At 33.8% G+C, this 60948-nt stretch overlaps 5 protein-coding genes, 1 long non-coding RNA gene and 1 pseudogene across 9 annotated transcripts; 4 read left to right on the top strand and 3 right to left on the bottom strand.

The window, feature by feature from the left end:
- Positions 1-5538: 5538 nt before the first annotated feature.
- Positions 5539-10952, top strand: LOC129302119 (uncharacterized). Its single transcript, XM_054940795.1, has 7 exons — positions 5539-6027; positions 6176-6227; positions 7497-7534; positions 7932-7985; positions 8196-8276; positions 8366-8615; positions 10458-10952. Exons 1-6 carry the CDS (start codon positions 5820-5822, stop codon positions 8587-8589), a joined length of 657 nt encoding a protein of 218 aa, XP_054796770.1. The 5' UTR covers positions 5539-5819; the 3' UTR covers positions 8590-8615; positions 10458-10952.
- A 2260-nt stretch (positions 10953-13212) lies between these two features.
- Positions 13213-18370, top strand: LOC129301926 (nucleoid-associated protein At4g30620, chloroplastic-like). The gene is made up of 7 exons (XM_054940557.1): positions 13213-13398; positions 14882-15033; positions 17435-17535; positions 17633-17672; positions 17762-17833; positions 17944-18000; positions 18106-18370. Exons 1-7 carry the CDS (start codon positions 13251-13253, stop codon positions 18172-18174), a joined length of 639 nt encoding a protein of 212 aa, XP_054796532.1. The 5' UTR covers positions 13213-13250; the 3' UTR covers positions 18175-18370.
- LOC129301927 (early nodulin-like protein 1) lies at positions 18314-19181 on the bottom strand (annotated as a pseudogene).
- Positions 19182-20458: 1277 nt separating this feature from the next.
- LOC129301925 (transmembrane 9 superfamily member 8) lies at positions 20459-25214 on the bottom strand. Its single transcript, XM_054940556.1, has 7 exons — positions 24987-25214; positions 23255-23419; positions 23054-23163; positions 22846-22951; positions 22651-22763; positions 22391-22544; positions 20459-22097 (listed from the first exon to the last, which is right to left on the bottom strand). The coding sequence occupies exons 1-7, from the start codon at positions 25104-25106 to the stop codon at positions 20940-20942; spliced, it is 1926 nt and encodes a 641-aa protein (XP_054796531.1). The 5' UTR covers positions 25107-25214; the 3' UTR covers positions 20459-20939.
- A 9100-nt stretch (positions 25215-34314) lies between these two features.
- Positions 34315-37206, bottom strand: LOC129303809 (uncharacterized). 4 transcript variants are annotated; one of them, XR_008591541.1, is made up of 4 exons: positions 37139-37206; positions 36510-36594; positions 35809-36248; positions 34315-35318 (listed from the first exon to the last, which is right to left on the bottom strand). It is a non-coding gene; the product is annotated as an uncharacterized LOC129303809 (long non-coding RNA). The 4 variants fall into 4 exon arrangements; XR_008591540.1 differs by lacking the exon at positions 37139-37206 and having other exon boundaries at positions 34315-34512; positions 35167-35318; positions 36510-37126; XR_008591539.1 differs by lacking the exon at positions 37139-37206 and having other exon boundaries at positions 35809-36291; positions 36510-37126.
- Positions 37207-45747: 8541 nt separating this feature from the next.
- On the top strand, positions 45748-50344 carry LOC129302276 (BTB/POZ domain-containing protein NPY1-like). The gene is given in 5 exon segments (XM_054941042.1): positions 45748-46755; positions 47763-47832; positions 48208-48891; positions 48894-49361; positions 49602-50344. Coding segments are annotated over 5 exon segments (1800 nt in total). The 5' UTR covers positions 45748-46690; the 3' UTR covers positions 50115-50344.
- Positions 50345-54567: 4223 nt separating this feature from the next.
- On the top strand, positions 54568-60761 carry LOC129302277 (3-hydroxyisobutyryl-CoA hydrolase-like protein 2, mitochondrial). Its single transcript, XM_054941043.1, has 14 exons — positions 54568-54814; positions 55017-55097; positions 55198-55266; positions 55635-55698; positions 57423-57502; positions 58010-58093; positions 58300-58384; positions 58699-58784; positions 58862-58983; positions 59192-59252; positions 59711-59809; positions 59903-60004; positions 60079-60120; positions 60231-60761. Exons 1-14 carry the CDS (start codon positions 54701-54703, stop codon positions 60348-60350), a joined length of 1209 nt encoding a protein of 402 aa, XP_054797018.1. The 5' UTR covers positions 54568-54700; the 3' UTR covers positions 60351-60761.
- Positions 60762-60948: the final 187 nt, after the last annotated feature.

Genomic DNA, 60948 nt, shown 5'->3' with positions numbered 1-60948 from the left:
GGTTGGGTAACTCCTCACAAGTAAAAGGCTTGGATATTTTGAAATTGATACATGTAGCCTACTAGTTAACCACCAGTTTCATGTTGAAGGTATCAGAAGGGTATAAGGTTAGTATTGTTCATGCATATCATATCTTAGCACATATCATATCTCAGCCATATAATTGTTATTATTGTGGCTTGTCATAATTTGATAAGGGCACATAGTTGTTAGTATTGTGATCCTATATGTATTTTGATGCATGTTATATGACCACATAGTTGTTATTTTATGGTTTGTATGTCTTGCGAGGGGCACATGGTTGCTATTGTTGTGACCCTTGCATGCTAAGTAATTTAGTATCACATGATCGTTAGTTTTGTAATTATATAAGTTAGGTGGTTTAATATGTTAATATGCTTTATTTGAATATGCCATTTGCATTACTATGATTAATTAACATCCATTTGTATATGCTAGATTAACATTGACTACTGAATAGTTGACTAGTTGTACTCACCCTGTCATTTAACATTTTACAAGCATTAGTTTTGAGCAAGATAAAGGGAAAGCACAAGAGGCTTAGGAACTCAGTTTTCTACTATAGGCCTCTCATAATTTTAAATGCATATGTGCAATTAATTGATATTGTCAATAAGGATGCTCATATTTTTTTTCTATTTGTACAATTGAATATTGAGTATAGAAATGTGTATTTTGAGCTCTAGTGCGTGTGATATCTTTTTAGTTAAAATATTTGAGCGGAGCTAAAATGCTTGTGCAAGTAAGACGTAAGTATATTTATGAATGATGGTGATTTAGATGTAAAATTACATAATTTGGCTCCCCCTTATTTTTTGTGATCGAGGGGTTGAGTAGTGAGAATGTGATATGTTGTTGTTTGATTGTTGTGGTGTATTGCATGAATTTTTTATAGTTTATTGAATGTGGTTTAAGGATTTGTGTTGGCTTTTGATATTTAGATTGAGTTTTAGACACTCTAATTATGTTTTAAAATTATAAATGAATGAGTTTGTATTTTGGTGTCTAGCTTTTGATTGAGAAATGATTTGAATGTAAAACTAATGCCATTCGTTAGAGCTCGAAGAAAACTTCCTATAAATACCAAGATCACCTCAATTGAATATTGAACAGAGAAATGGAACGTGTTGGAAGTTCGGCTATAAAATCTACATTATTGTCATAGGTTTTATAGTTTATGTTGCAACATAAAATCTCATGTTGTATCATATTTTTCTAGAGTTTTTGTTTTTGCTCTTTTAACCCAATTTGATATTATCTTATCTTGTATGATGTTCATATTTCCATATATAAGTTTTGCTTTGATTTTAGTTTATGGAATGATTTTATAGCACTTCAAGTTTTAAAAATTTAGGATCCCATTTATACAAATTTTACAAACTTAGTAATCCATTTGAGTTAGTCTCATGATTTCCTTGATTTTAGAGTTAATTATAGATTAGTAAAGATAATCTTACAAGTATGATAATGATAATGTGATATGCTATGTGATTTACCATAAGATGTGTTGGCGTGGTCATATAGATGGTGGGAATTCGCTTTAGTGGAAGATTGTGATTAGTCGAACAGAGAATTAGGGAGTATCGAAAATTGGCTCCCATATCTATCACGTGACAACATAATACTATCATATTTATGCAATGCACTGTGGTGCATGACACAAAGAACATCTAGCCACGATGCATGTTCCGTTAGCCAAAATGAATGGCTCCATATGCTAGAAAATGACATTTTTACCCCTTGCAAGAAAATGTTCTCAAGCCTATTTAGTATTCTATACTTCTGTATGCTTTGATACTCTAATTTAGATTTATTTTGACCTAAATCTTTTACATTTAAATTGCAAAACTTAGGATCCTATGTCATACAAGAATTTCTATTTGCCATGGTAAATTTGAATGGTCCGTGCATACTTACCATTATAGGGTTTAATTCAAGTTGTTAAGTATGTGGTCAAATTGGGTGACAATACAGTAATCATGGTAAATAAAGTTGTTCATTGTCCATACTGAAATTCTTTATTTCCTTACATGAAGTTGTTCATTGCCTATAAGAGTTGTTTATGTCATTATTAAATTTTGAATTTATTTCACGTATTGTAATCATGGTAAAACAAATTTCATATTAAAGTTGTTCATAATTACAATAGGTTATTGAGGAGATTTCTCTCTAAACCCTCAAGATTTTCTTGAAACTTCAATTCTTAAGAAGAATGCAATGTGCAATGGTGGAAATAAATATTTAAAAGCAAACAACAACAACAATATTGTTGGAATTTGCATCAGGGGCACCAAAAGTCTTGAAAAGAAAAAGAACCAAGCTTAAGTCATGGCTAAAAGTGAGAAAAATAAACCTTCAAAGTTTGAAATAGAACCAAGGTAAAAAATAAATGCTTGCATCTTCCTCTGATAAGATTGTAGGCATGTCATCAAGAACACAAAATCTTAAAAGGAAAAGATATTGCATAATGTAGCTAGAAATAACATGTCTTACCCTTTACAGTTAAGAAAGAAAGCTTAAGGATTGTAAATAAACATGTGTGACTAAAAAACTAGATTTTATATTGTGTTTTCGAGGCACTAAACTTTACAGTTGTGACATAAAGAGATCTATTCACTTTAGCTTTATTTGCAATACATTAATACAACTCCTGCTTTTATTGTGATTGCTAATAATGATAAGGGTGGAGGTTATTAAACATTACCACCATAGGGAAATGGAAAAAGTTGAGACCTTTGAAGTCAGATTTTGAGATGCATGATCATGGTACACTCTTTTGATAGAGGAGATCCAAAATGAGCTTATTTTTCAAAATGCAAATTGAATTGTATTTAGGTTTGGCCAAATAGCTTTACTCAGATTCTATAAGGGTGGAAGAAGAAGAAGATATGTGTTCTTGTAAAGCTTTATAAAGAATAGAAAAAAAACTCTTTTCTTTAGAAAAATAAGCAAGCAATTTTAAAGTGAAATTAGAGTGAGAGAGAGAGAGAGTGAAGAAAAATTAAAAAAGGTAAAAAAATAATGCTTGCATCTTCCCTGATAAGATTGTAGGCATGTCATCAAGAACACAATCTTAAAAGGAAAAGATATTGCATAATGTAGCTAGAAATAACATGTCTTACTTACCCTTTACAGTTAAGAAAGAAAGCTTAAGGATTGTAAATAAACATGTGTGGACTAAAAAAACTAGATTTTATATTGTGTTTCGAGGCACTAAACTTTGCAGTTGTGACATAAAGAGATCTATTCACTTTAGCTTTATTTGCAATACATTAATACAACAACTCCCTGCTTTTATTGTGATTGCTTAATAATGATAGAGGTGGAGGTTATTAAACATTACCAACCATGGGGGAAATGGAAAAAGTTGAGACCTTTGAAGTCAGATTTGAGAGTGCATGATCATGGTACACTCTTTTTGATAGAGGAGATCCAAAATGAGCTTATTTTTCAAAATGCAAATTGAATTGTATTTAGGTTTGGCCAAATAGCTTTACTCAGATTCTATAAGGGTGGAAGAAGAAGAAGATATGTGTTCTTGTAAAGCTTTATAAAGAGATAGAAAAAAACTCTTTTCCTTTAGAAAAATAAGCAAGCAATGTTTAAAGTGAGAATTAGAGTGAGAGAGAGAGAGTGAAGAAAATTAAAAAAGGGAATTGAGAGTGAGAGGGAGAGTAAAGAAAAAGGAATGTGAAAAGTTTTTTTTTTTAATTTGAAAGAAGGTTAATATTATCATCTTTCTCAACTTTCAATTTTTCTTCACTGCTCGTTGCTTAAGTGAAGTTTCAAAATTTAAGAGAAAATTAATCACTTGATCCTTATAATTTCGACTCTGTTATAAACTTAGTTCTTGAAATTTTAATTTTTTATAGTTCAATGGCTTATAGTTTTACTCAAGTGTAAGTTAATTATTAAACTTTACCTTTTGCAATTTAATTCTTATAATTTTAACTACTTAAATTTTAGTCCCTATAATTTAAAGAATAAAATTATAAAATTACAAATATTTTAATATTTATAAAGAATTAAAAGGATTGAATAATTTAAAATATTAGTAATAAATTTTAACAAATAATTTTAAGCTTTGTAATTTTATTTTTTAAGATATAGAGACCAATATTTAAGTGGTTAAAATTATAAAGACTAATAGAGCTGGGAATAAGGGCCGGGCTTGGAGGCCTATTTAAATAAGAGTTCAGACTTTGAAAATAACTTTTTTTAAAATAATCGGGTTTGAGGGTTTGACCTTGATAAGCCTTGTAAAAAAGGAGCTCGGACTCGGATAGCCTTTCAAGCCCTGTTATATTAATTATTATTTTCTTTATTGGAACTCGTGTTTGAAGCTAATGATCTGCTCACCTGATCCTACACACATTATATTATTATTAAATTTTAATTTATTGTAAAATAAATTTAATATAATTTAATAAATATCAGTGTATAGTATAAAATTCTTGATATTTTTTATTTTTTTATAATTATTATGTTTGTGTATTTATAAAAATAAATTATTTTTTAACCAAGATTTAAATTTTATTACTAAACTTTTAAATGTGTGTTGTTTAATTTTAAATAAAAAATTATGAGATTTTATTTTTTTAATTTTAGAATATTTTAATAATTTATAACATTTATTTTTATTTTTTTATTTTTTTTAAAAAGGATTTGCGGGCCTGACCTTAAGCCCTTTATATAAAAGCCGGATTTGAGAACGGGGTTCAAAATAGGGAATGGGTTTTAGGACTCAGGCCCTTAAGGACCGAACCCGCCCGTATTCTCAACTCTAAAACTAAGTCACAAGGATTAAAGTTAAGGGATTAAATTTAATCGAATTAAAACTTTAAGGATTGAGTTATAATGAGTTAAAATTCAGGGTTTAAATTATAATCAAATTAAAATTATAAATACCAAATAATTAATTTTTATACATTTGAAAGATCTTTTTTATTAAACGTGATGAATGGCTCTTGAATAAATGCCCCGTTTGGATAAGGAGAAAACGCGCGTTTTGAACCAAAAATCGATTTTTTTTGTCAATTTATCCAAACAGTCGAAAATGATCAAAAATCGATTATGGGCCAAAACGCGCGTTTTTCCAAAAGCTCCATCTGTCCGCTTTTTGCCAAAAAGTTTGTCAAAAACGTTGGAGAAAATTACAAAAACAGGCCCAGAAAAAAATTACAAAGAAAGCACATAATTTAATAAAAATAAAATTAAACTCTCTTCTTTTTCTTTTTTTCCTTAATAAAATTTAAACTTTATATATTTAAAAAATTAATATTTGATATTTAAAAATTAAATTATACAGTTTAAAAATTATTTTGATTAAATTATCTAAATATCTTTAATTCTGTTAAAATTAATTTAAAAAAAGCAGTATCCAAATAAATTACGTTATAACATAATCAATTATAATTAAAATTTACTACTTAATTAATTATTTTTATAATTTATTATACTCAACTAAAATTCAAACGAACCTAAAATTTTCTCATTCCCGTTATCGGGGCTAGCGAGCGTACCTGAAGATTACATACTAAACCAACCCCTAAACCTCACCTCCCCTCAGGAAGTATTCTTCGACGGGGGGACGAAAACAGCGCGAGAAGGGAACAGGCAACAATTTTGCGTCACTGAGGTTCTGTTCAAATCTTGAAAGCCCTAGCCGTACTCATACAGAGGAGAGGCCTCAGCAACTGTTTCTATTTTCTTTCTCTGCCCTACAATTTATGTGCTTTCGTATCTCTCCTCTTCAGTGAGTGTGCCTCTCTGACTCTTTTAACACCCATAACGAGACAATGAAAGGAGTTGCAAGGGACGGCGGTGCTGTGCCAGAATCAGTTATGGATGCAGTAAACCAGACTTTGACCAACGTAGAAGAGGTTCAGTCTCACTTGCACGAGTTTTTTGTCTCTTCAGACCCTGAAGTTCTCTCCCAAATGCCCACTCTTCAAAGGGCTCAATCCCTGTTCTTGCTCGCCAAAATCACTTCAACCCTGTATACTTGTAAGCCAAGTTTTTGAGCACGAGAGCGATTTTTCTCCTAAATTTAGTTTTATATCAAATTGTCAACTTCAACCATGACTCGACTTGAATGGATTGTTCTCTTATTACTGTTTTTTTCCCCCTCCTTTTTTTTGCTTTTTCTGTCCAGTGAAGTTGAGATGTAGTGGGGTTCACCCAGATGATCACCCTGTCAAGTCGGAGTAGTAGAGTACCTTGCTTATAGAATGTATTTGATCAAATGGATTGCTCCAGTTCCATGTTGTAGTTAATTGTTAATCACTTTTGTGCTCGTGATCACGGGATAACGTTCTTGTTAATTTTGGTGCATGTTATATTGCCACCGTAATTGTGGTGCAATTTTTTTGTTTTTGTTTTTGTTTTTGTTGGCTTTCTTGCATGTCATTCAAACAGAAAGCATAATAGAAAACATAAAAATAGTAAGGGAGAGAGATAAAACAGAGAGGAAGGGCTGAAGAAATAGATATATTACTGAGATAAAAGAAGGAAACATTATTGATGCAAAGATTGATGAATGAATGAGAAATTGTTGGAGTTGGAGCTCAACTGGTTTCTTCTGAGGGTTTAAGCCAAGGGTTTTCATTGAGAGTGGACCATGAAATCCCCCAATTATAAGTTAAATGTTCCATGCAGTACGCCCCAGTGCCTTTTACCATAGCAGAGTGTTATGGGACCATTACTCTTGCTCTAAAAAGGTTAACCCGGTAGGGTGTGCAGTGCACCCGTTTATATAGTCCAAAGACTCCTGAAGTCCCTGACAATATGGGACTTAACAACTCCCTTGATCAATCTGTAATGCTTCCATCACGGGTTTGTTTTATGTTACCTTTTCTATGTAACTGAGAAATAATAAAAATAATACCGTGTTATTACATTACAGCATCAACTGATTGAATTTATACAACAATTTACCTTTTAATTTGCAAAGTATGCTCTGGTAAATGTTCTTGACTTTGTCTTATCTTGTCTGTTTCTTATTATAACAAAGAATTTTGGATTTTCATTCTTGATATTAAATTTGTTCCTTATCAACATGCAATCCATTTCTTCATCTTAGGAATCTATGCATTTCATATTCATATCATATTCATTTTGCCCTTAACACATTTTACGACATAATATTTTATGATACTTTCTATAATTCTTTCAGCACTACTTATATATAATAAATAAATTTAATAGATATTGAAAACAAAAAATATACCACCTGTGCAATGCCACAGAAATGAAATCTAGTTTCACCTTTAAGATAATATTCGGCTATTAGTATTTAGGATTTTGTAAATGGACGCACCGATGGAGAAAATTTAGGAACCACCACAACCATAAGATAAGGGCAGCTAAAGTCTAGATCAAAACAGAAAGGAAGAAAAAGAGCATTGGCGATGGAACTTTAAGAGTCCAAGCCTCATAACTAACAAAATCTTTCTCTTCTCCTTAATCTGTTTCAGTCTCAGAGATCTGAATAGAAGAAAGAATAATGTGCATGGTACAATATTAAGGCTCACAACTAAATCACTACCTCTTCCTCTTCTCAAATGACCTTTACTTATTTATTATTTAGCATTTTTTTTCAATTATTCAACCTTAATTCACTTGAGTACGTACCTCTCTTGTGTTTCTTACTTAAGGTGTTTTGGAGGTCTAGCAACTTAAAGATGCCTTTGGCATTTGATTACCTTGGCTTGCACCAAAATTGACAATGACTGCGCTGTCATGTCATGCACCATGGTGTCCCATAAATAGTTATGATTAGCACTCATTATTACTTGCTTATTTTTTGTGGATATAGCCATCGATAATTAAATTATGTCTTGAAAGTGTGTGAGTGATTTCTTTCAGCCTTTATGTTCCTGCCTGCTTAAATAATTAATTATGATTCTCAGGACAGACTAAGCTTGTACCAAGACAAACTAAATCGAATGAAGATTTGAGTAAAGGTACAATTATTGTTTCTTTTTCTTTGTTTTGAAGAATGCACTTATTAGTCGTGTGTTGAGTGAAACATGGGGCAATTTTGTAATGCAAAGCAAATTATGCATTATATCTTTCTACTTTATTGGAGAGTTCCAATTTACATTAGCACTGTTCTCTGTCTTGCTTATCTGCTTTTTGACTTTAGTTGAATAATTTCATTGTTGATTGTGAAGAACCACTACGACCTTCTACTACCTTGAATTATCAGGCAGCTACCCGTTTTATTGAGCACTCACTGCCCGATCTTACTCCAGGTGTGTGTTATGAAGTGTTTTTTTGGAATATCATCTGTGTCTCATCAAACTTGATCTGATATTTGTAAGATTGTCTTTATTTCATGCAGAGCAGAGGCAAAATATGAGGAGTTTAAGTAGAGGGGAGAGGCCAAAGATGAATAATCAGGAGAGGAGTGGTCAAAAGAGGAAGTATCAATCTTCTGAAAAACAGTCTGTTCAAGCTGCTGCCAAAGAGTTTCTTGAGAAAGCAGCCCGGGAGATTCTTGGTAACAATGCTAGCGGTATTAAGGGACCAATACCAATAGACATTTCAGATGAAGACGATCAATAACTGTGAACTGATTCTCTTGAATTCTGGTAGAGCTTCTTGGCGTGTGCTTTTTTACTTTAAAATTTAATGTCCCAATTTTTATGCCTTTTCATGTGGTAACCAGCTCGATCTTTCATTAAGGTTTTTAATTTACTTCATCTGCATGTATGATGAATTCTGACCTGATCCTTGGATTCCTTCCTTTCAACTTCCTAAACATCACATTGCCTATTAATCTGGTACCTCTTATCCATTAAATGCTAGTATATTTTGAAGTTGCCTACTTCCTACTGGATGTAAAAAGTTGAACTGAGATGAAGAAACTAGAATACAATAGGAAGATACTTTTTCCCTTAAAATTTTTCTTAGTAACATGGTATGGAACAAATACTGTTAACTTAATCGGAAAATAGAAATGGATTGCCAAATGTACTGTGAGCTTGACTTCTAAGTTATTAATTAGTCATCTCATAATAGGACCTTTACAAAGCCTAAAGATAAAAACAAAGTGCCCCTGTAAGGAACTGATAATTACCTTCTTGAAAGAATTGCAATTTTTGAACTCCTAGCAAAATATTCCTATCACACCGCATTCTAAACACAGCAACAGCATATTGAACCCATAGGTATTTATGGTGTTCAATGCATTGTTGCCATGAATGGCTTTTGGAGCCATGCCCACAGTGTTTTGCATTGCAATACTGAAGCATGGCGCAAATAACTAGACATCTGATATAATCCAAAATAGTAATACTGCATGAATATAATAACTAACAGAATCTTATTTTCAAAATAAAATACATAATAATTACCACAATTATCCAACATCGACACTGAATTCATACGCATCAAAGTTAAAGTGATTTCAAGGGTTATAGAAAAATGAAAAAGGTGTCCATCCTGATTCCTTTGTAATATGCAAGAGCTAACGCAAATGGGTTTTCTATAAATTGAAAAATTGATCTCCTCTTGAGGAAGCCATGAAACTGAGAGGAAACAGAGAAAGAAGAGTACCAGCATTAGATGATGTCTTGAAACAGGGAAATACAGAGAAAGAGGCCAATTATTTGTGAGATTGATGTATAAAGTATTTAGTATAGCTGCATGTGAATAAAGGGTACGTGTTCTTTAGCTGCATTGAGAAAAATAAAGAAAACCTTTCTCCTGGAAAATCATAATTGTGTTGTACATATAATATCCATTTATATGAGAACTTCCGTGCTCATGCAAGTTCTAAAATGAGAAAGGGCAAAGTTGTCCCATGGTTCTGTGAGAGAACTATGCTTCTGACCTCTGAATCTGAGGCAAAGATGAGTTGAATATGGTTGGTCCATTTCATTTGATGTTTGAGATTGATGGGTTATATGAATAGGAATATGAATATTAGTTTGTGTAGATGTCCTTAGATTTGTAGTAAACCATGAAGGATGTGAATTTATTACAGAGAAGGGGATATGAAGACCATCCAATACTCTCATCCTCTTTCTTTGGGTGATATTTATAATTTATTTGAGAAACAATGAGCTTTGAGGGTTGTTACCAGTCTACTTGCTCATAAATTTCAAATGATAGTACCTATATGTCCTAATAGTGTGAGAACCCCCAATTGCTCATAATAATATGAGATGCATAACTAAAGATGATTGACCAATGCATGCTTATATTAGGTTGTTCCATTTAATGTTGTCATGTCTAGTTTTTTTCTTCTTATTTGGGAGGGTGGGGGATGCTCATAATTCTGCTCAAATTGATGAATGAGGCAGAAGGACATGCTCACGTCACAGGTTAATGGAGTTTGTTGTTTTATACTATCAAAGACCAATATGACCAATACATGCCTCTCCTTTTGCTGCCTGAATTTGTTTTTGCTGGGAATTAAATCTTCACAGTTTCAGCGAATGAAATGAAGCTGTGCTGGCAACCATTCTTATCCAACTCACTGGGGGCAATATTGAGGTGGCCTTGTTGGTTTCCTTGCTTTTGGATCTCTATCTATGGGAGATGCAGACTGTCAATGGCTGTCAACGGCGTCTTATTTCTGATAAGTAGCAGGAGAAAGAAGGGCGTGTTGATATGTTTTCACAAGTATACTATCCAAAATGCGCGGTGGCTAGGGAGGAGGCATGCATTGTTTAAATCTTTCTGTAGTTGTCTGTGTTAGATTTTAATCTTAAATTATGCATGAGAGCTATGCTTACATATGACTGGGTTGCTACTCTGCTGTGCTGTTTTAGTATGTAAAACTATTTATGTGCTTCTATTTTAGATGACCATGTTGATGCTTGGTTTTCGTCTGTGGTTAAATTATCTCTAAACCATAAACCAAGCATGCACAGTCATCTGACGTTTTGGTTGGAAAATGGTGGAGGCCAACTTCTTTCAAAGTTTGTATTCCTGTGACAGCGCTTTTCCAACGTTTGTGAATGATGTGCAAGAGTGGTTGATTCTGTATGTCTAAAGCCTTTTTTTTCCTTTTTAAATTTTAAAAATAGTAATTTAATTTTTTTAAAAGTTTAATAAATAGAAAATTATGTCATTTTTTAATATGTTTAAATTAAATTTAATTATAATGTGGGTTTTACTATTTACGTAGAGCATTGTTCATGACTTATGACAAAGGCTGATTATTACTTCTATATTATATGTTGATGATATTGATATGCTAGTTTTTTTTTAAATGTATTCTATATCTATTTTTTTAAAGATGTATGTGAGATATTGAAATTTTGAATTTTTTAAATGCGTCTTAATTTATGATCTAGTTTTAAATTTAATATTTATCAATCAAGTTTATAAAAGTTGATAATCATACGGCTACACCACATGAGGATCTAGAATTATGTCCTCAACCTAAACAGTAAACATCAATGTATTGCTCATGAACGTATTCCATTCATATCCCTTCTGATATCTACCTTGCATCCCTTTTAAACCATAAAACTATGTGTATTGTTATAAAATATTAAGAGTTTGATTAAATGATAACCAAAATAAAATTGAGAAATCGAAAATTGTTTATCAATATATTAACTTTATACATGACTTTTTTTTTAAAAAAAAAGATAATACTTATCTGACTTTATCGTCATGTTAAAAATAAAATTATGGGAAAATTTTTGAATATCAATTTGGAAAATATTCATATACTTCTTTTTGTAAAAAAATATAAGGTATTTTTAATCTTTTTAAGTGTAATTATTGTTTTTTTGAAAGTGTTTTTATTGATAATGACTTTATATTGATTGTAGAGTGTTTAATAGGGATAATATAAAAAGATAGGGTTAGTTTGAAAGTAAGTAATTACTTTTTGAGATAAGATTCGGTTAAAAATACCTTACATTTTTATACAGAAGGAGTAAATGTTTTTTTAAACATTTTCGTTGTGGGGGAATGATGGAGATAGAGACAGGAAACAGCGCGTTTAAAGTGAAAAACAGTGGTTTTATTGGTAATTCTAGTAAAAAATAAAGTTCTTAAATATAAATGAATATGTTTTAAATATATAGCTTACGTTTCGGTAGAATTGTTAAAAAATTAGAATAAACTAGCCAACAGCTTCGTGGGCAAGTGACATTAGGCATATCTTCATCACCCGGGGTTGTGGATTTATAGTCTCACTTAGTGATTTCAAAACCAGATCATCTGGATTTTGGTTTGGTAATAAAAATACCTTACATTTTTATACAGAAAGTAAAACATTTTCTGTTTGGGGAATGATGGAGATAGAGACAGGAAACAGCGCGTTTAAAGTGAAAAACAGTGGTTTTATTGGTAATTCTAGTAAATAATAAGTTCTTAAATATAAATGAATATGTTTTAAATATATAGCTTACGTTTCGGTAGAATTGTTAAAAATTAGAATAAACTAGCCAACAGCTTCGTGGGCAAGTGACATTAGGCATATCTTCATCACCCGGAGGTTGTGGATTTATAGTCTCACTTAGTGATTTCAAAACCAGATCATCTGGATTTTGGTTTGGTAATATGAAAAAATTATTTTAGGAATGGAGTTAAGTTGGGCCGTTTTAAACTGACGATCGAACTTCGGGAAGAAAGAAGCGAATTGTTAAAAAAACTTTTTTATTTTTTATCAAATTTTGTTTAGAAAATAATTAATTTTTTTAATCATTTGATGTTATGTTGTATTATGTGACTTGTTAAGTCATAATAAACTTAAAATATTTGACTTTTTAAAATTAAATAGTAATTTTATATTTATTTTTATATTTATATTATTATATACATATATAATTTTTTTAATTTAATTATTATATCATCAGTTTGACCATTGATCCAACCTAATTGAATCATGTAAACTATAAACTACTGACATTTTTGATATTCTGAAAACATTGGACTCTCACTAACTTTTGACCGCAAATCCTCCCCCTAACTTTTAACTTAATTTTAGCTTGTGCATGTATTAAAAAAGAGAATAAACTAAAATTTTCATAAATATTACTCCTACACAAATGTACATGCTATTTTTAAACAATAGAACTCGATTCATTTTTAAGCTATTTAGGACACAGTTCATTTAAAATAAGTGGGAAAAAACTTTGCGATCCTGTAAAAAATTTTATTTAGAAAAACATATCATAATTTCATCCAAAAATAAATTCCGAGTAACAGCCTCGACTACCCGTCAAAGAAGTGAACTTTACACTGCGGACTGGATCGGAATGACACCAACAAAAATAATTTCGGGGTGCCGTCATTACCATCTCCATTGCATTCAATTTAAGGCTACAAAAATGGCTGCCCCAGCATCTTTTGCATCACAGTTAACAAGCTGCCGCCCACTTAAGCTACCTGCAAATTCGCTCTTCTGTAAGCCCCCTACTCCCTACCTATTTTCTTCTTCGTGGTTCTGTTTTTTGATTATCAATTTTGCTCGGCGGCTACCTCCAAATCTTTTTTCTTGCCGTGTAGAATTTCTGTACTCATTTCTGAATCTGATGCTTTCTGGTCCTGAGTATGTTATTTTTGCTTCTCTGTTAAGTTTCATATACTGGGTTCAACATATTAATGACATATGCTTCTTATAAATGTGGAAACCTATGTGTGTAGCATTTGATGATTATTAACCGCGTCTCGTGAAAATTTATCAGAATGCATTAATTGCTCAGAGAAAGATTTTCATTATGTGCTAGCTCCCCTCCTCCCTGATGGGGATAACAATAGAAGCTATTTTAGGGGCTTTTGAGAAAAAATCATTCTATTAATTGGTGGTGGATATTGTCGATTCAGGCTTGGAAGGATTTAATTCCTTAATTGAAAAAAAATAAAATTAAAGGCACTGTTTTATTTGTTCCCACCAAAAGATTATTATTTTAGGAAATGTTGTTTTTGGTTGACTTTGTTTCGAATTGTGTTGAGTTAGCCCGGGCTTCCAAATGTGTTCCTAGCTCATCGGTTGTTTGTTTTCCTTCCTAATTCTGGTATTAGGATTAGGACATAGTTGTATTGTGATAAAAACAAGATTTTGGGGTTTGTCGTCAACTTGTACTAGAAGGCCCATCCGTAACTGAGGCTTTTTATGCTTGCTTATTGCTGTTCTCCTTTGCTGATGTTAGAAGTTTGTGCATCACCGATTTTCTTTTATGATTATCCTCATGGTCTACAACACTGTCAAATCCATCTGTCTTTATGGTTTGGTGGTCTTCTGCTATCACTAGTTCACTACTTTGATATCCAGGTTTCTTTCAAGTTGTGCATTTACTTGGTAGATTCCTTTACCATGTGATTTTAAACTTGTAAAACTCTTTCCTTCTGTAGTTACATGGGGGAAGTAGTAAGTAGTAACTATATCCTCTTGTTAATTTTTGTTCCCATCCACTTTTCATCCTTAATTTGGGCTCTAGGATGCTTAATCAGTTGTAGATAGTGAATATAAGATTTTTCCCCCCTAAAAAAAAAAACCTCTCTTTCTTAATTGATGTGGAACCATCCCCTGGGAAGTGTTAATGTTATGGTGGCCGAAAGATGAATGAATATTCAGAGTGAGTATCAGTAAAAGTGGGGACTAATATTAGATAGTCTTCTTTAGACTTTTTCTATGCTATTGTAGTGTTCTCTAAGGTTCAGACCCTGCTTTTCAGTCAGAGCATAATTCCTACCCGACCTGGTTTGCTCTCATTTTGCTTCTTCTTCCTTGTAACTCTGTGGAAGTTCTTAATCTTCAAGTTCATATTTTCTTTATTTTACTGTTTACCAATTAACATAGGAATTCTTTTGTTCATCCTTATCTTTTTCCTGTCTCATTTCCATGCATATAGATGATGGCATAATTATAATTTATTGCTTCATTTAGGTGAGGTAAACCCATATGCCAATCATCAAAGTTACTCATCTGTGTCACGGCCTAGAAAGAAGACTGGGAAGACCCTGCGATCTGTCCAAGTGTATGGCTTGTTTGGAGGGAACAAGGACAACAACAAAAAGGAGGATGATGCAGCCTCAAAGGTCAAGTTAACTACTTGTTGACCTTTCCATATCTTAAGTATTTTATCTCAGCCCCCCCCCCCCTAATGATCCAGTCTTGCTTAATTTTTTTCTTGTGCTTGGCATACAGATCATGCATATATTATTTCTATGACACAACTCTCTTAACCCAAAAGACACAGAAAAAGATGCGGTTAGAAGGCAAATTTGCCTTGGAAGTTTTTCGTCAAGTACAACTGATATCCTTGACTTTTGACTGGCACAATATTACCCCAGAAGTTCAAAAAATAGTGCAATTTTGCCTTATAGTACTGTTTGACTAACATTGACTGTTTGTTGAAAATTCTTACTGAGGTTAAAGAGCCATTTTGCCCTAGAAGTTTTTCTGAAGGAGCAATTAATATTCTAAACTTTCTATTTGTGTGATGTTTTAGGGTTATAAATGTTTAGATTAGAATAAAAATTTAACAAACCATTATTATTGTTAAAAATAGTCCACATCTCTGCATTTTGACAAAAGGTTTTACCTGAAGTTGCTTTGGTGTAAAATAAATTTTGCCCCAAGCACCCCACATACTTTCTTTTGGAGTTCAGACTTGCCCTTATTTTGCCAATGAGCAATTCTCAACTCCCATGAACTTAAATAAAACTTGTTTAGATTTGCCTATGAGCAAAATAGACATAAAGGTATTCAATATCATTCAACCTAAAATCTCTTGCTAATTTTGGGTTATAACAAGTTGTGTTGGATTCTTTTTTTGATTTGAAAGTTGATAACTCAAAAACATTGCACTAATTAAAAGTTTATGGTGCCAATTACTTTTGCAGACAAACTTCAAGGGCAAAATTGCCCTTTAGCACTCAAAATAATGTCAATATAAGTCAAACGTTATTGTAAGGTGACATTGCATCATTTTTGAAACTTCCAGGGTAACATTATACTAATCAAAAGTTAAAAATAGCAGTTGTACCTGGCGGAAAACTTCTAAAGCAAATTTGTCCTTTAATGCAAAAAAAATGTCTAGAATTGGTAGAGAAAGTGCAAATGGAAGTCACATATATAGTGAAAGTCAGCTGCAAAATAGTGTGCATGTGTTTGGTTTGGTGGTGTTCAAGTGACCACCCCAAAATAATGTCTTTCCCATTGCAATGCCTCTCCTATTCTTAAAAAAATGCAATTGATCCCTGATCTATCAGTCTCTTTACAAAATTTTAACTACAACAACATCATCCTTGTAATAAAAGATTTGATGATAAAGTTTTACGTTAGTTGTTAAGGCTTTGGCAAAACCCTCCCCTTTTATCCCGGCCTAGGAATGGTTGTGAAAATTTAGAAATTTGAGCTATTTCAAATTAATAAAATATCCTTAATTATTTTAAAAAAAATCCATTCTCTTCATCTTCTCTCACCAATCTATTCACCAATAACCTTTAAACTTTACTGTTCCCCACAGCCTTTGGCTTATTATAATTACTTAGACTTCTGCTCATCTTTCTCTTTTCCAAAGCATGAATTTGAAGTCAAAGGTGACAAGAGTGGCATCACTTGTGTTAAGCCAATAAATAACACTTGTCATGTTTTACTTTAAATTTAAAACAAAGCAACAGTGACTTGTATATGAACAGTTTATCTTGTTCTAGATTGAATTCCATCCCTCCATTGATCACTGTCAAGTCTAGCAAGTTTTGATAGTTTTATTATTTGATTATAAAGTTATAATACACGTTAGAATATTCTTGGGAGAAATGTTTGGTAAATCTATATAAACGTCCATATTTAACTGGTGGTGCTAATTGCTATGAGGATTGGTCCAATATATATTTTTCCCTTGCATGTACCTCTAGCGTTACCAGTTACTGTCTTTCGTCGCTTTTTTTTTTTTTTTTTTGTCCTCCTATAGCCCTTTGGAAGTATAAAAAGATGGGTGGGAATTGTGAGTAGTCACAATAAGCTTAAAAGCGTGTGAAATAGTGAGATTCAAAAGCCACCAATGAGGGAAGATAAAGATGAGTGTTAATTGAGTATTAAATGATAAGTACCATATTTTGGTGGTTTTATATGCTTAGATTTTATAAATTTAGAGATCTGGGGCTTATTGCATTCAGGTTCATGGATTAGGTTAGGTTCCCATTTTTTTAGATTAGGAAAGATATTGCAATTTGATGCAGTTTTTACTGGAAGTTATATTTTTAGTAGTTTTTTCCTTGATATTTGTTTCAATGAAATTCTACTTATTTTTTATTTTATTTAGTAGATTTTGTGATATCAAGCATCCCATGTGTAGAGGTTGTAAAAGGTGAAATAAGAAGTTCGTTAGCTGAGTCATGAAACTTAATTTAATTGTGCGAATCTAATGGAATTCTATTGATAAACTATGGAGCCTTGGATCATATATTGAATCAATGTTACCTGGATTTATAGTCAGGGATACTGGGTAATATGCAGAATCTATATGACACAGTTAAGAAAGCTCAAATGGTAGTTCAAGTTGAAGCAGTGCGTGTTCAAAAAGAACTTGCTGCGTAAGTTCTTATTTTTATTTGATGAAGCTTTTTATCGTATTTTCACTTCTATTTTGCATTGACTTCATGACGTTTTGTTTTCTCCTGTCCTTTTCAGAGCAGAATTCGACGGATATTGTGAAGATGAACTCATAAAGGTAATGATATATCTACTAGCAATGCCCTAAAGGCATTTCTTATAAGCGAAATTAGTGAAAGTAGTGAAAGCTGTTTGACATTTGTGCAGGCAACTCTTTCTGGCAACCAGCAGCCTGTTCGCATTGAGATTACAGAAGCGGCAATGGAACTAGGAGCTGAAGTACGTATTCAAACCTGCTTGGAAATTTTTTTATAGCATGATGTCGATGGACATTTCCAAAAAGTGCAAGTATTCCTAACAAGCTGAGTCTTCATTATTGTTATTTGCAGAAACTCTCTCTTCTGGTTACTGAAGCTTATAAAGATGCACATCAGAGAAGCGTCCAGGTGAGAGATCCGAATCCCGACTTTTTTTCCCCTTTTCATTTTGTAGATCTAAAAAGGGTGCGGGTTTTGAGTTTTGACTCAATTTGACCTTACTGATCTTTGCAGGCCATGAAGGAGAGGATGAGCAGTCTAGCCCAAAGCTTAGGAATGCCACAAGGACTTAACGATGGTTGAAGTGATATCTAGAGAGATTAATTCAATTTTGTGTTTCATTACTCCTCAAGTTTTTTTTATATGATTATTGACAACTCTATTTTCTGCGGTAATTTAACGGTGTCAAAGGTGAAGACGATCAAAGTTGTTTACACTCATGTAAGAATTCTCATCACTTGCATTGGAATATGAATAAAAAATATGAAAATTTTAAAAATTTAAAGTTTCACATACATGTATGAAAAAAAAAAAGGAATAATAAAGAATATGCTCCCCTCTGACGATCTCATGAGACATGGTAGAGATGTTCACATCAGAAGGCCCAAATGGTCAGTAATCCCAGAACTGCCATAAGGCCACCGCGTAAAGCTGAGGAAGTGCTTGTGGGAGCAACAGCTGGTCCTTCAAACTCCGTCGGAGCCGGAGCAGGTGCCGGAGAAATACCAGTGAACCTGCGCTTTGGAGTGATAACCACCACAATGAGCTTCTGGCCCTCCTCACAATGCCCCTGAGCCCCACTAATAAAGTAGAACGGCCCAGGACGGTCAAGCTTCACCTTGGTATTCCGTCATTGTGCTCTTTGATGGGATTGGAGGTGCTGCAGTTAGCATAATCTTCCCTCCTTACTTGCAAGACCGAGTCTTTCCCACCATCGTATTTCCAGACTGAGCAAGAGAGAGAATCAGTGATTACTTAATGGAGATTCTATGCAGAAAGCAGAAACCAAGGTATAATAATATAAGTAGTTACCGAGATAATCGCCGACTTGGAAACGAGACCGTTCGGCCCATTTGTTGAGGGAGTCTGATTCCGAGGATGGTGTCTTCCAGGCACCGGCCTTGCCTCCGACCAGGACTTCCTTAGCAGCAGAGAAGCCAAAGAGAAGGAATAGGAGGTAAATGGAAGGTGGGGCAGCTCTTGAGACACCAGCCATGGATTCTGATAAGAGAACAAAAAGGGAGCGGAGGAGGGTATTTCTTCTTCGTGTATCAACAACGGCAGGTATTACAAGGTTGCGTCAGGGGTTTGGCGTTGGGATTATTATACTAATGATAGGGGGACAAGAAAGTAGAAAACTAGCCGTTGAGACTTGAGAGGGAGAGGCAGAAGAAAAGCCTGGCGTGTGGGCCACAGTCTTCGGGGGTTATGTGCCTTCTTACTCCTTAGTCGTTACTGAACCAACGGTCTAAAGTGTTAAGAAGGCCAATGCCTGTTTGACTGTTTCGAACGTATTCTTCCTCGGGAGAAAAGGGGCAAAAAAAAAAAAGAAAAGAAAATAGCAACCACGTCTGGGTGACACATTAATCGTAGACGTGGCAAAGATTTCAAGACCCTCAACTCTCGCTCTCGTTACAAGGCAAAACGGCACGACAGAAGTGGGTGCTTTCCTGCAGCAAGGGCGCCACCGTGACTGTAGTCAGCTTACTTCTCACAGCCGCCGGAGGATACTCGGTTTTTTTTTTTTTAAATGCAGAGAGGATGCTCGGGCTAGTCATTTTTAGACGACTCGTAAAAACTTAAATGCTGTACAGTTTTTGAGTGGAAACTGAAATCAATCACTCCGAGAAAATAGATACAAAGTTTTTTTTTTTTTAAAATAAGGATCAAATTAAATCCAATCTTTCATCATTTGCCGCCTCCACCTCCACCCCACCCCACCCCCGTCGAGAAAGTTGTAATGCTGCAAATTTTGATGTCGTTCTGTTATTTAGGATGCTAACCGCATAATTAGTGTGCTGGCGTGAGGGTTAAATGTTAGTCTCAGAGTAATTATAATCATCCCAAAGCTCTACAAAATTCATAGATTGTCACCAAGTCATAAGTCTTTTAAATGTAAGTTTATTGGTAAAAAAAAAAAATGTAAGTTTGTTGGTACAACTATAAAAATACCCTTATTTTATTCCTTAGAAAAATTATAATTCATCAACCAGTGACTGGCAGTATCAGCTGGGTGCTCTCCATCAGCGGAGGCTGGCCAAGACTCCGGCGAACTGGAGTGGATAAGTTATATTTAAAAAAAAAATTAAGTATTTTTGCAATTGCATATACAAAATTATTTATATTCAAGGAACCTAAGAATTGAGATAGGTCAGGCCCTGATAAATTTTGAGATCTTACCTAAACTTCTTTTCTCATTAAGGGAAAAAGCAATTTATAAATTTCTTGGGACTTTAAAATAAAATTTAAAATAAGTTAGAATTACTGTACGGAATTTGACAGCACTTCTTCCTATCTTCCCTATCTTCTCCCGTGGAGAACTACGAAAAGGACACCACCTCAAAGGTGAATTGTGGGGCAATAAAAGTAATAAACGGGTCCAGCTCACTGGAATCCTAATCCAACCGCCGATTTTAGGTGAACAATAAGCTTGAATAGAGTTCAACTATTCGGTCAGTAGTTCATCTTAGGACTACAAAAAGAAGTCTCAGAATTGTAGGCATCAACCGACGAATCCGGGATGCATAAGGTTGACGAGATTATATCTGTCAGGATACACTTGATCATAGAACATCATCTTCTACGGAAATCTCGTGATTCTCCCAAGAATGACCGACAACACAAGCTGTACTTAACAAGAATCCTAAATTAAGAATTTTAGCTAGAAAATGAAAAGGGATTTAAAAAAAATACACGTGCCGTCCTCAATTCAAAATTGTATAGAAATAGGTTACATCCGAAACAAGATGGGACCCGAATTTCAAATCCTTGGTACCTGACAACCTTGCATAACATTGTTTTCATCCTTCTTCAAGTAAAGTATATTCAACCCGAACCAGCTGCTGTAACTAATCGATTTTCACCGAGGAGTAGATAAGCCTTGTGAACCAAAAGCACGCATAGAACCCGATGGTGCCGGTTAGCACGAAAAATGCGTAAGAAGCTATAAGCATGTAACCAAAGTACAACATGGCAGACACCATCTTTGTGATTTCAAGCTTGGTGAAGAAATAAAATGTGGCATAAAGGAAGAGGTAAAGTGCAGAAGATCCAGATGTGAGGTATGACCGCCACCACCACAGGTAATCCTCACTGCACAACTGGAAGTAGCAAAGCACAACGGTTATTTCTGCACAAGTGACGATGAGGATGATGAAGACCAAAAAGAGGAAACCGAAGATGTAGTAAAATTGATTCAACCAGATTGAGGTGAGAATAAAGAAAAGCTCGATGAAAACGGCTCCAAATGGAAGTATTCCTCCGATCAGAACTGAGAAGGCTGGGTTCATGTACCAAGCCTGCTCAGGAATCTGCCTTGGGATTTTGTTCGTCTTCACGGGACTCTCAATAGCAGGCTTCTTGAATCCAACATAACTACCCACAAAAACAAGTGGAACAGAGATCCCAAACCATAAAAAGATCAAAGCAAACATGGTACCGAAAGGCACAGCTCCAGATGATTTTTGACCCCATATGAGAGAGTTCAATACAAAGAAAATGGCAGAGACAGTTGCTGGGAACATAAGTGCAGTCCTGAGGGCAATTGTCTTCCACTCTGCTCCTTTGAACATTTTGTACAAGCGAGAAGAAGAGTAACCAGCAAAAAGCCCCATGAAGACCCAAAGCAAAAGCATAGCTGTCATCAATGCACCTCGGTTTGAAGGAGAGAGGAAACCAAGGATGGCAAACATCATTGTCACTAATAACATCCCGAAAAATTGAACACCGGTTCCAACATAGACACAGAGCAGATCCGAGTTGTTAGGGGGTCTAAACACATCGCCGTGGACAAGCTTCCAACCAGTCTCTTCTTGGGCTTCCTCTTGTGTCTCAAGCTCATTGTATTTTGATATGTCACGATAAAGTGTTCGAAGCATTATCATCGCCACCATGCCCGAGAGGAAGAGAACTATCATCAATGAGTTCACAATAGAGAACCAGTGAATTTGGTCATCAGTCATGAGCAGATAGGCGTCCCACCGCGAAGCCCACTTCACATCACTTGGCTAAAGGCAAGGATAAAAGTATAAGGTAAGAACAAGACGCAAGAAAACATCTTGTCCGGAAAGCAGTAACAACAATAATAGGTGGAGGATATAAGAGAAGAAAACTTGGTCATATCAGAGAAGTTACTGATGAGAAGACCCCAAAAAAAAAAAAAAAAAAAAAGCTAGAATAACACTGATAAATTTAGCCCGCAAAGGAAAACCAAAAGCTTTTCCCCAATCAAAGGCTTAACCTTGTATACTAAAGCTAGGCTCATGCAAGCAAGTTATCACCTCCTTCTCTTTAACCTCACCTGGAATTCAACATCGTATGTGAATATAATTTCCTTGTTCTCTTCGACCTCTTGAGGAGTGTTTGAGTTGACAACTGTGCGTTTAGTGTGAGGATCACAGGTTGTTAAACGGGTCTTTTTCTTGTCCCATTTTCCGTCAAACTCATGTTTAACACTGCACATCAACAGTCAGATTTAGAAAATCATCACATTACATGCCACAAAAGATGAACCACTTAGAAGGAATGAAAAAAAGAAAGGGCAGGGCTAGAAGGAGGGACCTGAATGGCTTAACCTCAAAACCAACTATTCTGGCAGATTCAGTCTGCGAATCCTTATGATACTTGACAGTAAATGCCAAATGGTTGTGGATGAAATACTTCTCCTCCTTGCTCTGCATGCAGAAAGAGTAAGCAAGAAAATAATTCAAATTCACGAGAGAAATTTTGCTTCAAATTTAAAGAAAGGAAATATACCCCAGTATATTGGCCTTTGAGCCCAACATGGAAACCAAGCTGATAAACAGTAGAATCCTGGTCCATTCGTTTTAGGGGAACAACCAGAGGAAGGTTGTCTAGGATCCTGTGAATCAATAGGCAGAACCATTACAAGAAAGAAACAACTTCCATGAAAGAATTCAAAATTGTAGTCACCCACGGACAAATATATATTGGCATGCCATACATGTTCACCCGATACTCATCATCAATCTTCTCTTTAAACTCCTTTGCAGTTTTACCATCAAGTTTCAGCTTACACAATATATTGCACATTTGTGGCTCACGCATTTTAAACTACAAAAAGTTACCGAGTCACTATCAGCAGATATCCTTAATACAATAAAACATGCCAGAATTAATTATTAGTCATAAATATAAGACTGACCACATAAAGAGAATTTTCAATCCGGTCACCACGTAGCACTTCCCCCAGATTTTCTGCACTATCCTGTATTTTCTCAGGGTGACAGTACGGAAGTGAATAATATGAGTAAGGAAGTTGAGTCTTTGTTGATGTTAATTTGTTAACTTTCACTTGCAATGTATCTCCCTGCACAAAGGGAAACATAAAAATTGTCCGTCACCCCGATATGAAATACACGCAGCTCATTAATTTGACCAGAGCACAAGCGCAAGGCAACAAGGCATACATCACGTTCACAGACAGTTTCACATTTTTTCGCATTTTACAACAAAAGATCCAACAGACATGGTCATTTTAATTTTAAATAAATAATGAAAAGTGAAAAATAACGGGACAGCAAGAGCATAAAGTTGGAGTAGCAGAGATGAGAATGTTACGATGGATGTGCGGACATACACGCAAAGATAAAATTCGAAATGAGCACGTAAGCGAAAAAGTGAGGGTAGCACCTATTGAGGAAAAAATGGTAGAAAATCGGTTGAGATGATTTGGGCATGTATAAAGAAGACCAAGGGAGGCACCAGTGAAAAGAGTGGAACATATAATTTTGAATCCGATTAAGAGGGATAGAGGAAGGCCTAAGAGAACACTCTTGAAAGTTGTTGAACGCAATCTCTTAATTAATAATATTCCTAAAAGCTTGATAAATGATAGAGCACAATGGCGTCTTGCAATTCATGTTGCCGACCCCACCTAGTGGGATAAAGGCTTGTTGTTGTTGTTGTTGTTGTAATGAAAAGTGAAAAATAAACCATGAAACTTTATTTTCGAAAATGCACAGCATAAGTATTGGACATTTGGCATGGCTTTCACCATTACCTGGGTACGCTGAAAGGCCCATAAATTGACTTAAAGAGGCAAGCATTAAGACTCCAAAAACGGAGTCTATCATACAATATCAGGTATATACCCGATGCTCATATCAGATGCAGTGTGACATTTTAATTTGTATATTTACTTGTTGAGTCATGGCCTTTGTAGCGTCTCAAATCTGTGTCATTATCAATACTTCTGAGGCAGTATGATTATTGCTTGCCACATGAGACAAAACTTGTAAACCTTGTATAGTTTCACACCAATTAGTGTCATTAAGTAAAAGTATTACCACAAAGCTAATTCATTTCTTCCGCAATGTTTCAATTTGCTGGCATCAAACTGATTCACATCTGCCCTGACTATTCAAAGATTCACTTTCTCTTAAGATAAAAATACAGAAAGAGCATGAGAAAATAGGTTGTAAGATCGGATATCTTTGTATTCCAAAAGTCTTTCAAGGACACATTTCTACACTCTTACAGCAAAAGCTCTAATCACTTGACTCCTCACCAAAAACCATGGAACGATATTTAGATCCAGTGGATCCTTGATACTTAAGATGATAATCTACAGAAAACAGTACTGTAATTTGCTAAATTGGCTGGGTAAATGCAGAATAAATATTGAAATCAGAATTTCAATCCCAACAAAGCATCAATACACAAAAAGAGAGCTCCACCAGCTCACTCTTGTTGTCCAGTGGAAGTCAGTCATAGAGACAGTCACCTAAGATAAACCTAGTATCACGTTCTCTCAAACACAGATCCCTTGTCTGTAGATTTTTACAACGGATCAAAAAGTTCGCAAGTAACTGGGTACAAATAAATAAGCGATTCAGAGACACAGTATGTGTATGTGAGAGAGAAATGAAGATAACCTGTTCAAAGTCCTGCGGAGCAACGCCGGGGAGGTAGAAACAGTGAGCCCCATGGATGAGAAGCAGAAGAATTGCAGAGAACATCAGCGTACGGGAGGCGAGAGATCTCAAAAACGCCATCGCGTTCGGGATCGGTAGAGAGGAGGGGCTAGATCTAAAGAGGGAGAAGGTGCCCTTTCAAATGGTTGTTGTCATGTCCGTTGTAGAGGAGAACTATAAGAACAACAACCAGGCGGAAAGACTAGTCGCAACTACAAAGAGCTATGGGAGATTTTCTCCAGTTACGATTGGGTGCGGTTACTACGCTCAGCGTATCCAATTGTGCCACGTAGTGCTTCCCGATGGATCTGACCGACTATGATTCCAATTTCCAATTTTCCAATCCCATGCTGCTTTTTTTTTTTTTTTTTTGATGTCATAAGTGCTTCCCCATTTGACTCACGGCAAGCATTTTGATGAAAATAAAATTAAAAATAAAATTGAAAAAATTTGAATTCAAAAATAAAATTTGATACGCTAGAAAATTCAAACGGAATTTTGGTGCCCAAAAATGTTAAAATACAATAATACACTCATAAAAAATAAATTAATAAATCAATTTATAAAAGGGAAATTGATCAAAAGAACCAAATTTGGTTTAGAGGATCAAATATACTTTAAGGATCAAGCTTAATTTTTTATTCATTTAACAATATTATCATTTGACCAAAATGCCCTTCTCTTTAAAAAAGAAATTTGAAAAAGAAAGCCACCCTTTCTTCCTCCTTCCTTCACACAATTCAAAAAACCACGAGAGTTGAGAGTGTTATGCAATGGTCAGCAGCAAGGGACGGATTCAACAACGGAACAATGGCGATCTAAGGTATGAGTGAGTTGTAAGTAACAAGTTTTGAAAAAGATAACCCCATTAGAGAACCAGACAATTGAAGAACAAGAAAGACGAGATGATGGTCGAGCAGCCATGACAGATGGCATCAATGAAGGAGCAATCGGCAATGTGAGTAAGGACTTGGTGGGACGAAGTTAAGAATGACTAAAAAGTAGTGTGCAACTTCTTGATTCTGTAACATCCCAATTTAAATTTTAATAGTTAATTTGGGTTAATAGAAATTTTAAAAAATATTTAGAGGTAAATAAATTAGTAGGAAATGATCATTAAATCTAACTTAGGATATAATTCTAAATTAAATTTTTAAAAAAAAAATTAATTAAAAAAATTATTATTAATTAATTAATTAAAAAATATTATTAAATTATTATTATAAAAAAAAAGGTATGCAAAAAAAAAAGAAGAGAAGAAGAAAAAGAGAATTGCTTTCGGCCGCCGCATCAATAGTAATATAAAATAATAAAAAAAAAGGAGAGAGAGAAAAGAAGAAATAATAATAAAAAAAAGATGTGAGACCCACTGAATTTTTATAAAAACTCACCCGTTTCCTTTCATTTCTTCAATTCTTTTCCTGCGCGCGAGCTGAGGCGGAGAGAAGTGAGTCGCCCGTGTGAAATATCTAAATTTTTAAGGTAAGAGTTTTTAATAGGATATTTAGGGTGTGATTTTAAGCTTTTCAAGACTAAGTAAGTGTTCTAAAAATTTTTCTTAGTCATCCTTCTTCTTTGATTTCTGAGTTTGTAGTGGTAGAAAATTTAAGATCTGGAAGAGGGATGAATTTATGTTGAATAAATATGGTTTTTGAGGTTGTCAGTAGTATAATAAATGTTCTAGAGTATAAATTTATTGATGATCTTTGAATTTGTAGCTTATGGATCAAATTCTAAACTAGATCTGAAAATATATGTTGATTTATTGAGGTTTAGATGATTATTTGGGATGAGAAATGAATTATTATGGTTATAGGATTATGATTCTAAGCTAGAGACTCAATTTTCAATTTTTGAGTATTTTAGGTACGAATTTATGAAATAAAAAGAAAATTTTGATAATAGAAATTAGTTTAGAAGTTGATTTTAGATTATTAATGTTTATTGATAATTAAAAGAGGAGTTAAAAATTTTACTTAATAGTATTAACTATAGATTTGTATTAAGATTGAGATTAGGAATTATGTTATATTTTTAATTCTATTATTAGAATTATTTTATTAGTTTCAAAAATTGAAACTAATATTTATAAATAATATGTTATTTGTAGATTGCATTACTGGTGAAGATTGTGGTGAGAGAGAAATTTTAAGGAATAATTTATTGAAAAAGCCACAAGGTAACCATGCTTTTAATTTGTGATTAGTGTTACTTCATGTTAATTGGGTGATTATTGAGAAAATTATGAATTTTGTAATATTGTATAATTGTGTAATATTATTATGAATTTGTTTAATTATTGTGGGAGGTGTTGGGAGACTTGCTATTATTGTTGTATTTATGTGCCACGTGGTACGCCCCTATTGGAGCTCAATAGGTGGCTTGTAAGGGCTCGGGCTAATCTACCTTTGGCTGGGTAATTTAACACCGAGTGAGGGCTACAGCTCGAGGTTAATGGAGGGATATAAGAATGGTTGTTTGTGTGTATTGTAATATTTCATATATTTGTTGGAATTATATTACTTTTAATTCTCACTTAGTAAGCACACACTTAACTGTTTGTATACACTATCATAAATTGGCTTTGGTTACTAGGACTTTTGAGTCTCATTATGTGGTTAACAATTTTTAGGAGAAGAGTCACGAGTGACACGTGGAGGAGTCCCAGAGGCTTAGTGGTATAGATCCACTGTCTCTTTTGGGTATTTAATTTATGATTTATAATGTGTTATATTGCCAATATTAGGGCTTTTTGTTTATTGTTAATTATATGAATATATAAATGTAATCATGCCTTTCAAACTATTTCTATTTTTGGTACAATTTGGATGACTGTAATTTTAATATTTGGTTTACTTTAGATTGGTTAAAATGGCATGATTATAAGGCCAAATAACTGGCTTGTGTTGAAAATTGACTAAATTGCTTATTTTACTTGTTGGGAGTATAAGGATGGACAAATGTGATTTAGTTTACTTGTTGGGAGTATAAGGATGGACAAATGTGATTTAGCCTAATGGCATGTGGGAGGTAAAAATTTATCTAAAATGTTATAGTGTGTGAGTTGAAGCCAATTATAAAATATTTTATATTAAAATTATTGATATAAAAATGTGTTGGGTGGCTATAACCCAACTATGGTTGAGTTAAATTATTTAAAAAAAAAATTTGGTGTGTTACAGATTCTCTCAAAGTCAAATATTCTTCATATTTCACCTTTCCTTTAGTAGCTCTGTTATCTTTATTTATTATTCCTTTTCTTTCCTTGAGCAGCTCCTAAATCAAATGTTCTCCATATTGCAATGCATGTGCTCTTTAAAAATGAGGCATTGCATCTAATTTGCAAGGGGTTGGGTGACTCTGTTATCTCTATTTATAAGTTTTAAGTGTTTAGTAGTATATTAGTATCTCATATTTTTAGCTTTTGAAAATGCTATTACTTTCATGTGTGGGGTTATAACAATTAGTTGTGTTAAAACTTGGGGTATTAAGAATTGGTTTTAGCTTCTTTCTTGCACCCTGTTTCATTGATTAATGTTGTTTCAAATTACCAGGTTTTCATTTGATATACAACATGTTATCTTCCCAAACTTTAGCAATATTCTTTCAAAAGTAGGAAGAAATCTGTTTGTTAAAACTCAAGGTTGATATATCCTAGAACTTGTATTTCCTTTCAGTATACTTACCCATAATAGGTAGGCTTGTTTGGTTGATGTAATTTTTTCTACTTGATAAGACTAATACCTTGATGATCATTTAAATAGCCTTAAATGAATTTTCAGATAAGTTTTTCTATTGCAGTATTGCAAGTGGAAAGGAGCGCAGTGCTTTGCATGGTGTAGAATGGAATCGTGCTGAAAACGACCTTAGCCAAGGTAATATGACTTGCTAAAGAGAGAGATTGGCTTTTCCAACTTGCTAATTTCATCTGGATTCTCTCTAAAATGTAGTTATATGTTCTAGTTGTCACCCTACCATTGATGAGGGGAACTTCAAGGTATCTTTCAATGGAGTCAATATATTGGAGACCTAGTTCGGAAAAGACCATATTGGTAACAACTAAGGGGACGTTCTTGGAGAAATAAATATAGGTCTTCAACTGACTTACTTTTTGACCATAAGACAAGAATAAATTATTGAGGGTCCACTAGATAATTTTAATTTGTTCATGAGAAGTGTCTCTAAATAGGATTAAATCATCTATAAAAAATAGGTATGAAAGAGTAACTCTATGGCGACCCGGTTTGATAATGTGTCAAATGCCTCTATTTACCTCTATATGAATAGCTTGAGAAAGTCTCTCCATACAAAAGACAAAAATGTATTGTAATGACACAATTAACCCGCTAATTAAATCATACTACTATGGTGATTGAAGCTAATGCCTTAGGTTAGCCATTACCACGGCAGAAAAAGGCTTAACCATGGTTATAAGAAATAAGAAAAAATGAAAACTCTTTCAAAATGAGATCCCAATTAAAATCAATTTCCAAAAAAACCATTTAGCTTAAAATAATAAATCAGAGTAATTAAATGAACAGAATTATAAGGGAACTCGTTAATAGGGGTACTCAAAAATACAGAGGCAAAACAATAAATTCACATAATTTAAGCTTTCTACCACAGTTGAACTCCCAAACTAATAAGGCAAGCATATTCACCTTGAAAGTCAACACAACATTCTCCACAAATTCAATATATCATCAACCTCAAGATCACATAAATATTAATTGCAATATTTTCTAGTCACATCACAAGTCTAAAGGCTTAGTGATGGACCCCATGGCATGGATGATGTTAATGACAATGAAGTTTAAGGATGGTAATCATAAGCATGGTGGCATGAAAAGGGCCCAAGGTAAGGAGCAAGGAGTTTAATACTTTCAATCCAACGTGCCTAAAGACCTTTTACAACATATTAGAGGTCCAATGACAAGAGCCCAAACAAAAACCATAAAGCAAGACTTGTTTAGTCTTGTACAAGAAGTCCAAGAGCTTGGAGAGCATGGGAACACTCCTCTCAAGTCTAAAGGAGAGTATCTATATGTGTATAATGTGCTTAAGATCTAAATCCATAAAGAGTTAAACCCAAGAGATGCAAACCTTAGCCCAATGCAAGGAAGACTACAAGTTGAGCCCTCTTGCAAGTAAGAAGGCATGAAATCCTAGTGAAGAAGTCAAGAGTAGCGTAATTTTAAATCCTTGATGATCCCTTAATTATCTCCTAAATTATTTCCTATTTTAATAATCCTTTGACTTGACTCTCTTCTTAAGGAGAAAGACTAGTCTTAGTTTTCTATTTTGAATCTAGTTAAAGATTAGGACTAATTATATCATTAATTTATAAGTTTTGTAATCCCATAATTTTAGGATCACATCTCCTAAATTATATGGCTAAATATTTTCTCATTATTTTATATTATTTCTCCTTTTAGTATTAAAAAATTAGGGTTTTAATTTTAAAAAATAGTCTTCTCTATGAGCCTATATAAATTAGGCATGCTTCCTCTTGTAAATAGAAGAGAAGTTGAATGAAATTATTCATTTTAGAGTTTATAAGTCTTGTGAGCCTCAGTGCTTTGTGGTGGCATCCCATGTGAGAAACAAACGTGATTAAGAGTGTGATCAACTTTTGTGGTATTTTTGAATGTTGAGGTTCCTGAAGACAAGTTCTCTAGAGGATCTTATTTTCGATCATCATCTCATTATTTATTTCCTTTCTTTCTTTATTTTCATCATAAATTTCATTCCTTTCTTTTTATTCTTGTGTTTCTATTATATTTTAGGATTTTGTCTCTAAATTAGCATGATTTTGCTTCCACGTCCCCTATCACTTAGGTTAAACATTTTGGCTAGACCCACAATATTCAATAATATCTCAAATATAATTTCTCATAGTAAAATTCATAAGCCACAACACAAGGTATCATGAGCTTGGTCTATCAAACTAGCTAGACAGTTAACAAAGCAATCACAAAATCAATAACAATTACAATTTTAACATAATCTTAAATGCATAGTATATCCTTAAGTTAGCAATACATAAATGTAAGGTTGTTGCCTCCAATTCTTTACCTTTATTTACCTATAAAATGTTAAACACAAGGTGAGATAAATATTTCAATAATCAAAAAATCATAATTTCTAACGTATATAAGCACAAGCATTTAAGGAATTGTAAAGATGGAAATTTACAATCACATATCATAGTAACATATTTAAATATGCATGATCAATTAACTTTTCCCCTTATCTCATCTATATATCTTATGACCAAGTCTATTGGCTACAATTCATAACAAGACCTATTTATGTGACCAAACTAGCTCAAGCTCCCTGATATTATAAGGGTAACTAAGCCAAAGGTCACTGCTTCCCTAACTTACACCATAAACTCCCCTACTAATCCAATTCTCGTGGAATGTCATATTTATTACAGGTAACTAGCCACAATCCCGTGCGTTGCATAGATAGGAAAATTTAATAAGATATAAATGATAGTGTAGTTAAAAAAAAATAACCATAATGTGTGGCACCTAATTAGAAAGAAAATGACATCTAACTTAACAATAGTTACTATATGTAAAAAATGCTTTGATAAGGAAGTCAAGCATTTGTTAACAAAGTTCACTGTATATGTAGCTCAAAAATAAAGTTAGAAAAAATCAAGCATTTGTAGTTTTGCATAGTAGAAATGAAATGTCAACCTAAAATTTTGAAGTTGAAATGATTTAGTTCATTAAGTTTGATAGAGAAGGAAACAAAGATTGAGAAGCTTACAATCGTTATGCTATCCATTATCCCAATTATAAAGGGATAAACTATGCAAAAATAAATTATCTTTTTTTAAATTAAATTATCTACTTATTTTGAATTAATCTACTAATTCTCGTGATATTATGTGATATATATATAAATATATATATATATATATATTAATTTAAGTAAGGATAATATAGTTTTCAAAATTATAACCATAATCTGTGGCATGTGGTCAAGAAGGAAATGAAATATTGCTTAACAAAAGCTATTGCATTTAGCAAAAAATGTTTAATAAAGATGCCATTCTTCACTATATAATCAACTCAAAAATAGCGTTCACAAAAAAAACACCATGTATTTGTATTCTGGAGGTTCTGGAAAAAATTGAAAAGTTGGAGGTTTTGGAAGATTTTTTGTGCATTATATTAGTAGTATTTGACATCTAAATTAACAAAATTAAATTAAATATCTAATTATTAATATATATTTCAGATAGTTTGATCGTAATATTCTACAAGCATAATGCACAATATAATGATGTAGTTCTTTAAGGTAGGGAGAGAAGGAAACATAAATTAAGAACGTAAACAATTGTTATTCTATCCATTGTTGCAATTATAAAGGGATAAATTATGCAAAAAAAATTAAATTATTTATTTATTCTAAATTGATCTACTGACTCTTATGACATTGATATATATATAGTAATAGTGTTAACATATTTTTTATATTAAGTTTATATTATATAAATATTAGTAAATAACACATGCATGGAAACTTTTTTATATTATTAATATTAATATATGGAAAGGGGGAAAACATGGGGATGGAAGAAGCAGAGGCCAAGAAGGAGGACGTGGGAGCTATGGGTGGAAGAAGGAAAGGTTTGCAAGATAAGCGTGCCCCTTTTTTCAGATATTAGAGTAACATATATTCTTTCTATTATTTTATTCAATGTTAAAGACATTATTTTACCCAAAAAAATGAAAAATATGATTTTATTCAATGTTAAAAACATGATAATATCATTATTTTTTCTTTTTTGTAAACCTTTATAGAGGCGTTGAGCTACTACTCTCTCAAAGACTTTGATTGATAGAATAATGATCTTGCGCACTACTAATTAGAAATCAAAGGAATAACGCCCTTTTCTAAAGCTTAAATGAGAAGCAGGTGGTTAAGAACCAATAAACAATGATTTTGTCTCCTTTTTAATTTATGTTCTAGGTTTTCTCCATCCACTTACAAATTATCCTCTAGAAGGTGCACACATGAGACTTTGATTTGATTTGTTTAATTAATATTTTAGATTGAACAAAATGATGAATAAAGGAGTACATATGATGGTAGCCTGCTCTTTGCTGTTGGTGGTCACGTCTTACCTAGCCTAGGTGAGGATATTAAATGAGAAATTGTGAATTGATGGTGGAGGATTGAAGAGCCAATGGGTCATCACATTGCATTATGGCAAGTTGTGAAGATACATTGGGCAAATGGTATAACAGGATATTTACTTTAAATTTATTGTCCCAAAACTTGACTTCCTTACCATAATGTTATAGCTATTTAGAATACATACTGGAATTGTAAAAGGTCCTGCCACATTGATTTGGGAGCATGTTTTTCTTTCTTGACATAGAAAGGTTTTAGCATTTAACGTTTAGGATACTTAAGATTACCATTTTATTTAGGAATGACAAATAAATATGTAGTCAATAATAATGCATTTTCATCATCTCCTTCATAATTAACTCACATAAAGATACTTCCATGATAATATTCTTACTTTGGTTGTACTAATGTTGAATAACAAATCCCTAAATAATGACTAGTCTAGATCGATGGAAGTAGGCTAATCTTTCCCATTCAAGTCCAAAAAGATCTGAGCTCTTTATATAAGATAATCTAAACCTGCCTACAATTGATGGACACAATGAAACATACTGACAGTATAAGGAACACCATATTATGATTTATAAAACTCAACTATTTTAATAAAAGCAGGAAACCATATATCAACTACAAATGTTTTTTCTCTTCATCTTTAACTCCTTTGAAGCTTAAAAGATGAAAGGAACATTGTAAATCAATTAAAAATAAGCAAGATCGAGATACAAGAGACTTGGTTGCAGAATGCTCCTTGAACCTAAAAACTTTGAAACTAATAGCCATGCCTCATCATATTTGTAGGTGGGGGTGGGGGGAGCCTTTATCAATGCATTGAGTTGTTATAGGTGTAATCATGATTGTGTCTAAGATTTATGCATACTAGACCAAGACCATCAATTTTAAATTCCTATAGCAGGTGATAGAAAACTAAAAGGGTACTCTTAAAATGATCTACCCTTTAAATCCCTGCAATTGGCTAAGTAGGCTATAGGATGAATTATTTCAAAATAACTTTAGAGCAGCCTTTCAGTGGATTATATTCAAGCAAGAGAACTCAAATAATTTAACAAACTCTAAACTCTTAACTTCTTACTCTTTGCATATATCCAATCATTCTATAAATTTGATGTTGGAAAAATAAGGAAACTTTTGAGTGATATTAAATGTGAAAATAAATACAATTGATACACCATAACATTACAATTCTTGGCCAAAAGTATTAAAAGTGCAATAGCAACATAGTAGCTACTCTAGTCTTAAGTCAAGAAAAGAAACGATGATAAGTGGAAGCAAACTTCCATGCATAATGCTCAAGGTGTACTTCCATGTCTTCATCCTAAGAAATATGTCAGTGGAAGTAACATACATAGTAACGGTTTTTTAGGAAACAAAAGAAAAATACCACTGTGCAACAAAAGAAAAATGTCAAGATAAGCTTTATAATCCTATAGAACATTATGGTACTGTCTCTAATAGATGTTCATCATTTAAGATGTCTCATCCAGAGCTTTTTTGCTTTTTTCTGCATATATGGCTGCTGGAGCATTTCTTGATTTAGGGAAGATTTGGCCCAAAAAAAAACCAAAGGAAAAATTTTAGGTGACGTGAAAAATAATTTTAAAAAATATCAGAGTCCTTATTTCTATGTCCTTGAAACTATTTTGATTTTTAAGGTCTTAAGTTGTATTAATTAGTTAGCCATGGTCATTTTTCCTTTATATACACACATACACATCAAGAAAATAATTTTCAGTTCAGCACAAAAAAATTTCCCACATTTTCTTCCAGAGTTTTAGTCCAAAATGGCTTAATAACTGTTAAGGAATGCAAGGAGACAATATTTAAGATAAATTAAAATGCATAATATCCTTAAATCTAATAAGAGGTTACTTAAATAGAAATGTATAAGCCTATTCAAAAAGATGCAATAATATATTGTCTCAATTCATAATAGAGATAAGGTAAAGAAAAGCATTGAAAAATATCGCACCTATGATTACACCATAGTAAGATATCAGTGGATTCATGCATATTGGACCAAGATCATCGCACTTATGATTACGCCATAGTGCATGTTGGCATATGGCTCCTCACGATGGTCAAAGTCTCCCATAATACTATGCCAAAGGAGAACACATCAACCTACAAATCAAAAGGATTCCCAGCAATCAATAGCTACAAGCACCATAAAAGTGAAGAAAACCAAAGACAAAGGATAGAAATAGGAAGATAAACTGAAGAAATCATTTGTTGGATGATCATATAAAAGAGATGAAAATTTACAGCATATATGCAAAAGATTTTCATACTTCTATTAAGCTTTAAAGTATTTGTTTGAAGCCACGGTGGAAGAATAAAAATGAAATAGGACATTTTATCAAATAAATGACATGGGACAAAGTGCTGACTTAAGTTAAAATGCTTGACCAGATAGAATAAAATAGGAATTTCACCATAAGGATTCTAAAAACCAGACTAAGCAAAGAATGAATTTGAAATAGTTAAGACTTGAGAGATGGACAGAATTCCAAAATCTAGAGGTAGAGCCATAAACAGTTGAATTATATGCATCCCTACTCTTTGTAGTACTATTGCAGAAAAGCATCCCAAGAGATGTGACTTAGTATTTCACCTTTTGTAAGACTTCATGGTTACTTCCATTCAGCAGCTCGGGAGCCATCCATGGTATAGGAATACTAAACATTTGAAAAGGCATCTTTAACTCTTCAACATTTGAAATCCACGCTCTAGCTCCGCTTTTTTTCCCACATAACAGCTACCACACAAATAAAAGGAAGACTGAGGAAGAAGAAATAAGGTAAATAATTGATGAATAAGCACAAAAAGTTAAAAGAGAAAGAAAAACAAAATATAAGAAGCCTTAAAGCGTGTTCTTGCTCCATGTGTGTGTTAATTTGCTTGTTATTCTTCTTCATCTCTGGTGTGCTTTTTGTTCTGTAGGGACTTAATGCTTTAAACATAATGAGCATCACCAATCTCATCTTCATTTGCTCTAGGTCATCATTGTCGAGCTCAATTATTCCTTCTGCATCGCGAAGCTCATGGAGAGGACTGGTGATAATGATGAAGAAACATAACACAAAAGATCATGGGTCTGTTCTCCATGAGCAAGGAATCAATTAAAATATTAAGAGGCTATTGATAAAGCAAAGAAATCAAAGTCAAAGAATGGAAATGCATAGAACACACACATTGAGAGAACAACAAAATATTAATGAGCTGAGAAAGTTCAAATCAACAAAAAAGCCAAATACGAAAAATACGATTTAAAAAAGAAAACATATCACTTGAAAAGGAGAGGCAAAATCTTACATGCTAATGGTGGTCATGCTTTTCTCCTCCTTTCAGTCTGTTCATTTCCTCCGATTTGTTCCCCTTTTCTAACTCTCTTGTATTGCTGATAAAGAAGAACCAAGTAAAAAATTTCATCATCGAGGTTCTCTCTATTTTGTCCATATCATCAAATTGATTGGACCCAAACCAATAAACAATCTATTATAGATCTTCGGTGTTGAGGGTGGTCACTTATAAAAGTAAAGAAATGTATCTATAAAAAAGAAAGGAAAGTTTAGTAAGAAATCATATCAAGGCGGAGGCATTGAGAGGATAGGAACAGCCATGGCTGCCGAGGTTGAGTGACCATGGCGGTGGCCTTCATTGATGGAAGAGGAAGGTGAGACCTGTGCACTCATCGAAGGCAACGAAGAGGACAGATTAGTGTGAAGTACTCAGGAGAGGCATTCAAATGAGAGGATCAGAGCAATGAAGCAGTTGCACGATAGATTAAAGGCAAGGCAATGTCGAGGGTTTTCTTCAAGCTTTTATTTGAGCACAATACTATCTAGTTTGAGAGGATAGTAGTCGAGCATTTATCCTTGCATTTTCCTTGGAAGGGATAAAATGAAGGTAGGTCAGTGAGATGAGTAGAAATGTACACGAACCTCGATGATAGACGCAGAGCTCGATGTTGCCATTTTATTTTTTAAAAAAAGAATTTAAAAAGATTGTGGGAGTTTTGAAATTTAAAAGAAGAAAGAGGAGGGAGTTTTTTTAAATTTTCACACAGCCCAATGTAGGCATGGCTAAATAGCTTGAAGCCGGTACTGTAGATAATGCCAATTATTGTTCACAGGGCCATTTAAGTGAATGTGTGTTTGGAGCCATATTGTCAGAGTGACTTGCCTGGATTAAATTTATTTGTTGGATTGATACATATCTGCTTCTAAAGCAAGTATCATCAGCTAAGCTGAATCCACGAAAAATTCAAAAATATTTATTGAAAAGAGTTTTTCAAAAAAGCCTTCATTTACTTCGCATCAAATTTAAATTCAAGTAATAAATTTATTTTCCTTTAATTACCTTGGCAGAAACGTTACTCCTTCTTTAACTTATAATTAGCACATTTAAATATGCTGATTAACTTGGTTGCAACGGCCACTCTTAATGCTATTTTATTTTATTCAAATAGTGGCATTATTAGTCATTAACCACCCATCATTCCTTTTAATGATTGATCGTATATGTTTGTATTGAATTTCAAAAATATCAAGCGGTGGCTTTATCCCTAAATTATTTCTTTTGATGGTTAAAAACGGATTTGCTAGCTCCAACATCCAAAAACGTGCTTTGTAAATGATATATATATATTATAATGTTGAAATGGTAGAATGTTTGTTTATTAAAACGGTGGAGTGGTGATAATTAAACTTAGTAATGGCGTCGGTGGAGTAATATTGTGGAGTAATTGTTTTTAATAATATTTTGTTTCTCTCAGTAGCGGGTTAATGCTCCTTTGTTTTAGTTCCAATGGTATTGTGGAGTTTATGCCAATGCTAAGCCTCTTGAGTTTTCAGGCAACTTTCTTCTTCTCTTGTATTTTGCTTTACAAGTTCAATTTTCTCCCTAAATTATTCTTGTTGTTCTCTCACTTTATTTGTTTTTATAAGAGGGCCATACTTAATCCTAAAAGCTCAGATAACTATGTCAAAATTGTTCTTAAAAATGGTATCTTTAAGAACAACTCGAAATAAATTTTATATTATTATCGGCAAAAGGATTTGGAACTTTCCCGGGAATAAACGTTAAAACAGCAGGGCTTGTCAATTGTGCACATTTCTTCTTTTTTTTCTCTGTTTTTTTTTTTTTAATCCGCGTGTTCAATCTGGCCAGAAAGAAACCACATAAAAACTGCGTGTTCATTAGATTGTCAACTGTTTTTTTTTTTTTTTTGGGACCTCTACGACAGACAATATAAACCTATAATGAGCATGTATGGGTTGGAACTTGGAAGAAACAGATATGTCCCAAAGCTCTCAAAATCTCGTCGTTTTCTTTGGATTTTGGTTTCGAGTTCAAGTCGTGCTTCTCTTTGTTGACTTGTGCTTTGATTTTGGGCCTATTTATCAACTCAAGCTTGAAAGATACGGCTGGTGATGGCTCATTTGACCCGTCTCATTGGATAAGTCCTGTCTATGATGGAACCCAATGCCAGTAATTCTTGATCCAATTTGAACAGATTGACTTTGGGCCATTGGCGAAGACAATGGAAAGGAAACAAGTCGATGAGCATTAAAGAACGTCTCCATTCTTCTTCTTTGCTTTGTGGTGGTTCCATCTTATTTACATGACCTTGTTTCCAGAAAGTCCCTGGGATCTCAATCCCTTACCATTTAACTTCTGTCTTGGGCTTAGCCCCCTCTTGTGGCAATAATAATAATAATAAATAAATCAATAAACAAAGCATTCATCCAAAAACGAGGTCATCCCCGCCCCCCCAAAAAAGGTCGAAGAACAAAGAAAAGGAAACAGCTTCCAAGGCATTTTCCTTTCGAACAACTCCAGAGCTTAATTAATAAATATTGTATAATCATGGCAAAACAAGGGCTATTTCAAATTTAACAGTAAATTAACTTTTCTTAAGTGAGAAAAGAAAATAAGCTTTGGCATGGGGAGGAGGAGGGAGGGAAATGAGCCAAGAAAACATTGTATGCCAGAAAAGCATTACATTATATATACTTTTCCCAACAATAAACTAAACTATCAGGGGCAGAGCCAGACGAAGTTAAGTGAAACTGTTCGATGCAAGGATTAATTTATCAGAGCACTCTATTTTAGCGATGCCACTATGCCATTATCCTCTGGCATCTTATCAAAGTCACTGAACATCGAGTGATCAGAAAAAGTAGGAAGAAATTAATTTAACCCCTCATCACCGTGTGGCCATTTCCTCTCGAGTCATTTTCGATCAACTTGAACATGGTAGGGATCAAATTCTGAAAACTGTTGATATCAGTATTATAAAAGTCGATTTTACTTACATTAGACGCCAATACGGAAAGTGCCAGCAAAGGGATGAGGGGTCATGCGTGTGAGAGTTGGAACTCTCTAGCCTAGCCTCTAGATGATGTAGATTTCAGAGGCGATAGCTTTCATTTAGAAGTTGATCAAGCCTTTAGCTGGTGTGAAACGAATGAATGAAACGCGACTGCAGAACATAATAAAGTATTAAATAGCTGGTGGGGTGTCCTCATCTCAATCAAAAGTAACTCGTCAAAAATAACGTTGTCTGACCGGCGAATGTCTTGTTCTTTTCAATTAACAGCTTGCTTGAACCCAAAAACACATATTGCTTGAAGGCTCGACAATATATATAATATCATATCATCATTCAGCAACTTCGCTAGTATTCATCGTTCTCGTAACATTTACAGATATATAGCTAATTCTAATATGATCTTTTAAAGAACACAAAACATGGAGGGAATCTAGATCGCGCTCAAATCGTGTTAGTTGTTTCAAATTGAAGATGCAGATAGAAAAGAAAGGGGTTGGAAATTAAGGGAGCCACATGGTCCCCTACAAGCTAGCTAAGCTGTCCAATTTGCTAAGAAGTCCATCCACGCCCCAACCATTATCACAGATCGGGACCCTCCATAAAACCTATCATCATTTATTTGTGATGGCCTTTTTCTCACGCCTAATTCTCACTCATGATTTCTCCATAAGAACCACACATGCGTGCAGATGATTTGACAAAAGGTCGAGACCCCCTTTATGTATGGCTTTATCCAAATTTTTAACCGGGGTTTGGACATAATTGATCACTACGTGTCTCATCCTTCCTTCCTTTTTTTCAATTATGGTATCTATTATGTAACAACTCTGTTGGACTCGTTGCTCTTATGATGGCTCGAAAAGAGAAAAGGAATTATAGTCCTCGTTTGGCCCCAGTGAATAATGCAACTAGCTAAGGTAGTACGTATAATATATGGCAAAAACCTTTCGTGAATGATCTTTGCCCTTCTTATGATTAGATGATTTTGTGGACCCTTGTGAGAGCTACTACGTCTAACTCTATCCCACATGCGGTCACGCAAAGGATACACACACACACATGCCTACTTGGCTCCATGTTGTGTGGATATATAATACACATCAGTTTCCTATAATTGCGGCTGAGGCAAACAGCGGAAAAAGCAGCCCTAGTTAGGTAGGTATTTCATGGAACCAATTTGTCGGTTAATATAGAGTAATTGAAGTTGAAACAAAACTAAAACTGACGAGCGATATGCTTATAGATGTAGGAGTGTGTTACGAATTAGCTGTGTTGCAGTTTAATATCAGGTCGTGCCAGCCACGTCGGTCCCTGCAGAGCCATCAGTGTTCATAAACGAGTGGGTAATTGCTGATTCAACTACTCATTCATAAATTATGCACATGGGATGCCTTAATTCACCAGACGAATAATGGCTCGATTACAGTATCACCAGTATATGAAGGACTAGAACGCGCGTACACGCACAGAGAGAAAGAGAAAGGAGGTGAGAAAATGGAATGGGTTTAGATCCTTTACACATTCACCTGCGCAGTGCTCGATATTCAAATTATTATACTGTTAATTTAGCTTTGTTTAATTAAAAGTATATTGTGATTAATTATAGTCAGTACAAAAGAAATTTCCATAACAGGTACAGTAACTTTTAAAAAGTGACAGTTTATAAAGGGACTATGATTAATGTCTTGGATACGCATGTGCTTTCAAGCTAAGTTCAGAGCATGACTGTGGATTGGACCCAAAAAAGAGCTCTATGATTGTGGAGGACCAGGTTGTTCGGATCATGGTCCCTCGCAGACCCTTGTGAAGGAGAAGGAAACTAAAATAAATGGGGAAAAAGAACTCATCACAGCTTGAGAGAGAAGGTGCGAGGGACTGAAATAGAAGGAGAAAGGAACAGAATGGACATGGAAACTAGTTGGATTGGAAGGTGAAGGTGAAGATAAATCTAGAAAGTGGACAAAGAACACGTTTGTGGAATGGAAAGGCTGGGTATTAAAGAAGGAATAGGACGTGGGGGCAAAAATGTGGATAGAGATATACTACCACGCAATTTATTTCTCCTGTGGTCCTAATTAATTGAGACCAAGCTCCAGTTGCTACCTGTATTCATTATGAAGACAATGTGAAATTTTTTTGTTAGATAAGACTGTTGTTGGGGTTGGGATGAGCGTATGAATCAACTAACTCTAATCATAGATGAGGGGACCATTTTATTTTAATGATGATATTTCAAGAATTATCAGTAAGAGGATATATAAATATGTATGTGGTCAATATGATATGAATTCATTTCATGAATCTGATCATCATCACAATCATACTGGATGAATCTTTTTTTTTTTTAAACATTAACTCTGTTGGAATGTTACAGTTATGCTCTTGGATCTAAAGACAAAGCATTTTTATTGATTTAAACATTTTTAACAGGCACTCTCTCACGTCCAAAATAAAAATATTTTTTAACAATAATTTACATACCAATAAAATGTTTATTCATATGAAAATATATATTATTTTTCCCTTTTACTTTTAATTTCAATTTATATTGAGTGAGAAAAATGTTATAAATTTATAGAAATAATTAATTTAAGTTAATAAATATAAGAGATAAAATAAAAAAAATTACAAGTAATAAGTTGCTTGTGTTTTGGACCATGATTAGCATGAAATAAGATTGCTTATATTCTATACTGGAGATAAAACCGGCCATTTAAGAATAAGGTCTGAGCAAGACAGGCCGTATATGTAAACCCGTTTTTATGAGGATTTGTGTTTGAAAATAGACATTTTTTTAAAAAATTAAAACTTGAAGCCCTGCCTTAAAAAACTGCGCTCAAGCAACCTGTCTAAACCTATTATTGTTTTATCTCAAAAAAAAAAGATATTTTCAATTTTAAAATTAAAATTAAATTTTATAATATATGGTTATATTTTAAAAATATAAATTTATCATTTATTTTAAATTTTTTAAAAATTAAAAAAAAAGACCTACGAGCCTAAACATGAACCTTCGGAATAAGGGTAGGGTTAAAAAAAATGATTGATTTTGATGTAATTTAACCTATAAACTCGAACGTATAAAAAATGAGCCCATAAAAACTCAATCCACCCGTTTGCCAACTCTTTAAATTCACAAGAGATGGTCAGCGTTAACAGGTTTCATTGGTTGTGCCCCATAGTTGATATTCTGCCTTCAGCGCACGATTGCCTATCCACTTTTGCAATTAAAAAATTAAAAGAAAAATTTAGTAAAGACGTGTTCAGTGAGAAGCAAAATGGAGGGTCTTGACCAGAAGAAGGAGCAACCTCCTTTGAGTTTAACTTCTACTCTGCCTTCTTTACTCAGTCAGCTTCGTTTGATGGCACGTGATATATATATATATATATTATATATGTTATATGGGCGTGTCTCTTCCTTGATCCCATTCTATTATTCTCTCTTTCTCTTGATAACTTATCTTGTTTCTTTTCTTTTTCCCGTTGTCTAAACTTCTATTATCAGCCAAACACGTTCACACACACACAATCTGAGGAAAAACATTAACGTGATAATTTCACTAGACACAAATTGTTTGTGTCACAGTATTTCCTCTTCTTTTGTTAAACATAATCTATCTGTATATATAACATATTTTTCTTGATGCTACATATTAAAAAATATAAAATATTTTTAGTTTTTAATCTGCAATTAATAATTTTTTAAATATTTTTAAAAAATAAGCCATTCAATCATTTACCTTTAAGTAAAACACTTTATTAAATAAGGGCACACATGTACAAATATTATCAATTTAAAGATAATTAATTAATTTATTAGTATTATAATTCAATTAAAAATGTTTTGTATTTTTAAGGGGGAGTAAGTGAATTTTAACTAACTCACGCAACTTTAAAACATTGGCTAATGGTTAATACTAATAGTCGTGTTTGAAATTAAAATATTTGGACTAAAATATTATTATGATCAATCCTAATTCAATGATAATGCCATTTAATGAAAAATGAAAAAGATATTGCCAGTGTTTCTTGAAAATTATTGTTTTACTAGTACAAAATCACATAAAAATAAATTGAATTTAAAATTTTAAGCCAATTCATATAATAAATTAAATAGAGTTGGTAATCCGGATGGGTCAAACTTATTTAGACCGAACTCAATTTGGGTCAATTTATTTAGATCAGGTTTAAAATATCATACATTTTTAAAAAAACTCACACAACTAGGTCCAACTCTAAGTCTTTTTTGTCAGGTTTGGGTTAGTTTGTTAAATTTGGCCAAAATTATTAACTCTACATGCACATAAAGTAAAAAATTTTAATGATCGAGTTTATTCGGGTTTGACTGAATTTGAGTTTGCTTATTTAGATATTGCTTAAAGTATTATGTCCTCTTAAAAAACTTATATAGCCAAATCTAACCCCGATTGTTTTTAATAGACTTGGGTTGTCCCGTTGGACTTGATCCAAGTTACTGGCTTTAGAATTAAATTAAAAAATCAATATTACTTAGAAAAATAAAAAATTGTTGGTGGAAAATTTAAGGGAGAATTTTTGTTAAGACTATGAATTTGACTTAATTAAAAAGTAGGATCAAGTAAATCTAAAATACAGTACATGCTGTTGGAACTGAAATAAAAACAATCTTGTAAGGTGAATGGCTAAATACGTTCTCAACAAAAGTGAAGAAAAAAATAAATTACTTTATAATATGACTTGTTAAGCGCATAACATGACTTGTCAAATATCTTATATTTACTTGTTAAAAGTGTAATTAATTTTATAAATTAATATTTTAACACGTTATGTTAGATCTCTTACGCCAAGTAACATGATAAATTTTACAAGTCAAGTCAATAATTTAAGATGCCATATTAAACCCATCACTACGAGCAACATAATAAATTTTATATGTAAAGTTAATAATTTAATAAGTTATGATGGATTTAACACAAGTTAGATACTATTTTAATTAAAAAATATAAGATATTTTAAAATAAATTTATCTATTAATAAAGTATTTAACGGTATTTAAATTAATACAATCTTTCTATATTTACCATTGTTTAGAATATTTTACTTTAAGATAAATTTAAAATGATTCATTTATTACGAGCCAAAAAAAACGTCAACTACAATTTAAAACACCTAAAACATCTTAAATTTTATAACATCTAATCCCTTAAAAAATATTTTATATTTTTTAATAGAGGGAGCAATTAACAAGTAACATAATGAACTTATCAAATAATATAAAAAAATTAGCAAGTAGAGTAATGTTTTTAGTAAATACTCTATCCGTTAAAAAATATAAGGTATTTTTTAAGGAGTTGGATGCTAAAAAATATAAGGCATTTTTAATCTTTTAAGATGTAATCATTACAATTTTTTTAAAAGTGTCCCTATTGATAATGACTTTATATTTATTGTAGGATTTTTAATATGAGTAAATATGAAAATATATAATTAGTTAGAAAGTAGATAACTACTTTATTGACAGTGAGATTCGGTTAAAAATACCTTACATTTTTTAATGGAAGGAGTACAATTTATAATAATCTAATAATTTCCAATTTAATTAAATCTTAATAAATTTACAAATAATGTTACAAAAATGAGAAATAATGTAAAAAATTTAACGAGTTACTCCCTTCATTCTTAGATACAAGAGATTTTTAAAACTTTTTTGTCATTAAATATAAGAGATTGTTAATATTTTTTTAATGAATGAATCATTATATTCTTATTAATTGAAAAGAAAAAAATACAAGTATTTTCATTAATTTCCTTTTAAAAAAATAGATTCATTTTTTTATTTATAATAATTAAGGGTAAAATTAAAATGTTATCACGCTTTTAATTAAATAATTAATTTTTATAATTTTCGTGATTTAATAAAAAATATTTTATAAATAAAGACAAAAGGAGTATGCTAGATATTTAACAAATCATATTTTTTAATTTCTATTTAAAGCTTTTAGTCATTTGTCTAATAAAATTATTTTCATTTAAGTTACACAACCTACAGTTTATTTTCATATTTGTTTGATTCTAAAATTTTAAATTTAGTTACATCCATGATTTTTATAAGAAAATTTTTCAAAATCAAGGTGGGGACATTTTCAAAATTTTGTACAAAGAGGAGGGACCAAAATGATCAACAAACGGTGGCATGCTTTCCACAATCATAAAGGCTCATGAAGGTGAACCTCTCCGAGCTATCATATTATACGCCTTGCTACGCATACATAAACACAGACTCTAACTTTCCCTCCCTTTACTTTTCTACTGCAAAATTTAAGAAGCAGAGAGACAAACGTGTCAGGCCTAGAAAGATGATCATTCATAGCATCCAGATCAGTGTATGTTGTGCTTCTCACGGGAGACCCTTTGAGATTTGCGCCAAGGGAAGATCTTGAGCGAATCAGAATGATTTAAAGCAAAGGCGGCGAGAATTTATTACTATATCAGTCTTTTGCTCTGAAATGAAATTTCATTAATTTTTATTTTTCTCCCCAGCAATTTACGACGTCATTTTCATTTTTCCCCAAGGTTGGCAGAATTCCGACGACATATTTCTCTTTGGGCAGACAACTTTTATAGCCGGACACTCCATTGCTAAGACCCTAAAAGACGTTTTCTTTCCCTGCTTTTCCGAGCAAATCAGAATTGCTTCGCCTCTTCAAAGCGCCTTGCTTTTCTACAATTTTTTTAGATAACTGCTTTTTTGCAAGCTGTAACTTTGGGTGGATAACCACCGCCAGTAGTAGCGCATTTTCTTGCCTTTCCCTGTTATTATCTAACCAAACCACGCTCTTCTCGCTAACAGCGTCATCGCTGGAACAACGACGCGAAATCCAAGTTAGATGGGGTGTAATTGTTTCAGTCAAAGTTCCCTGCGCTTCTGAGTAGCGTATTAGAGACTTTAAGAGCGTTCTTGCTTGCAAACCATTTCTGGCATTGGTTTAGGTACCGGTCCAAGTCTGTCTCTGTTCGGTGATTTGGTAAGGGAGGTTGAGTGCATCGATTACTAACCATTGCAGCAGAGGTTTAACCTATGGACGGATTTAGAGAAACGAAGCCGTAGCTTATCGTTTTGTCTGAAGGTTTTGCTGTGGTCACAGGCTCATACTTCATTTTGTCCGAATCCCAGGGTAAAATGAAGTTTATGAAGTTGGGTTCGAAGCCTAATGCTCTTCAAGCTGACGGAAAGTCTATCATCAGGTTAGAAGCTTCTGAACCAATATTCTTCCTGTGTTTGTATTTTCAAACAAGTATCATGCAGTCATTTGTCTTTTGTCCTGTTTTTGTTTTCATCTCCCCCCTCCCCCTCCCCAAAAAAAAAAAACGGTATTCTGCAGTAGCATTGTTCATTAATGAATTCGAATCGGAACTTTTGTGGAGTAAAGCACTGCTATTTGGAGGTTTGTTCCTGATCACGTTGTAAAACAAAGATAAGCGACCTATAAGCCTTCGTCTACAAACTCCCAACCTTTCAAGTATTGAAAATTTGAAATAATGTTGAAAATAAAAGAGTGAGAACTAACGCCGTGGGTTTCTCACAAATTACAATGTTAACATTTTACTGCTGATGACAGATAAGAAGGGGGTAAGGGGAAAGATTGTCAAAAGGCCAAGAATTTTGTCATCCAGATATGCTAAAGTGTTCTGTAGTATTCGTCATCTTCAATCATCGAGAATGTATTAAAAAAAAAAAGCTGTTTTAAAGTTATAAAAAATACTAGCTGCAATATGCGCATATATATATATATATATATATCTTCTGACAATCTTGAGCTTCTAATTTTTCCTAGCGTAATTAAAGTGACGTTCAACGCGGGAGAAGGTTAGTTTCTCATGGGTGGATTGTTTTAGGGATAACATGAATCATTGTCGTTTCAGCGTATTATAAATTATGTTTGACTATGAAATGTTGTAGTGTCATCTGTTAATGTCATGCATGTGCCAAGTCTCTTGCAACCAAGAGCTGCATGTGGTCAGTCAATTAAAACTTGATGGTCTACAGATAGGGCTTGTTTCTTTTCTTTTTGTTTATTTCGACTTCAATCTGGATTCAACCTTGGATCCTTCATTTCTGAAAGCGGTTCAAACGCAAAACAGATTGGTAAATGGAGCATTATTTACATCAACTAAGCCTTTTGTTTCCCCCTCTCCCAAAGAATAATTTGTCCTTGATTAAAATTATAACATACAACATCCAACTCATGCAGGTATGTGTCGACCGATTTGGCCACTGATGTGATCATTAATGTTGGTGAAGTGAAGTTTTACCTTCATAAGGTACATAGTATTTTAGCACCTTGCTTATCTTTGCCCTATTAAATACACTCCGGGATAATTTTACCAAGTTTAAAATGATGTGTGTACATTTGAAAGGTGATTTCAGCGTGTTGCGAGTTAATGACTTTCGAGCGTTTTCAATCATTTAACAACACAACATTTGTGCAGTCAAATATCTCAAGTTCTTTGCTTTGCGTTGAGAGATTTAAAATGTAGTAATTGAGTTTGAAACGACTCCAAGGATGTGTTCTAATTTGTGTGTTGGATTTGCATTTTAATTCCTATAATATATGTATTATTATAGATATAGAAAAATCAGCTAGGTGCTTGCTTCCACTTCTGTTTCTAATTTTTTTTATTTCCGTTGTTTTGAAGTTTCCTCTCTTGTCTAAGAGTAATCAATTGCAGAAGCTGGTATCGAAGGCAGATGAAGAGAATTCTGATGAAATATACATAGCTGATTTCCCTGGAGGTCCTAAAGCCTTTGAAATATGCGCAAAATTCTGCTATGGAATAACTGTTACTCTTAATGCGTACAATGTTGTGGCTGCCCGTTGTGCAGCAGAGTACCTTGAGATGACTGAGGATATCGACAAGGGGAACTTGATTTTTAAGATTGAGGTGTTTCTAAACTCAAGTATCTTCCGTAGCTGGAAGGATTCCATCATTGTTCTCCAGACTACTAAATCTCTTCTGCCATGGTCTGAGGATCTGAAGATCATTGGAAGATGCACAGATTCCATAGCTTCAAAAACTTCTGTGAACCCAGAACACATCACGTGGTCCTACACGTACAACCGGAAACTAAGTGAGGATGATAAAATTACTGAGGACCAGATGATATGCCAAGAGAAAATTGAGTCAGTTCCCAAGGATTGGTGGGTTGAAGATGTTTGCGAGTTGGACATTGATCTTTACAAAAGAGTAATGATTGCTGTCAAATCAAAGGGAAGAATGGATGGTGTCATAATCGGAGAGGCTCTTGAGGTCTATGCAGTCAGATGGTTACCTGAATCTGTTGAGGCATTAGTTTCTGATGCTCATGCTCAGAGGAATAGACTTTAGTTGAAACAATTGTCTGTTTATTGCCGTTTGACTATGGTGGGGGCTGTTCATGTAGCTTCTTGCTGAAGCTATTGAAAGTGGCCATACTAGTTGGAGCACATGAATCATCGCGTGAAGAATTGATGAAGAACATTAGCTTCAGATTGCATGAAGCTTCTGTTAAAGACTTGTTGATCCCTGCCAGGTCTCCGCAGACAACCATATACGATGTTCAATTAGTACAATGTCTTTTGAATCGATGCATGACTTCTGAAAGGGAAAGCCATGATATGGAACTTGATGAGTGCACGGACAAAGGAAAAAGCTTGTTGAACATTGGCAAGTTAGTGGATGGTTACCTGGCAGAAATTGCACGTGATCCCAGTCTCAATATGTCTAGTTTCATTGAATTGTTACAGTCAATTCCAGAGTTTGCTCGGCCAAAGCACGATGGTCTCTACAGAGCTATTGACATATACTTGAAGGTAGATTTCTGTAAGAAGCTTCATCAGTCTTTTTGCTATGTTTTATAATATTATATGATCTCTAAAGTTTTCTAATGGTGAACTAATCTGACCATGCTTTGTAGTGTGCACTTTGTACTATCAATGGCCATATCATATATTTTAAGACAAATAGTAAACAGATTTCTCCTTTCTATGCAAGTTGCCTCTTTTTGCCTAGCCTGTGGCATTCTAGTATAAAACCTAGTATTTTGCTTTCAGGAGCACCCGAGCCTAACAAAAGCAGAAAGGAAGAAGATATGTGGTTTGATGGATGTGAAGAAGTTGACAGTGGATGCTTCAATGCATGCTGCACAGAACGAGCGGCTTCCACTCCGAGTTGTAGTTCAGGTTCTCTTCCATGAGCAGCTTAGAGCTTCTACGAAGGTTCAAGCTCTCAGCAGCAATCAATGTGACGAGGATTGCGAGAAAACACTGGGAGAGAATTGCCAGTCATTCAAAGATCAGAGGAGCCATTTGAGCAGCAAAGATGAAGAGCTATGTAATAAAGGGAAATTGAGGAAGAACAATAGCAAAAGCAGTAAAAGTGGTATGCAACTCCTACCATCTCGGTCAAGGAGAATCTTCGATAAGTTGTGGATTGTGGGGAAAGGACAGGGAGAGAATCGGAGCTCCGAGACTTCAGGGAGTTCTAACAGCCCAACTTCTGTAGTCCCTGTAGATACCAAATCATCCGGTTCTTCCTCAAGACACAGGAGGCATTCTGTCTCATAGGGGAGGCATTTGCAGTTCATAGATTACTTTAGCTATCAAGGAAAGATAAAACTTGTGGTGGAAATGTAAATTGCTAGGAACTTGTGTTAGTTGATCTTGATAGAGATGTTGTGAGGTATTTGTCCTCGACGTCGCCGTCCCATTGGGGTGGGGATCTTGAATGTTTATGTAGCATTTTTCTTGTATAGATAGGGGATTGGATGAAATTTAAAAGCTTTTGAAGTGTTTCATCTTATTGGTAAATCACACGCATAAGATTTTGGTGTAATGCACGTGCACTGTACGGAACAACAACGAGACATTATTTGAGTGTTTCTTTTCAATACTAAATTAATCACAAGTGAATATTGTATATTAAACGAGTTTTAAAAAAATAATAAAAAAAATACAACCACATATAGCTCGCGGTGAAATGGGATAGCGCTCGCGAGTTATTATTCCTTGAGGCGGAAGCAAGCGCAGGAAAGTCCTTTTTTGTTGAAGCCTATTGGTGCATCAATAGTCTAATCGACAAACTTGCTTTGAGCTCACTACGATATTTTAAACCCCTCATTTTTTCCGGTTTCAAAGGGACTTTTTATCATATCCTAATAAATTTTTATATTTGAAAATTTTAAGTAAACTGAATCTCTGCGGTTTAACATGATAAGGCATGCTTTTGAATTTTAAAAAAAATGTTTTAGAGAGGTGTTTATGGATTACCCCCTAACAAAATCATCAATCCTAATAAACTATTAAATATAAAGCATACGTTAGCCATTGAACAAAAATTGTGGGAAAGTAGACAAAATTTGTATACAAATTACGAACTCTTTATAAAGAAGCTAAATACGAATTATCTAAAAAATAAGGGAGAATAACATTTAAATACAAGAAAAAGAGAATTAATGAGAGTTAAACTCTTGATGATTCACATATTTTTACCTCACTTTTATTGGCTTTTTAGCATTTGTTTTGAACAATTTGAGTTCACTTGGTTAATAATTGTAATTAAGGGGTAAATAAATATTTATAGAAAGTTTTTGGGATTTATTGTATAGTTTTTCAGATATTATTGAATATTATTTTTTAATCCCTAAAATATATTTTTTTATTGATTTTATTATTTTATGCGTAGTTGACTACATGGAAAAAAAAAAAAGAAGAAGCAAGAGGATGAAGTGGAAAATTCCTCTCTCCTATATTCCTTCCCTTTTATTTTATGTTTTTGCCTTAGAATTTTGTTTTTCATTAACCATTTAATAAATTTTCAGAAAATAATAATATTTTCTTCCAAAAATATGAGAAACCTCACATGCTCACCACACACATTTGTATCATCATCATCTCCGTTTCTTCTGTCTTGCACTGACTCTCTTTGATGGGCACGGGCTCTCTACTTTTTTTCCCCTCACTCACAATCAAATTTTCAAAAAAGCCACATTCCACTCACATAGTCGATTTATGATTCACGATTCTGCTATCCACCGTTTCGTCCATTTCCTTTGAAATTCTCTCACTTTCTTCCGCAAATTTTCTCTTGATCTTGCATCAGTCGCTCATCTGATCAACATCTGAACTGTGCAATCATTTCCTCATCCAGTCCAATTCAAATCCTTGAATAAATTCGTTCCTCATCTCTATTCTTCCATCAAATCGTATAGCACTTCACTCCCATCACATGGCAGACTTGCATAGTTCGATTGGAGGTTTCTTGGAGGCAATGATGCAAGGTTAGATCATTTGGATTCTAAGGAGCAAAGTGGATGTGCATGAGTTCTTATTCTTCAAGGAGGCTAAGCAATTTTAATTCTAGTTTTCTTCTCTATTCTAATTGCAATTTTCTTGGATTTCTTAATTTGGATTGAAGGATTGTAACTAGTGCACTAAATGTTTGAGACATTTGATTAAGAACTTATATTTTGATTGTTGGAATGTTAGATTTTTTGCTGAAATTTTGGTCTTCATTGTTATATTCATATGCTTGCCTTGTTCTAGAATTGGTTCAATGTATTAAATTGTGTAATTGCATTGCTAAATCATTGGAGACTTAATTTGGATTTAATCAATTATTTAATTTCAAATTAGGTACTGTTTCTAACAAGTCCAATGGCAATTTACACATTATCAGCTTAATGAAACAAGTTTAGTTTGTCACATGATTTTTATAATTCTAAGATTGTATGGTAGCTTTGCTTGTTACGTTCAAATGGTTATTTGGGTTACATAAGATTAATGAGAATGAAAGTTTAACCAATTAAATATTTATGACAAGAATTGCATTCCACCGAACTTCAAAAAAAAAATCTATCATCACATTCACTCATTTTTCCATAAAAGCCAAGAAGCACAAAAATACTAGTTTAGGTTTTTAATTGCATTTTAGATAATTGAATTAAAACTCTTTATTATTATTTATTCATTTAAGAATTAATTCTAAAATCAATCTTGATTCAACTGGCTGGGAATAATGACTTAGGTCGCATCCTATACATATTTGGGCTGGAAGTTAATTAATTTGAGAGCAATGCAACTTGTGCTCATCAACTCTCAATAATTTTTTTTCAAAAAATAAACTTTAAATATTGATTTAAATAATTATAAATTCAAAAATTTTAACTACATATAAAATATTTTAATTTTAAATGTAACTCTTATTTATAATTAAAATTTTTATTTGCAGTTGTTTGTAACAATATTTATAATCCATTTTTCAAATTTTTTTTATCAATGATCTAACTATTTTTTTTTTGGGAATTTTACTATCAATTTCTTAAAATAAACACCTTAAAAAAAATTACCTTCAATTGAGTTCCACCACACTCCAGCCATGGTAACCATATAACAAAAACGTGTCATGGAGGCCTATGCCCTATGCCATAAGCTTAGTTACTAGAGAGATTACACGCAGAGCCTTCTTTTTCTGGTTGTTTTGCAAGAAGCTAGACTGATTATTAGCAGGTTCAAGTACGTAACCTTTAATTTCATGTTTAGGGAGCATGTTAGATGCGTGGATATTCTTTGCGCGGTTTGCTCAGACTACTCCTGATGTTTTGTGCTTCTTCCATCATCCTCGCTCCTGACTACTTACTACTTAGGGTTCATTTGATAGAAATGGAAATTAATATGGATCGTGTACACCGGATTTAAAATATTATTATTATATTATTATTATAGAATCATAGTATTATTTTTATTTAAAATATATATTTATAATGTTAAAAATACTAAAATATCCTTGCTTCAAAAACAAACCTAAACTCCTAAAACTACCCTCTACCATCAGCGAACCCATCTAATGCAAACCCAGACCAACATCCACCTTCTTCATAGGAAACCACCAGGCACCAGCGGACCCATTCCAGAAATTACCACAGCCAATATTCCAGTCAACACCACCATCGGAATGAAACATACCAATATACCCCATACTCAAAAAATAAAAAATAATAAATAAAAGGCAAACCCACACCTTCACCATCAATCTTCCACACCTAACGCCGTCGGACCCCACCTTCATCATCTAACCAAAATCCTTCATTCCAAATAATAATACACGATGATTATATTAGTGGACCAAAATCTTTAAAAAATGGGATACAAGCTAATAAAGAGATAAATGTTGGCGGCAACTGCAGGGGACAAAGGAAGAGTCACCTTCGAGCTCTAGCCATAAAATCGGAGGTTGCCGTCGCTGGAAGAGGAAGAGGAAGAGGAAGAGTCCCCGTCGATTTCCGCCACTAAGGTAGGTCGCTGCCGCTACGTGCTGGAGGTCGCCGGCGCCGGCGCCGGTATTGAGGTGCTGGAAGGTTGAGTCGAGAGCGAGAGGAAGGGGCAAAGATGAAAAACGGAGGGTTGAATTTGAAAACTGTGACTTTCAATGGAAGCCAATTTTAATCGGATTTGTTAAAGTTTTTAATTTCAGTGTACCGAACAAAATTTCATTTTAATTTTCATTTCCATATCATAACACTGTATTAATAGTTACAGTTATAAAGTTTTAATTTAACACTTCAATTTTATAAAATATTATTTTAATCCTTAAATTCTAATATTATTAATTTTAGATGACATTTTTATTTTTTGGCCAAGATATTTTTATAATCGAAAATTATGAGATTAATTTTTCGAGAAGTTTGAGCACAATTTAAAAAATTATTTTCTATCAATTAATTAATTTTTTTTAGATATACCTCAAGGAATGGAACCCCAAAATCATACTTAAAAGGCTCAAATTACTATTATATGTGTTACAGCTACTTAGTTGTAGATTTGGTGTATTTTGATTTTGTGACCTTTCATATGAACGACTTACTTTTTGTCCAAAAAATAGGTGCTAATGGTCTATGGACGTGAATATGTGATTGAAATGAGGCCGAGCAAATCCAATGCATGGGCTTTCCCCTCTGGGCCTATGGAGCCGATATGCTTTCTGTCGGATGAGCCTACGTCACAAGAGATTCAGCCCCTGATTCAATTTACCCATCCATTTGAAATCGGCATGACCCCTTTGATGGACTTCGGACCTCGCGGTAACGGCGTTCACTTCAGACACCAGAGCTCAAACGGTGGCGAACTTTCGAAAGCGGAGCGAGTGAGAGCACAAGATGCAGAGATTGAAAGCTCTGCTACCGGAGAATAGGTGCTCATTCCGCAGCTTTCATCGGAGAGCCTTCTCTGCTCAACCGAACTATGTCGAGCATGATGACGGCCAAGACCAGGTCATTTTTTCGCATTCTCCTTCGTGATTTGCTTGCTTTATAGCTGAAGGTGTGTGCAGGTTGATCACCTAAGATTTGGTTATATCTTAGAAGGCAAAAGGTCCAGGAATGCCCTGTACAAATCGTTTAATATTTGCGTCCTATTAATTTCTGCCCATTCGTCGATTTTATTTTTACTTACTGTTTCTTTCTGTACATTTAGATTTTAGTTGAAGGAAAAGCTATATCGAGAGCTGCTATTCTTAACAGGCCAAATGCTCTTAATGCACTCACTACTTCGATGGTTAGGCCTTTCTTCGTTTCTTCCGGCCACTCGTCCATTCGATATTTCAATTCGTACGTCTTTCGTAAATATCGTAAGTAGCGGCTGTTTCCATTTGTAGGTATCTCGACTGACGAGATTGTATACTTCATGGGAAGATAGTCCTGATATCGGCTTTGTTTTAATGAAGGTATCTGGTTGATTTCACGATAGTAACTTGGCGTAGAACTACAGAATGGAAGCATTATGCATTTCACTATTTAAATTTATTACCTGTCTACTAAAAAAGTGGAGGATAATTTCTGCTTTCCATCCATGAGGTCTCCCTAGTTATGGTTAAAATAATAAAAAAAAAAATGTCGTTATCCATTATATTTTCAGCACACCTATTAATGAATTATTGCATCTTAGTGGTAAGGGTGGGTTGGAAACAGCTATATATATTATTAAATTGGTAGGCTTTATCAAGGTTTGTCCTGTGAAGCCTTTGATTATGGCCTTTCTCTCATAAAGATGGATCAATGTTTTGATTGAATTGATATCATGAGTTTTATGAAGGCTAATGGCAGGGCCTTTTGTTCTGGGGGAGACGTTGTAAGGCTTTATCACTTGCTGAGTCAAGGTATGTTGTATTTCGATCTTGTCTAAATGAGTTCATCATTTAATTGCATCTTCGGACACTTCATTAGCTAGTAATACCAAAATATGTTTCAAGTAATGTCAAAATAGTATTGTATGACATCTCATCATTTCATAAATCATACTAGAAATCAGCCAAATTATTTATGTCATAACAAAGGATTTTCCTATAACGATTGGACTATATCAGGGATCATCTTTGAGTCCTTATCTGTTCAACTTGATTTTAAATGTTTTGACAGAACATATTCAAGGGGAAATTTCCAAATGTATGCTCTTCGCTGATGATATAGTTCTTATAGCAAAGACAAGAAAAGAGTTTAATTGCAAACTTGAGTTATGGAGGAGGACATTGGAGTCAAAAAGTTTCCGTCTGAGTAGGAGTAAGACGGAATATTTATATTGTAAATTTGATAAGAGACTAGTCGACAGTAATTTGGAAGTAAAATTGAGAGATCAAATTATACCTCAAGTGGAAAAGTTTAGATATTTAGGAGCCATTATTCAACATGATGGCGAAATCAGTGGGGATATTTCACATAGGATTCAAGCTTGGTGGTTTAATTGGAGAAAAGCTAAAGAAGTTATTTGCGATCGTAAGGTGCCTAATAAACTTAAAGGAAAGTTTTATCGTACTGCTATCAGACCGGCAATGTTATATAGTAGTAAATGTTGGGCTCTAACAGGACAGCAAGAGCATAAAGTTGGAGTAGCAGAGATGAGAATGTTACGATGGATGTGCAGACATACACGTAAAGGTAAAATTCGAAATGAGTACGTACGCGAAAAAGTGAGGGTAGCACCTATTGAAGAAAAAATGATAGAAAATCGGTTGAGATGGTTTGGACATGTATAAAAAAAACCAAGGAAGGCACCGGTGAGAAGAGTGGAACATATAATTTTGAGCCCGATTAAGAGGGGCAGAGGAAGGCCTAAGAGAACACTCTTGGAAGTTGTTGAACGCGATCTCTTAATTAATAATATTCCTAAAAGTTTGATAAATAATAGAGCACAATGATGTCTTGCAATCCATGTAGGCGACTCCATCTAGTGGGATAAAGGCTTGTTGTTGTTGTTGTTGTTGTTGTATTTGTGTTACACATTTCAACTTCTCGCTACATGGTAGCTTATTTAGTGAATGCCCTATATCATAAAGTTAACTCACTGGAGGCTTTATGAAATGAATCAAATAATTTCAGTGATTGAACGTCACTAATTAGTTCCATTAAATCTTACCCTACATGGCATTATTTCCTTTTGGTATTAAGGAATCATAACCATAAACAAGACAGTACCAACAGTTGGAGTATATCCTTGATACGGAATACTGCAATAAGGTAACTGAGAATGACAACATACTAACCTGCCTCACACTGAAAATTGAGTCCCGCCAAAGAAATCAAAGTAGGAGGGAAAATTCAACCTTTTTTATTGCTTGGTCCCTTATATGAATAAAAATAAAAATGTTATTTCAGATATTTTAAGAATTAGGATCACTTGTATAGCACATCAAATCGGTTTATTTGAAAGGTAGGACTATCATATGTAATTAATATCTAGTTTAGCTCACAAAATTATGTTGTTTTGCATTTACTTCTTTACAAGAAGTAGTTTTTACATTCATGACAATGTTAGTTTCTTACTAGTTATTGATTATTAATGATGGGTTGATGACATTCATGATATTTTAAGTCTTATGATGACCAGGAAATGCTGAAGAAGCAAAACAATTTTTCAATGCATTATACAAGTACGTATATCTTCAAGGAACCTATCTTAAGCCCCATGTAAGTATTGAACCATTTCTTAACCCTCATACATATGGCACATGAAGTATTGCATCATCTCAAATGTTTTTGACTGAGATATAGGGTTGTCTATGTAATAACTATTTGACCAGTACATTGACTATGTCAAATTCAAGCATTTTTGGGTCTTAAATGGGTGATAACTCTCCTAGCTTGATTTTAAATTAGTCAACTTTGTGTTTTCCTATGTATAAATTATTACTTAACGATACCATCATTAAATATTTCTGCACATTTTACATTTCTTTGATTATTGTTAAAATGGATTACTAATTGAAATTCAAAAGGTTGCTCACAGAAAATGTGAGGTGGCTATCTTCTTACTTTTTAATTGGATCAAAATGAAGGAAAATACATTTTTCCTATATTATGCTTGATTTTGCCATTTCTTGCTGTGAGGCCTTTGTGGGAGAAGTTGCAATAAATATTTATGCCTGGCTATTTGAAATGACTTCTGAGCAAGGAATTACACGCGCATTTATGCAGGTTGCTATTTTGGATGGTGTAACAATGGGATGTGGTGCTGGAATTTCACTTCCAGGGATGTTTCGTGTGGTAACTGATAAAACTGTAAGTGATTTTTTAGATACTTGCCAACTTAACCCATTGTGCTAGACCAGTTGTATGAAACACTATGATTTGAGTACAGTAGTTCGAATTTCATTACTTCTACGTTATGATCTTCTCCCAATATTCTAGGTCTAGACTCTTTTTCCCCCTAAAGTGAATCAGTAAATTCAAGTAACGAGCATTGATCTAATGTTTGAACTTTGCAGCTTTTTTCTAACCCAGAGGCTCAAATGGGTTTTCACCCGGATGCAGGGGCTTCCTTTTATCTCTCTCGTTTACCTGGCTACTTAGGTAATTAACTTTTTCCTGCAATTTAAGAACATGGTTCCTGTGTGATATTTTAGTATTCTTTGAGACTTAGAGGTGGATGTATTGTTTAAATACATATTAGACTGCACCTGAACGTAGCACCATATTTGGCACATGCTTCCTCCTAAATAAGAAATTCTTCTAAATATTTCCACAACCATTAACTGTAGAGGTTTGTGTGAAGTTGTAGATATTCATGCTGCAAGTATGTATCGTGTTGCACTTTTGTTGATAATTTTCAACTAATCTGGAAAATAAGTTGCAAAATTTTTTATAATTAATATTATGCTATGCAGGGGAATATCTGGCCCTTACGGGAGAGAAGCTTAATGGTGTGGAGATGATTGCTTGTGGCCTTGCGACTCACTATACACTAAATGCTGTATGTTTTTAACTTTGATTTTGTGCTTTCCTTCGTTAAATTTTCCTGTTACTTAGTAACTCAGCTCCCATTGGCAGAGGCTTGCTTGGCTTGAAGAACGCCTTGGTAAACTCGTCACAGATGATGCTTCTGTTGTAGAGTCATCCCTGGCACAGTATGGTGATCTTGTTTATCCAGACAGTAGGAGTATTCTTCGCAAGTAATGTTGTGTTAACTCTTCCTTATTTCCGGAACATTCTGTTGGAGTTTCACACATTATTCATTGCATCAACCCCCCTCCCCACCTTCCCCTCCTTCAACCTGGCATCTTTTCGTGTATCTATTATTCTATTTGTATTTTTGTTCTCTTATACTATACTTTATGTGAGTTCTCTGCTTCTGAGTGTCTAATTCTACTTTTGACTCAGGATTGATACAATTGATAGATGTTTCAGCCATGATACAGTTGAGGAAATTATTGATGCTCTGGTAAGCGTCTTGTGGAATAATTTATACATGATTTATAATTAGGCTAAGAGAAATTGACAATTTAATATCACAACTGAATTTCCTTGACCCACAATAAATGAACATAAATTGTAAGACTATGCAGGCTCATCAATGAATCAGATAGCCCCCTTGCATACCTATCAGCCTTGATATTTTTTTATGCTGGCACGACAATTTTCCTGAAAGTTCACATTCTTAGCAACAAGGTTTCTGGTAGTTGGTCAAATTTGGAGTTCCGCGGTTATAACTTGTTTGTGGCCACCCCTGGTGGCAACCTCTCCCCAAAATCTAAAATAAATAAAATGGGAGGAAACTAGGTGGTTCACTTTCACTAAACAAGTCAGTTTGTCATACTGCTAGTTGTCTACACCATCCGACGGGAAAGACCAATTGATTTGGTGCTTGACTATTTTCAACATGAACTGATATTCACTCAGGAGAAGGAAGCCACGGAGTCTTACGATGAATGGTGTGTAACAGCACTTAAAAAGATAAGAGAAGCCTCTCCGTTGAGTTTGAAAATTACTTTAAGATCTGTGAGTAGCATCTCCTTCGGTACACTTATTAACTATTAATTTCCATCCCAGATTGTAGTTGATCAATGCTTTAACTTTTGCGATCAAATTTAGATTCGTGAAGGGAGATTTGAAACTCTTGATAAATGTCTTCTGCGTGAATACCGGATATCCCTTCGTGGAATTTCTCAGCAGGTCTCCTCTGATTTCCTCGAGGTATGACAATGTTTTTTCTTCATATAGTACACTTCCATTTGTTCGTATTTGTACTTGACTTGTTGTCTGTGTAGGGTGTTCGAGCAAGACTGGTTGATAAAGATTTTGCACCCAAGGTATTCATTTTTTGTCCCAATATCTGTGCCTCTATTAATTCGGCGGATCTTTTTTTTTTTTTAAATATATATATATATATATATTTGATCTTAAAAAAAAAATAATGCAGTGGGACCCACCTAACTTAAAAGAAGTATCAGAGGACATGGTTGAATGTTATTTCTCTCCATGTAATGAAGTTGAGTCTGAACTGGAGTTGCCCACTGCCTTGAGGGAACCTTACATGTGAAGCATGGTCAATACCCGTAAGCAGCGGCAAGGGTAGTCACTTTATTTATGAAGCTTTCGAACTCTACGAACAGTGTTCAAAAAAAGGGTTGGGGGGGGGGGGGTGGGGGGGATCTTTGTTGGAATAGCATAAAAATGTAGTGGTCCTTCCCTTTTCTTCCGTTCTTGTTGGAAGGTTGAATGAATTCCGACTTCAGCCGTAATTTTTGGTCTTCACTCGTCACATGTCTTGAATCCAATTTGCTGTTACCTTTCCATTAACTTGCTTAGGAGAATATAATAGGGGGAGCAAAAATCTTCGTGTGAGTGCATTATTGCAGCTAAAAAAACCAGTTGATGGTGCCTTTCTTGGGCTTCAATATTTCATGAATTAGTAATAATTAAAAACCAATTATTGCTGAGTTAACTACAAGCAGGGTTAAGAAACTGTAGAAATTCTAGGTCAACAGCCATGGGGTGAAGTTTCAGAAAAGGGGGGGAGTAGAAATTAGCTTTCTTAACAAGAGTTTCCTATAATATTTTGCAAATAGCTTGTGTCACCAGTGTGCTATTCTAAAATATAAAATTTATAAAATCTTGCACTATTATAAGTTGTGAAT

This window comes from Prosopis cineraria, unplaced genomic scaffold (genome assembly GCF_029017545.1).
Source record: "Prosopis cineraria cultivar Desert tree isolate PC_DT_omini unplaced genomic scaffold, ASM2901754v1 PC2, whole genome shotgun sequence".
NCBI lineage: Eukaryota > Viridiplantae > Streptophyta > Magnoliopsida > Fabales > Fabaceae > Prosopis > Prosopis cineraria.
This window is presented reverse-complemented; position numbering and strand designations above follow the sequence as displayed.

What these genes read in the sequence shown, in the direction of transcription:
- LOC129301925 (XM_054940556.1), bottom strand. Translation starts at nt 25,106, where the DNA reads ATGGCGTTTTTGAGATCTCTCGCCTCCCGTACGCTGATGTTCTCTGCA. An exon ending in CTCCGCAGGACTTTGAACAG is followed by an intron (nt 23,420 to 24,986) that starts GTTATCTTCATT and finishes CCCTTTGTGCAG; the next exon opens with GGAGATACATTGCAAGTGAA. An exon ending in TCAAAGGCCAATATACTGGG is followed by an intron (nt 22,764 to 22,845) that starts GTATATTTCCTT and finishes TTCTGCATGCAG; the next exon opens with AGCAAGGAGGAGAAGTATTT.
- LOC129302277 (XM_054941043.1), top strand. Translation starts at nt 54,701, where the DNA reads ATGCAGAGATTGAAAGCTCTGCTACCGGAGAATAGGTGCTCATTCCGC. An exon ending in CTCACTATACACTAAATGCT is followed by an intron (nt 58,785 to 58,861) that starts GTATGTTTTTAA and finishes TCCCATTGGCAG; the next exon opens with AGGCTTGCTTGGCTTGAAGA. An exon ending in TCTCCTCTGATTTCCTCGAG is followed by an intron (nt 60,005 to 60,078) that starts GTATGACAATGT and finishes TTGTCTGTGTAG; the next exon opens with GGTGTTCGAGCAAGACTGGT.
- LOC129302119 (XM_054940795.1), top strand. Translation starts at nt 5,820, where the DNA reads ATGAAAGGAGTTGCAAGGGACGGCGGTGCTGTGCCAGAATCAGTTATG. An exon ending in GATCACCCTGTCAAGTCGGA is followed by an intron (nt 6,228 to 7,496) that starts GTAGTAGAGTAC and finishes AATCTGTTTCAG; the next exon opens with TCTCAGAGATCTGAATAGAA. An exon ending in GAATGAAGATTTGAGTAAAG is followed by an intron (nt 7,986 to 8,195) that starts GTACAATTATTG and finishes TTGATTGTGAAG; the next exon opens with AACCACTACGACCTTCTACT.
- LOC129301926 (XM_054940557.1), top strand. Translation starts at nt 13,251, where the DNA reads ATGACACCAACAAAAATAATTTCGGGGTGCCGTCATTACCATCTCCAT. An exon ending in ACCTGCAAATTCGCTCTTCT is followed by an intron (nt 13,399 to 14,881) that starts GTAAGCCCCCTA and finishes TGCTTCATTTAG; the next exon opens with GTGAGGTAAACCCATATGCC. An exon ending in CAATGGAACTAGGAGCTGAA is followed by an intron (nt 17,834 to 17,943) that starts GTACGTATTCAA and finishes TGTTATTTGCAG; the next exon opens with AAACTCTCTCTTCTGGTTAC.